Consider the following 72089-nt stretch of genomic DNA (forward strand, 5'->3'; position numbering starts at 1 on the left):
CTTTACAAATATCTATGTCTCCATTTTGAACATTTTCACGAATGTAGTTGAAGCGACGCTTGATGTGCCTGGTCTTCTTGTGAAACCTGGGCTCCTTGGCAAGGGCAATAGCTCCAGTGTTGTCACAGAAGAGAGTCATCGGCCCCGATGCATTGGGAATAACTCCTAGGTCAGCAATGAACTCCTTCATCCAGATTGCTTCATGTGCTGCCTCTGAGGCTGCCATGTACTCCGCTTCACATGTAGATCCCGCCACGACGCTTTGCTTGCAACTGCACCAGCTGACTGCCCCACCATTCAAAATATACACGTATCCAGTTTGTGACTTAGAGTCATCGAGATCTGTGTCGAAGCTAGCATCGACGTAACCCTTTACGACGAGCTCTTCGTCACCTCCATAAACAAGAAACATATCCTTAGTCCTTTTCAGGTACTTCAGGATGTTCTTGACCGCTGTCTAGTTTTCCATGCCGGGATTACTTTGGTACCTTCCTACCAAACTTACGGCAAGGTTTACATCAGGTCTGGTACACAGCATGGCATACATAATAGACCCTATGGCCGAGGCATAGGGGATGCCACTCATCTTTTCTCTATCTTCTGCCGTGGTCGGGCATTGAGTTGTGCTCAATCTCACACCTTGCAATATAGGCAAGAACCCCTTCTTGGACTGATCCATATTGAACTTCTTCAATATCTTGTCAAGGTATGTGCTTTGTGAAAGACCTATGAGGCGTCTCGATCTATCTCTATAGATCTTGATGCCTAATATGTAAGCAGCTTCTCCAAGGTCCTTCAATGAAAAACACTTATTCAAGTAGGCCTTTATGCTTTCCAAGAATTCTATATCATTTCCCATCAATAGTATGTCATCAACATATAATATGAGAAATGCTACGGAGCTCCCACTCACTTTCTTGTAAACACAGGCTTCTCCATAAGTCTGTGTAAACCCAAACGCTTTGATCATCTCATCAAAGCGAATGTTCCAACTCTGAGATGCCTGCACCATCCCATAGATTGAGCGCTGGAGCTTGCATACCTTGTCAGCATTCTTAGGATCGACAAAACCTTCCGGCTGCATCATATACAATTCTTCCTTAAGGAAGCCGTTAAGGAATGCCGTTTTGACGTCCATTTGCCATATTTCATAATCGTAGAATGCGGCAATTGCTAACATGATTCGGACGGACTTCAGCTTCGCTACGGGTGAGAAGGTCTCATCGTAGTCAACTCCTTGAACTTGTCGATAACCCTTAGCGACAAGTCGAGCTTTATAGATGGTAACATTTCCATCCGCGTCCGTCTTCTTCTTAAAGATCCATTTATTTTCTATCGCTCGCCGATCATCGGGCAAGTCTGTCAAAGTCCATACTTTGTTTTCATACATGGACCCTATCTCGGATTGCATGGCTTCAAGCCATTTGATGGAATCTGGGCCCGCCATTGCTTCTTCATAGTTGGAAGGTTCACCGTTGTCCAACAACATGATTTCCAGGACAGGGTTGCCGTACCACTCTGGTGCGGAATCTGTCCTTGTGGACCTACGAAGTTCAGTGGTAACTTGATCATGATCGTCATCATTAACTTCCTCTCTAGTCGGTGCAGGCACCACAGAAACATTTTCTTGTGCTGCGCTACTTTCTGGTTCGAGAGGGGTCATCTCATCAAGTTCCACTTTCCTCCCACTTATTTCTTTTGAGAGAAACTCTTTCTCCAGAAAGGACCCGTTCTTGGCAACGAAGATCTTGCCTTCGGATCTGAGGTAGAAGGTATACCCAATGGTTTCCTTACGGTATCCTATGAAGACGCATTTTTCCGACTTGGGTTCGAGCTTTTCAGGTTGATGTTTCTTGACATAAGCATCGCATCCCCAAACTTTAAGAAACGATAAATTAGGTTTCTTTCCAAACCATAATTCATACGGTGTCGTCTCAACGGATTTCGACGGAGCCTATTTAAAGTGAATGCGGCAGTCTCTAAAGCATAACCCCAAAATGATAGCGGTAGATCGGTAAGAGACATCATAGATCGCACCATATCCAATAGAGTGCGATTACGACGTTCGGACACACCATTACGCTGAGGTGTTCCAGGCGGCGTGAATGGTGAAACAATTCCACATTTCCTTAAGTGTGTGCCAAATTCGTGACTCAAATATTCCCCTCCACGATCTGATCGTAAGAACTTTATTTTAGTGTCACGTTGATTCTCAACCTCACTCTGAAATTCCTTGAACTTTTCAAAGGTCTCAGACTTGTGTTTCATTAAGTAGACATACCCATATCTACTTAAGTCATCAGTGAGGGTGAGAACATAACGATAGCCACCGCGAGCCTCAACGCTCATTGGACCGCACACATCAGTATGGATGATTTCCAATAAGTTGGTTGCTCGCTCCATTGTTCCGGAGAACGGAGTCTTGGTCATTTTTCCCATGAGGCATGGTTCGTACGTGTCAAATGATTCATAATCAAGAGACTCCAAAAGTCCATCTGCATGGAGTTTCTTCATGCGTTTGACACCAATGTGACCAAGGCGGCAGTGCCACAAGTATGTGGGACTATCATTATCAACCTTACATTTCTTGGCATTCACACTATGAATATGTGTAACATCACGTTCGAGATTCATTAAGAATAAACCATTGACCAGCGGGACATGACCATAAAACATATCTCTCATATAAATAGAACAACCATTATTCTCGGATTTAAATGAGTAGCCATCTCGCATCAAACGAGATCCAGATACAATTTTCATGCTCAAAGCTGGCACTAAATAACAATTATTGAGGTTTAAAAACTTATCCCGTAGGTAAATGTAGAGGTAGCGTGCCGACGGCGATCACATCGACCTTGGAACCATTCCCGACGCGCATCGTCACCTCGTCCTTCGCCAGTCTCCGCTTATTCCGCAGCTCCTGCTTTGAGTTACAAATATGAGCAACCACACCGGTATCAAATACCCAGGAGCTACTACGAGCGCTGGTTAGGTACACATCAATAACATGTATATCACATATACCTTTGGTACTGCCGGCCTTCTTATCCGCTAAGTACTTGGGGCAGTTCCGCTTCCAGTGACCGTTTCCCTTGCAATAAAAGCACTCAGTCTCAGGCTTGGGTCCATTTTTTGTCTTCTTCCCAGCAGCTTGCTTAGCGGGCGCGGCAACTCCCTTGCCGTCTTTCTTGAAGTTCTTCTTACCCTTGCCTTTCTTGAACTTAGTCGGTTTATTCACCATCAACACTTGATGTTCCTTTTTGATCTCCACCTCCGCTGATTTTAGCATCGAATATACCTCAGGAAGTTCATCACAAAGCTCTTGTAGCTAGGTGGGAGCGACTGAAGGATTCTGTCAACGACCACATCATCCGGGAGATTAACTCCCAGCTGAGATAAGCGGTTGTGCAACCCAGACATTTTGAGTATGTGTTCGCTGACGGAACTATTCTCCTCCATCTTACAACTGTAGAACTTGTCGGAGACTTCATATCTCTCAACCCGGGCATGAGCTTGGAAAACCATTTTCAGCTCCTGGAACATCTCATATGCTCCGTGCTGCTTGAAACGCTTTTGGAGCCCCGGTTCTAAGCTGTAAAGCATGCCGCACTGAACCAGGGAGTAATCATCAACACGTGTTTTCCAGGCGCTCATAACGTCTTGGTTTGCTGGGATGGGTGCTTCACCTAGCGGTGCTTCAAGGACATATGCTTTCTTGGCAGCTATGAGGATGATCCTCAAGTTCCGGACCCAGTCCGTATAGTTGCTACCATCGTCTTTCAGCTTGGTTTTCTCTAGGAACGCGTTGAAGTTGAGGTTGACATTAGCGTGGGCCATTTGATCTACAAGATATATTGTAAAGATTTTAGACTAAGTTCATGATAATTAAGTTCATCTAATCAAATTATTAATGAACTCCCACTCAGACAGACATCCCTCTAGTCATCTAAGTGATACATGATCCGAGTCAACTAGGCCGTGTCCGATCGTCACGTGAGACGGACTAGTCATCATCGGTGAACATCTTCATGTTGATCGTATCTTATATACGACTCATGTTCGACCTTTCGGTCTTCCGTGTTCCGAGGCCATGTCTGTACATGCTAGGCTCGTCAAGTCAACCTAAGTGTATTGCGTGTGTAAATCTGGCTTACACCCGTTGTATGCGAACGTTAGGACCTATCACACCCGATCATCACGTGGTGCTTCGGAACAACAGACTTTAGCAACGGTGCACAGTTAGGGGGAACACAATTCTTGAAATTTTAGTGAGAGATCATCTTATTTAGGCTACCGTCGTTCTAAGCAAATAAGATGTAAAACATGATAAACATCACATGCAATCAAATAGTGACATGATATGGCCAATATCATTTTTGCTCCTTTTGACCTCCATCTTCGGGGTGCCATGATCATCATCGTCACCGGCATGACACCATGATCTCCATCATCATGATCTCCATCATCGTGTCTTCATGAAGTTGTCTCGCCAACTATTACTTCTACTACTATGGCTAACGGTTAGCAATAAAGTAAAGTAATTACATGACGTTTCAGTTGACACGCAGGTCATAAATAAATTAAGACAACTCCTATGGCTCCTGCCGGTTGTCATACTCATCGACATGCAAGTCGTGATTCCTATTACAAGAACATGATCAATCTCATACATCACATATATCATTCATCACATTCTTCTGGCCATATCACATCACATGACACATGCTGCAAAAACAAGTTAGATGTCCTCTAATTGTTGTTGCAAATTTTTTACGTGGCTGTTATAGGTTTCTAGCAAGAACGTTTCTTACCTACGCCAAAACCACAACGTGATATGCCAATTTAAATTAACCCTTCATAAGGACCCTTTTCATCGAATCCGATCCGACTAAAGTGGGAGAGACAGACACCCGCTAGCCACCTTATGCAACTAGTGCATGTCAGTCGGTGGAACCTGTCTCACGTAAGCGTACGTGTAAGGTCGGTCCGGGCCGTTTCATCCCATGATGCCGCCAAATCAAGATAAGACTAGTAACGGCAAGTAAATTGACAAAATCGACGCCCACAACAACTTGTGTTCTACTCGTGCATAGAAACTACGCATATACCTAGCTCTGATACCACTGTTGGGGATCGTTGCAGAAATTAAAAAATTTCTACGCATTACCAAGATCAATCTATGGAGTTTACTAGCAACGAGAGGGGAGTGCATCTTCATACCTTTGAAGATCGCGAGTCGTAAGCGTTGCAAGAACGCGGATGAGGGAGTCATACTCGTAGCGATTCAGATCGCGGTAGATTTTGATCCTAGCACCGAACAACGGCACCTCCGCGTTCAACACACGTGCAGCCCGGTGATGTCTCCCACACCTTGATCCAGCAAGGAGGAGGGAGAGGTTGAGGAAGAGGGATCCAACAGCAGCACGACGGCGTGGTGGTGATGGAGTGGCAGTTCTCCGGCAGGGCTTCGCCAAGCTCACGCGGAGGAGGAGAGGTGTTGGGGAGGGGAGGGGCTTCGCCTTGGATGTGGTGCTGCAGCCCTCCCTCTACCCCTCTATTTATAGGGAGAAGGGAGAAGGGGGCCGGCCCATCTAGATGAGATCTAGGGGGGGGGGGCGGCGGCCAAGGGGGAGGGGGCTTGCCCCCCAAGCAAGGGGGGCGCCCCCTTTAGGGTTCCCCCCAACCCTAGGCGCATGGGCCCTAAGGGGGGGATGGTGCCCAGCCCACTTAGGGGCTGGTTCCCTTCCACCTACAGCCCATACGGCCCTCCGGGGCAGGTGGACCCTCCCGGTGGACCCCCGGAACCCCTCCGGTGGTCCCGGTACAATACCGGCATACCCCCGAATATTTCCGGTGACCGTATGATGACTTCCCATATATAAATCTTCACCTCCGGACCATTTCGGAACTCCTCGTGACGTCCGGGATCTCATCCGGGACTCCGAACAACATTCGGTAATCACATACAAATCTTCCTTATAACCCTAGCGTCATCGAACCTTAAGTGTGTAGACCCTACGGGTTCGGGAATCATGCAGACATGATCGAGACAGCTCTCTAGCCAATAACCAACAGCGGGATCTGGATACCCATGTTGGCTCCCACATGTTCCACGATGATCTCATCGGATGAACCACGATGTCGAGGATTCAAGCAATCCCGTATACAATTCCCTTTGTCAATCGGTACGTTACTTGCCCGAGATTCGATCGTCGGTATCCCAATACCTCGTTCAATCTCGTTACCGGCAAGTCACTTTACTCGTTCCGTAATGCATGATCCCCTGACTAACTACTTAGTCACATTGAGCTCATTATGATGATGCATTACCAAGTGGGCCCAGAGATACCTCTCCGTCATACGGAGTAACAAATCCCAGTCTCGATCCGTGCCAACCCAACAGACACTTTCGGAGATACCTGTAGTGCACCTTTATAGCCACCCAGTTACGTTGTGACGTTTGGTACACCCAAAGCATTCCTACGGTATTCGGGAGTTGCACGATCTCATGGTCTAAGGAAATGATACTTGACATTAGAAAAGCTTTAGCAAACGAACTACACGATCTAGTGCTATGCTTAGGATTGGGTCTTGTCGATCACATCATTCTCCTAATGATGTGATCCCGTTATCAATGACATCTAATGTCTATGGTCAGGAAAACGTAACCATCTATTGATCAACGAGCTAGTCAACTAGAGGCTCACTAGGGACATGTTATGGTCTATGTGTTCACACATGTATTACGATTTCCGGATAACACAATTATAGTATGAACAATAGACAATTATCATGAACAAGGAAATATAATAATAACCATTTTATTATTGCCTCTAGGGCATATTTCCAACATCACCTACTCTCTTCAAGGATGCCCATAAGTTTTTCTCATCTTGTGATGAATGTAAAATAATAGGTAATATCGGTAAGCGTCAAGAAATGCCTATGAATTATTCACTTGCTGTTGAACCATTTGATGTTTGGCGATTTGATTACATGGGACCTTTTCCTTCCTATAATGGGTATACACATATTTTGGTTGTTGATTATGTTACTAAATGGGTCGAAGCTATTCCAACTAGTAGTGCTGATCCCAACACCTCCATTAAAATGCTTAAGGAAGTTAATTTCCCAAGGTTTGGGGTCCCTAGATATTTAATGAGTAATGGTGGTTCACACTTTATTCATGGTGCTTTCCATAAAATGCTTGCTAAGTATGATGTTAACCATAGAATTGCATCACCCTATCATCCTCAGTCTAGTGGTCAAGTTGAACTTAGCAATAGAGAAATAAAATTAATTTTGCAAAAGACTGTCAATAGGTCCAGGAAGAATTGGTCTAAGAAATTAGATGATGCACTTTGGGCTTATAGAACAACATATAAAAATCATATGGGCATGTCTCCTTATAAAATGGTTTATGAACAATCTTATCATTTGCCTCTTGAGTTAGGACATAAAGCATTTTGGGCAATCAATGAACTCAATTATGATTTCAAACTTGCTGGTGAAAAGAGATTATTTAATATTAGCTCTCTAGATGAATGGAGAACCCAGGCTTATGAAAATGTAAAATTATTCAAAGAAAAAGTAAAAAGATGGCAAGGCAAAAGAGTTCAAAATCGTGAGTTTAAAGTTGGAAAATATGTTTTTTGTACAACTCTCATTTCAGATTCTTTGCAGGAAAACTCCTCTCGAAATGGGAAGGCCCATATGTCATCGAGGAGGTTTACCAGTCTGGAGCCATCAAAGTAAATAATCCTGAAGGTACTAACCCGAAGGTTGTCAATGGGCAATGAATAAAACATTATATCTCAGGTACGCCCTAATGTTGAAAGTAATATCATCCAAACTTTGACGCCGGAAGAACACATAAAAGAGTCCTTCCGGAACACTCTAGAATCATGAAAATAAGGAGGTACGTGATACGGTAAGTAAAAAGACTCCGAAAAATCCGTAAAAATATTTTTTATTAGTTTTGGAATATTTAAGAATTTTGAAAATAAAGAAACTTCCAGGAAGCGTCCCCTGGTGGGCACAAGACACCAGGGCGCGCCAGGCAAGGCGCGCCCAGGTGGGTTGTGCCCACCTGGGACACCTTCGGTACTCTGTTTTTCTTCTGTATGCTTGTCCTTCAAGATAAAAAAAAATCTATATATACTTCCTGAACCTGTTGATCACCGTATCACGGAGAAATCCTCTATTATCTTTTCTTGTTGTTTTCTGCACAATTTTGAAAATATGTCGTCCCAAGACTCTGAGGGTGAGAGCTATGTTGCTGATTTCATCGCAAAACCCAGGTCCTATGGGGATGAGGGGCACTATAGCTGGACCTTCGAAGAATAAGAAGATGAATCGGTTCCTCCCCAGTTCAAAAATGAGAGCATGGAGGCATTATGCAAGAAGATAATAAAACTCGAGATGGATAACGACGAGTTGAGGATAGATAATTTTATTCTCCATCAGAAACTAGAGGAAGTGAAGGGGAGACCCTCCACTTTCTCAGCACCACCATTGCCATGGAAATGCAAGATCTCTCCTTCATCGCCACCATCATCTTCTGCACTACCAAAGGAGAACTGAGTATCGGGTATGGGCACTCCCCTTGGCTTCCGCCAAGCTTGGGGGATGTGCCCCGGTATCGTGTCATCCCACTCTCTTTTTAGTTTCACTTATTTTAGTTTGATCTTTTGCATTAGATTAATAAAAGTTAGTTCAATCCTTTCTTCCTTGAGAGTTTGCTTAGTGATCTATCCTTGTAATCGTGTGCAAGTTATATAATAAAGTTTAGTTTGACTTTTTGCTTTCTTTACTTTCATGTTGCAAATAAAGAAGGAAAAAGAGAAAGGAAATAAATAAAAAGAAAGGAAATAAATCAATAAGATCATATACTAATCCTATGGTAGGTGATGGAACCACATAAGGAAAAGTATAAGTAGAAAATTTTATTAGAGATTGACAAACATAGCATTAGTCAATGATGCAACTCATGAAATAATTAATAAGGGAAGAGAAGATTCACATATAAATATACTATCCTAGAAATCTTTTGTGATTGTGAGCCCTCATCAAAATATTATATGCCAAAATTGTTGACGTTGGACAAGGAAGACAACTTAATGATTTATGTTCGTTTATATTCACATAGAAGTCATTGTCATAGATCCTTCAACATGTGGTGCTTTCCCCCTATCTTTGCTAGCCAAAAATTCCGCACTAAGTAGAGATACTACTTGTGCATCCAAAAACCCTTAATCCCGAATCTTATTTTCAAGAGTCCACCATACCTACCTAGGGATTGAGCAAGATCCCTCAAGTAAGTTGTGATCGGTGCAAAAAGGCAATAAAAATTGCTTCTAAAAGTGCGAGCTCATTTAGCGTAAGAGAAAATTGAGTGTTGTAAGAACATGGATGACAAGGAATAAAAGCGACAGACTGCATAATAAAGGTTGTCATCTTAAGGGGCAATACAACATGAGGTTCTTTTGCACTATGGATTGAGCATACAAACAAAATAAACGCATGGCAACCTCTGCTTCCCTCTACGAAGGGCCTATCTTTTCCTTTTATGTATTTACCTTTATGGAAAGAGTCAATGTTTTCCTTCTATTCCATTTTAGTTTTCTCCTTTGGCAAGCATCATGTGATGAGGAAATATATAGGCACATATGTCGAGTTGGATATAGATAGCATGAGTTATTATTGTTGACATCACCCTTGAGGTGAATATGTTGGGAGGCGAAACTTTAAGCCCCTATCTTTCTATGTGTCTGGTTGAAATGTTTTGCTCATGGGTACGAGGTAAGTGTTAGCAATCATAGAAGACTGTATGATGGTTGAGTATGTGGACTTTCCTAATGGCTCCGACATGTGACCCTTCCTGAAAAGATGATGAATTGTAGTTGCAAAGTTGACTGAGAACATAGTTTGTTGGTTTCTAATAGAGTTTTTGCTTTAAACTTCGATTGTGTGATGAGCTATTACTTATTAATGAGAAGTATATGATAAAAGTCCTATGTTAAATTTTGTTGTTGTTATAATAATCAACATGATGCTTCTATGTCCATATTTTGTTTTTATCGACACCTCTCTCTCAAAGCATGTGGACATGTTTTTCGATTTCGGTTTTCGCTTGAGGATAAGGGAGGGCTAAGCTTGGGGGAGTTGATACGTCCATTTCTCATCATGTTTTCTTACTGTTATTTATGATGTTTTTATCCATAATAATGCTTTTTGGAGTAATTTAATGCCTTTTCTCTCATAATTTGCAAGGTACACACCAAGAGGAAGAATTTCGGCAGCTGGAAATCTGGACCTGGAAAAGCTACGTCAGGCTACCTATTCTTCACAACTCCAAACAAGCTGAAACTTCACGGAGATTTTTTATGGAATACTTAAGAATTATTGGAGAAAATAACTACCAGAGGGGGCCCACCAGGTGGGCACAAACCCGCCTGGGAGCGCTAGGGAGCCCAGGCACACCCTGGTGGGTTATGCTCACCCAGGCCCACTTCCGGTGCCCATCTTCTGGTATATAAGTCATTTTAATCTAGAAAAAATTAGGAGAGGAATTTCGGGACGGAGCGTCGCTGTCTTGAGGCGGAACATGGGCAGAAGCACTTTTACCCTCCGGCGGAGCGATCCCGCCGGGGGAACTTCTCTCCCGGATGGGGAAATCATCGTCCTCATCATCACCAACAACTCTCCCATCTTGGGAGGGCAATCTCCATCAACATCTTCAACAACACCATCTCATCTCAAACCGTAGGCTAAACTAAACCGATAATTCGAGGAGACTTGCAAAGATATCAAATCATGCATATAAGAATTCAGAGAAGAATCAAATATTGTTCATAGATAATCTTGATCATAAACCCACAATTCATCGGATCTCGGCAAACACACCGCAAAAAGTATTATATTGAATAGATCTCCAAGAATATTGGGGAGAACTTTGTATTGAGATCCAAAGAGAGAGAAGAAGCCATCTAGCTAATAACTATGGACCCGAAGGTCTGTGGTAAACTACTCACACATCATCGGAGAGGCTATGGTGTTGATGTAGAAGCCTTCTGTGATTGAATCCCCCTCCGGCAGATCGCCGGAAAAGGCCCCAAGATTGCGTTTGTTCCAAGAAAGATCCTCGCGAAAGTTTCGTTCCGTTTGGATTCGCTTTGATATTCCTTTTCCACGAAACACTAAAATAGGCAAAAAAACAGCAATTTGCACTGGGCCTTCGGTTAATAGGTTTGTCCCAAAAATAATATAAAAGAGCATATTAAAGCCCATTAAACATCCAAGATAGATAATATAATAGCATGGAACAATAAAAAATTATAGATATGTTGGAGACGTATCAAGCATCCCCAAGCTTAATTCGTGCTCGTCCTCGAGTAGGTAAATGATAAAAACAGAATTTTTGATGTGGAATGCTACCTAACAAAATTTTCAATGTAATTTTCTTTATTGTGGCCTGAATGTTCAGATCCGAAAGGTTCAAGACAAAAGTTTAATATTGACATAAAAATAATAATACTTCAAGCATACTAACTAAGCAATTATGTCTTCTCAAAATAACATGGCCAAAGAAAGCTCATCCCTACAAAATCATATAGTTTGGCTATGCTTCACTTTCGTCTCACAAAATGCTCTCATTGTGCACAACCCCAATGACATGCCAAGCAAATGTTTCATGCTTTAGTATTCTCAAACTTTTTCAACTTTCACGCAATACATGAGCGCGAGCCATGGACATAGCACTATGTGTCGGTGTCAAAACCGGCGGATCTCGGGTAGGGGGTCCCGAACTGTGCGTCTAAGGTCGATGGTAACAGAAGACAGGGGACACGATGTTTACCCAGGTTCGGGCCATCTCTATGGAGGTAATACCCTACTTCCTGCTTGATTGATCTTGATGAATATGAGTATTACAAGAGTTGATCTACCATGAGATCGTAATGGCTAAAACTCTAGAAGTCTAGCCTGTATGATTATGATTGTCCCTATGGACTAAACCCTCCGGTTTATGTAGACTCCGGAGGGGACTAGGGTTGTACAAAGTCAGTTACAGAGAAAGAAATCTTCATATCTAGACGCCAAGCTTGCCTTCCACGCCAAGGAGAGTCCCATCCGGACACGGGTGAGAGTCTTCGGTCTTCTATATTCACAGCCCATCAGTCCGGCCCATGTCAAACAGGTCGGACGTCCGAGGACCCCTTAATCCAGGTCTCCCTCAGTAGCCCCCGAACCAGGCTTTCAATGACGATGTGTCCGGCGCACAGATTGTCTTCGGCATTGCAAGGCGGGTTCCTCCTCCGATGACTTCAAAGAGCTATACTCGGTCTTCCATTTAATGTCGTACCCATCGGCTTCTGTGCATCCATGGCTTCAGCTTCCACGTGTCGAGCGAATACAAGAGGTCAGGATATTTTTGCACATAACACCCCGACCATGTAGGAAAAGCGTCTATTTAATGAGATTGGATCTCAGATCCATTCCACACCACACGGAAAATCCTCAGAACTTGCTAGGAGGAACCATTCCAACATGGCTAGCGCTCCTAGTTCTTCCTCCCGTCCCCACGGCTCCGAAAAAGGCGATTGGGAGAGATGTTCCATATCCCACGGTTAGCTAGTGAAGCTGCAACCACAGGGATTTATCCCCCCCCCCCCCCGCAGATCTAGTCCCCATTCGAGCAGGATTGACTTCCTTCAACGGCGGGGCTCAGGCGGAAAATTTCCCCAATCCATCCAGGGGGAACGAGTGTGCTTCGTTCCCTACTTGCTAAGAGGCATTGGATTTCCAATCCACCCGTTCCTCCGAGGACTTCTGGAGTATTATGGCCTCCAACTGCACAATTTCACTCCTGCCTCCATCCTGCACATTGCGGGTTACGTTGCTCTTTGTGAGCTATTCCTGGGCTGTGAGGCCCATTTTGAGTTATGGAGGAAACTATTCTGCCTCGTCCCTCGTAACCAAGAGGGATCAATATTCGAAGTGAGTGGAGCCGAGGTATGGCGCGTCGCCGGGATCGGATACCTATCCGGCACGCCGAAGAAGGCATCCGAAGAGTGGCCTTCCGAGTGGTTCTATATTGAGGATGTCGCCCTTCCCGGCCCAGTCCGAATGGGTCTTCCCGAATTTTGAAGCGCTCCGTTGAAGAAACGCCACAGCTCGCGCCCTCGGAGCCTCGAGGAGGAAGATAGTGCAAAAGTCCGTCAATTGATGGGCAAGATAAAGTCGCTCGCCCAGTTCGAACTATCAATAGTCGAGGTAATGGCGACTTCCATAGTGCGGGTAGTTTAGCCACTCCAATACAGAGGGCTTCCCATGTGGCACTATAATGGGGAAGATGACGCCTCCCACTGCGGTCGGAAGGGTCCGGACACCCCCGCCGCTTTGGCCAAAATATTGGCCGAACTGTACAAAGGGGAGAAAGAGGAGTTCACTCGTATTAAACATCAAGATGGATTCTCCATGTACAATCCTCCTAGCTGGGTGAGTTCTAATCCCACCACTTTACTCGATCCTCTCCCTGAGTCACTTTTAATGGACATTAACCCATCCATCTGTAACAGGAATGGTGGAAGGTTACCAAGGGGATCCATAGCCCCGCCCCATAGCCAGAGGATCAAAACGGGGACCTTGACCCTGGATTCGAAGAGGATCCGGACATATTCGTGGAGCTCGAGGATGGGGTGTTCTACCAGGCGAGCTATGACGGCACAGAAGTGGCCACCACCGCCGACTATCCCGGTCTCCTCCCTGCCTCGCATGTGATCAAGAGACACCTTCTTTAGGAGAGCTTCCTTATACGCCTCACTCACCGCACTATTTTGTGCTCCAAAGGGGAGGCGCCCGATGCCTCAACGTGCGCCAGAGGCATCTCCTAAGAGAGCAGTGCCCGCACCAAGAAAATCTTCAAAGAGGAAAGCGAATGACAACACGGCAGAGCCTTCAACAAAGTTGTATGGTTTTTGATCATGCCCCTGGCAGTCACATCAAACTGTGACATTATCCATTGTATCTTTATCAGGAAAAGCGTTCGTCGGACTATGTCTGGGGATCTTGCCAGCCGCGCCTCCACAAGTTAGGTTCCCGACCCTGCTTTAAAGGCGAGGGCTGATACGGGAGAAACGCCGGATTGTCCTTCGGCAGAGGAGTCAGATGATGTATCCGTCACAAACTCTGAAGTGGAAAGCGCCATGAATCATCGGCGCCGGCGGGCCTCTCTTCACGACCCTGGCTTTAAAAAGGAGGCATTCAACGCCTTCAGCTCGGCTGATGCATTCATCCTAGCTGCTCGAGATGGGCTTACTAGAGCCACATACCAGTATTTGAAAGATATGCGGGTAAGTACACATTTGTACAAATCTGATAATTATATACCAGTAGCCCCCGAGACTTGAAGCAGTTGATACAACTGTTTTAAGGATCATTGTATACCCAGGTGCTCATAGAGAAGAACAACATGTTGTCTCAAGAGATGGAAAAATGCCGGACCCAGCTAGCTGCTGCTACCGCCGAACTGGAGAAATCCAAGGAGGCATCGCCTGGTAATGTTCCCCTCCATTGAGAAAATATAATCATGTACCAGCAATATTAATACTTTTTGTATCTCCCATGGCAGGATCATCAGATCAACTGAAGGAGGCCCTGCAGGTCGCACAAGAAGCCAAATGGCAACTGGTCGCGGGCAATCGTGTGCTGACACAGGTCGGGGATGAGAAGAATAAGCTGCAGGATTCCAACACTCTACTGGGCGAAGAACTAAAAGATGTGCGAGCTGAGCTAGCTGACTCCGTGAAGGAGAATAAAAAGCTACGAGGCGGCATATTCAGTATGCTTTTTGAACTTGTCTCCCTGTAATTCGGCGAGGGCAGGAACTGACAGATTTTTGTCTGCAGGTATGCTGACTGGCCGTCCCGAAGAGGAAATGTCCGGATCTCAAGGCAACCTGCTACAAGAGCTTTCCCAAAGGCACAAGCAAGTTCGGGAAGCAATGCAGAGTGTTGCCAAGGCTTTATGGTCATCCGCCTCCCCTCCAGGAAGTATGGCGGAGCTCGTGGAGCTATTCAAAGGAGCCCGGCGGCGTATTCGGTTATGGAAGATATCAGCCTGCTGAGAAGGTGCGCGAGAGGCCTGGGCCATGGTGAAGACACGGTACACCAAGCTTGATCCAAATCATATGGCCCGGGTTGGACCTCTAGGGTCTGACAGAAAAGAAATTCCCGTTAGTTTGGTATATAACCAGGTAAAAGTAGCCACAAAATATTCCCAACAGGATTGCAAGTTAGACAGCCTGTTAGATGGCATAGAGGAGGAAATTTTTGAGTCCAAGTGACTATGTACTTTCCTTGACAGATTTGTCCCTAGACGGACTGTAAAACGATCGTCATGGCAGACCTTTTCACTTCGACCTCTGTACCCGAAGGCACGGAGTGTTTCCGAATACCTGAGCAGCAAGATAGACCGGGGTATGCGTGGAAACCAGGCGTAGTGGTCATAGTTGCTTAAACAAACAAGTTGTATCTGGCTAGCTATGTTATTTTACATTGTAATTGTAAGAAACATCTTCCGGAGAGAATAGTTCCGTTAAGGGTTCCTTTCCCTGGGTGAACATGCGTTGATATGCGTGTCCGAACTGTGATGGAAAAATCGCAGTATACGTAACATCCGGGGTTCATAGTGTAATGAGTGTGAAAACATCTTTAGTCCGCCGACCGAATATTCCCTTAAGAACGCTAGCTTTCGGCTTCACCCAGTCTGAGGTACACATCCGGATGACCCGACAGTAACAATCGCAGAGGTGCTCCCTTTATGCCCTAGCCGAACAAATGGGAATGTAGGGCATAAGCACAGGAGCCAGGCAACCCAGCTTGGCCAAAACTTAAGTCATAACGATGCATATAATGGCGAAGAAAAAGTACATATGAGAAAAAACACATATGTGGTGAGCTTGATGCCCGGAAAATAATAATAATAAGCTTCTGTACAAGAAGCCCCCATGTATTATGGGCGTACATATTTGAGGAATATGTACGCCGTAGGTGCGCGGTTTAGCCGCACGAAAGCTTTAAAGCTAAAGAAAAGGTCAAAAGAGAGGAAAAAGTAATGGAAACAAAAGGGAGAAGAAGACAAACAAAGAGTTCGGCGCTAGGCGTAGAATCTTCGGAGTCTGGCCGCATTCCATGGGTTCGGCTCTAGGCGATTGTCTGATGCATCACGCAGGCGGTACGCTCCTCCGGTGAGAACTTCGTCAATGATGAAGGGACCCTCCCACTTGGGCTTGAGTTTGTCCTTTTTCTTCTCTGGCAAGCGTAGAATGAGTTTGCCAACATTATAAGTCTTGGCCCGCACTTCTCTGCTTTGATATCTACGAGCCTGCTGTTGATAAAATGCGAAACAGGCTTTTGCAACGTCGCGCTCCTCCTCCAGGGCATCTAAGCTGTCCTGCCGATCATGCTCGGCCTCTCTCTCTCTCTTCATACATGCGCACTCGAGGTGAGTCATGAATAATGTCTCAAGGCAACACAACCTCTGCACCGTACACCATGAAGAAGGGTGTATATCCGATAGTGCGATTGGGCGTGGTCCACAGCCCCCAGAGTACGGAGTCGAGCTCCTCAACCCAATGCTTGTCTGTCTTTAAAAGACCGCACTATTCTAGGCTTGATGCCGCTCATAATAAGACCATTGGCACGTTCGACTTGACCGTTTGTTTGCGGGTGGTAGACGGAGGTGTAATCGAGCTTAATGCCCACATTAGCACACCAGGTTTTCACTTCATCGGCTATGAAATTGGAGTCGTTGTCGATGATGATGCTGTGTGGGACACCATAACGGTGCACGACACCGGATATGAAGTCTATCACTGGTCCGGCTTCGGCCGTTTTAATTGGTTTGGCCTCTATCCACTTAGTGAATTTGTCCACCATGACTAGCTGATATTTTTTCTTGTGGGTTCCTCCTTTAAGGGGTCCGACCATATCAAACCCCCAGACCGCAAAAGGCCAAGTGATGGGGATTGTTTGTAAAGCGATGGGTGGCATATGGCTTTGGTTGGCGAAAAGCTGGCATCCGACGCACCGTTGGACAAGGTCCTGTGCATCTACTTGGGTCGTCGGCCAATAGAAACCTGTACGGAAGGCCTTACTTACAAGGGCCCGAGCCGAGGCGTGGTGACCACCGAGACCGGCATGAATTTCAGCCAAGAGCCGTCGTCCCTCTTCTTCAGAGATACATCTTTGAAGTACTCCGGTAGCGCTTTTCTTATAGAGCTCTCCGTCATGGACCTTGTAGGCTTTCGAGTGCCGGACAATGCAGCGAGCCTCGTTCTGGTCCTCAGGGAGCTCTCGCCTATTAAGGTAGGCCAAGAAGGGTTCGGTCCATGGGGCAATGACTGCCATGATTAGATGGGACGATGGTGTTATTTCGGTGGCTAAGCCCCCAATGATATCGGTATTGTGTTCGGAATCTGGGGGTATAATCGGGTCTGGAGTGGTGTTGCCGCTCTCCCCTTGCCACACCACGGATGGCTTGAAGAGCCTTTCCAGGAATATGTTAGGTGGGACGGGGTCACGCTTTGCGCCAATGCGAGCAAGGACATCCGCCGCTTGATTACTTTCTCGAGCCATATGATGAAACTCGAGCCCCTCGAACCGAGCTGACATTTTGAGAACGGCGTTACGGTAGGCCGCCATCTTTGGATCTTTGGTGTCGAAGTCTCCATTTATTTGGGATATTGCGAGGTTTGAATCCCCATGCACCTCTAGGCGTTGTATGCCCATGGAGACGGCCATCCAAAGACCATGCAGTAAGGCCGCGTATTCGGCTGCGTTGTTGGAGTCTGTGTATAAAATTTGGAGTACATACTGAACCGTGTCTCTAGTTGGGGATGTTAAGACAACGCCCGCTCCGCGGGGTCTGTTGTCCCATCATATGATTCGGTGTTCACGGGTTTAAACCCTTCTGGGAATTCATGCTCCATTACCTCGTCAGTGAAGCAAAGGGGGTGTCTGGCGCCTCTATATCGGGCCACGTCGCGACGTAGCTCGGATGGAGTCTGTGTGGGTTTCTCGGCCCGGGCGTGATTATGATTGTTGCGTCCGGCTAGGTAGCCGTTGTTGCGTGTCGGGGCACACCCCCGCGATCCATAGATCGATCTGTTCTGGCCTGCTCTACTGTCCAAGTCCTACCGCAGGTCATATGTATGTCCCCGAGCTGTTTTATGTCCGCCTTTACAGTGAGGTAGTACGGGCTGGTGTTCGGCTTGAGTTGACGCTTTGTCCCGGCCATGTGGTGGTCGGTCAGCAGCTTTGCGCGATGATGGTACGGGCTCCACCGCCTCGTCATCGAACTGAGGTAGAAATTTGCGCTTTGGATAACTTTTGGCTGGGCGCTCGAGGCCGTATTCCTCGGCTGCCAGGACATTAGTCCACCTATCATTGAGCAGGTCTTGATCAGCTTGAAGCTGCTGCTACTTCTTTTTCAGGCTTCTTGCAGTGGCTATTAGCTGGCGCTTGAAGCGCTCCTGCTCGAGAGGTTCCTCAGGCACGATAAAATCCTCATTGCCGAGGCTCACCTCATCCTCGGAGAGCGGAAGATAATTACTGTCCTCCGAGTCTTCGTTTATGGCCTGTTCATCAGGGCGAACTTGCCCGTCTTCCCATTCGTCCTGCTTGGAGGTTGGCCTAATGGGGTCTTCATTGTCTTCGGCATCGTCCGGAGTATTGTTTTCTCCTGTGCCGGTATTGCTTTCTTTTCCATGGCGTGACTTGGAGTGGCGCCGCTGACGTCAGCGCTTTGGCTGTATCTCAGGAGGTTTATCCTCGACTGGGTCTTCCTTGTCGCCATTGCTATTCTCTTTGGGTGTATCCACCATGTACACATCATACGAGGAAGTGGCCATCCAGCGTCCGATAAATGGAGGGTTTTGGGCCTCCTCTTCTCCAGCATCGTCATCCATACCGTCGATGTCTTCGGAGCCGTAATCGAGCATCTCGGTTAAGTCCTCGACAGTGGCTATGAAGTGGGAGGTGGGTGGGAAGCGAAATTCCCCGTCATCAACCTCTAGTTCGGACCGGATATAGTTCAGATGTGAGTCCCCTACTAGGGAGAGGTTTTTAATGAGTTCAGCACATCGCCTAAAGGTGAGTGCCCAAAGATGTCTGCGGCACTGAATTTGAGGACCGACGCTTGATCGGGCTCGACGGACGCGGGCGCGCATGGTTCGGAACCTCTGGCCGGAGACGAATTCGAGGTTCCAGTGATGTAGGTCACGCTCGAGGTTCGGTCTGTGTGCGGCTCCAGCGCCGCTGAGTCTGTGGCTCCCGTGGCGGGGTTGAGCTTCTCGTCCTCGGATGGCGCAATCTTCTCCGGATCTAGGGCCGGAGCACTTACAGGTGCTATCTCCTGGGTATGGTCTGATGACAGATTTAGTTCATGTTCATCGCGGTGGTAGGGAGCGGCTTCCGTGGGCTCGAATCCGTCAAAGATCAAGTCTCCGCGGGTATCAACAACATAGTTCAAGCTTCCAAACCTGACTTGATGGCCAGGGGCGTAGCTGTCGATCTGCTCTAGATGGCCAAGCGAGTTGGCCCGCAGTGCGAAGCCGCCGAATACGAAGATATATCTGGGGACAAAACTTCCCAGCATTGTTGTAGATGATTGAATGGTCCATCGAACCTCTTGAAGACGATGCAACAGAACTCTCAATGAAAGCACCAATGTTAGCGTCAAAACCGGCGGATCTCGGGTAGGGGGTCCTGAACTGTGCGTCTAAGGTCGATGGTAACAGGAGACAGGGGATACGATGTTTACCCAGGTTCGGGCCCTCTCTATGGAGGTAATACCCTACTTCCTGCTTGATTGATCTAGATGAATATGAGTATTACAAGAGTTGATCTACCACGAGATCATAATGCCTAAAACCCTAGAAGTCTAGCATGTATGATTATGATTGTCCCTATGGACTAAACCCTCCGGTTTATATAGACACCAGAGGGGACTAGGGTTGTACAAAGTCGGTTACAGAGAAAGGAATCTTCATATCCGGGCGCCAAGCTGGCCTTCCACGCAAAGGAGAGTCCCATCCGGACACGGGTGAGAGTCTTCAGTCTTCTATCTTGACAGCCCATCAGTCCGACCCATGTCAAACAGGCCGGACGTCCGAGGACCCCTTAATCCAGGACTCCCTCACTATGGGTGGAATAGAATATGATGATGGAGGTTGTGTGGAGAAGACAAAAAAAATTCTCACATCGACGCGGCTAATCAACGGGCTATGGTGATGCCCATCAATTGATGTCAATGCGAGGAGTAGGGATTGCCATGCAACGGATGCACTAGAGCTATAAATGTATGAAAGCTCAACAAAAGAAACTAAGTGGGTGTGCATCCAACTTGCTTGCTCACGAAGACCTAGGGCATTTGAGGAAGCCCATTGTTGGAATATACAAGCCAAGTTCTATAATGAAAAATTCCCACTAGTATATGAAAGTGACAATATAAGAAACTCTCTATCATGAAGATCATGGTGCTACTTTGAAGCACAAGTGTGGAAAAAAAGGATAGTAGCATTGTCCCTTCTCTCTTTCTCTCTCATTTTTTTCGGCCTTCTCGTTTTTTTATTTGGCCTTTCTCTCCTCTTTTTTTGGCCTTTCTCTTTTTTTATTTGGCCTTTCTCTTTTTTTCCTCACACGGGACAATGCTCTAATAATGATGATCATCACACTTCTATTTATTTACAACTCAAGGATTACAACTCAATACTAGAACAAAATATGACTCTATATGAGTGCCTCCGGCGGTGTACCGGGATAGGCAATGAATCAAGAGTGACATGTATGAAAAATTATGCATGGTGGCCTTGCCACAAATACGATGTCAACTACATGATCATGCAACGCAATATGACAATGATGAAGCGTGTCATAATAAACAGAACGGTGGAAAGTTGCATGGCAATATATCTCGGAATGGCTATGGAAATGCCATAATAGGTAGGTATGGTGGCTGTTTTGAGGAAGATATAAGGAGGTTTATGTGTGATAGAGCGTATCATATCACGGGGTTTGGATGCACCGGCGAAGTTTGCACCAACTCTCAAGGTGAGAAAGGGCAATGCACGGTACCGAAGAGGCTAGCAATGATGGAAGGGTAAGAGTGCGTATAATCCATGGACTGAACATTAGTCATAAAGAACTCATATACTTATTGCAAAAATCTACAAGTCATCAAAACCAAGCACTACACGCATGCTCCTAGGGGGATAGATTGGTAGGAAAAGACCATCGCTCGTCCCCGACCGCCACTCATAAGGAGGACAATCAAAGAACGCCTCATGCTTCAAATTTTTCACACAACGTTTACCATACGTGCATGCTACGGGACATGCAAACTGCAACACAAGTATTTCTCAAATTCACAATTACTCAACTAGCATGACTCTAATATTACCATCTTCATATCTCAAAACAATCATCAAGTATCAAACTTCTCATAGTATTCAATGCACTCTATATGAAAGTTTTTATTATACCCATCTTGGATGCCTATCATATTAGGACTAATTTTATAGCCAAAGAAAATTTCCATGCTGTTCTAAAAGACTCTCAAAATATTATAAGTGAAGCATGAGATATCAATAATTTCTATAAAATAAAACCACCGCCGTGCTCTAAAAAGGTATAAGTGAAGCACTAGAGCAAAATTATCTAGCTCAAAACATGTAAGTGAAGCACATAGAGTATACTAATAAATTCTGATTCATGTGTGTCTCTCCAAAAGGTGTGTACAGCAAGGATGATTGTGGTAAACTAAAAGGCAAAGACTCAAATCATACAAGATGCTCCAAGCAAAACACATATCATGTGGTGAATAAAAATATAGCCTCAAGTAAAGTTACCGATAGACGAAGACGAAAGAGGGGATGCCTTACGGGGCATCCCCAAGCTTAGGATTTTGGTTGTCCTTGAATTTTACCTTGGGGTGCCTTGGGCATCCCCAAGCTTAGGCTCTTTCCACTCCTTACTCCGAAATCCATCAAATCTTTACCCAAAAACTTGAAAACTTCACAACACAAAACTTAAACAGAAAATCTCATGAGCTCCGTTAGTGTAAGAAAACAAACCACCACTTTAACGTACTGTAATGAACCCATTCTTTATTTATATTGGTGTTAAACCTACTGTATTCCAACTTCTCTATGGTTCGTACCCCCCGATACTAGCCATAGATTCATCAAAATAAGCAAACAACACACGAAAAACAGAATCTGTCAAAAACAGAACAGTCTGTAGTAATCTGTATCAAACGTATACTTATGGAACTCCAAAAATTCTGAAATAAATTGGTGGACGTGAGGAATTTATCTATTGATCATCTGCAAAAATAATCAACCTAAAATCGCTCTCCAGTAAAAAATGGCAGCTAATCTCGTGAGCGGTAAAGTTTCTGTTTTTTACAGCAATATCACAAAGACTTGACCCAAGTCTTCCCAAAGGTTGTATTGGCACAAACACTAATTAAAACATAAAACCACATCTAAACAGAGGCTAGATGAATTATTTATTACAGGAACAAAAAAACAAGGAACAAAAATAAAATTGGGTTGCCTCCCAACAAGCGCTATCGTTTAACGCCCCTAGCTAGGCATAAAAACAAGAATAGATCTAGGTATTGTCATCTTTGGTAGGCAATTCTTCAATTGAACACTTATAACCCTTAGGGGTTTCCGTCTTTTTATTAATGATCAAACTCCTAGGCAAGAATGTCGGTGTCAAAACCGGCGGATCTCGGGTAGGGGGTCCCGAACTGTGCGTCTAGGATCGATGGTAACAGGAGACAGGGGACACGATGTTTACCCAGGTTCGGGCCCTCTCTATGGAGGTAATACCCTACTTCCTGCTTGATCTTGATGAATATGAGTGTTACAAGAGTTGATCTACCACGAGATCGTAATGGCTAAACCCTAGAAGTCTAGCCTATGGGTATATGGTAATGAATATATGTTATCCGGACTATGCTCTCCGGTTTATATAGACACCGGAGAGATCTAGGGTTACATGGGGTCGGTTACATAAGAAGGAATCTTCACAGCTGGTCGCCTAGCTTGCCTTCCACACCAAGGAAAGTCCAATCCGGACACGGGTATAGTCTTCGGCCTTCGTATCTTCACCGCCCATCAGTCCGGCCCAATGAATAACAGGCCGGACGCCCGAGGACCCCTTAGTCCAGGACTCCCTCAGTAGGCCCTGAACCTGGCTTCAATGACGAGGAGTCCGGCGCACAGATTGTGTTCGGCATTGCAAGGCGGGTTCCCCTTTCTCCGAACTCCAAGATAGTCTTCGAATGTGATGATTGTATCCGGACCTGTTACCCACACCATACACAACCGCAGAGAGAATATAATATTTGCACGAATCTAATCTGTTGACAGCTTCTTTACAACACGACATTGCATCTGCCCGGTCATAATTCGAACCGTTTTTATCTGCCACCCCACGTTTCGAGACGCGGTTGCTATTGGCACGTCTTGTCGTAGCACAGATCGTGTCCCCTTATTGCGGGATTCTCATCAATGCGGGCATGGGTAACTCAACCGTGCCGTTTACACAGCCCTTGGGAATAGGCGAGTTTTTAGGACGAGTGGGGAGGCGCTTTATATTAGCGGCCTTTATAAGGGGGTAAGGACACTCTGCCTTTACCCACACCCTTCTTCATCCTTAGTCCTTCCTTCCTCGAGCTCTAGCGCCCAAGCTTTAGCTTTTCCTCGTTCGAGAAGGCACTCCAATCATATCCGGATCCGGAGCTGGAGGCAAGTGGATGGCCTCCTCCGTTAAGAAGAAGGACATCGCGGGGCTCCGGGAGGCCGGCTATTTAGCCAAGGAGATTGCTCACCGACTCCTGGCAAAAGGGAAGATCATCCCTACCCCCGTGCCCCATGAGAGGGTTGTGTTTCTCACACACTTCGTCCGCGGGATGGGATTCCCCCTTCATCCATTTGTCCGTGGATTGATGTTCTACTATGGGTTGGACTTCCACGATCTGGCCCCCAACTTTATACTCAACATCTCAGCATTTATCATTGTGTGCGAAGAATTTCTCCGCATCCCGCCTCACTTTGGCCTATGGCTGAAGACCTTCAACGTGAAACCGAAGGTGGTGAGCGGTCAACAAGTAGAGTGCGGAGGCGCCATGGTGGGAAAAATGCCCAATGTCACCTGGCCCGAAGGCTCCTTCGCGGAGACGGTGAAGGGATGGCAGTCGGGGTGGTTTTACATCACCGAGCCGCGTGACGCCGATTGGGCAGCAGCCCCTGAATTCCGATCCAGAGTTCCGATGCGGCTCATTTCCTGGCAAAGGGCCTGACCTGGGGGTCTTTGGACGAGATAACTGGGCTCCAGACATGCGTCCAGAATATGATAACCAAAAATATCAAGCTTGTGAATGTGATCCAGGTTATGCTCATCCGCCGGATCCTTCCGTGCCAACGCCGGACTTGCTATTTGTGGGAGTACGACCCTGCCGAGCACCAGACGCTGCGAAGGCTCTTCGGCACAGCACACGAAGGCATCTGGAAAGCGCTCTTCAAGGCCGGCAAGACGCCCCCACCCACGACTGAAAATTGTGGGCTTAGCTCAAAGCGCCAGGCCAATTCGGTAAGTATTTAGTGCTTTCGAGGTACACCCGTCACCGGCATATTTTGAGGATGGATACTGAGCTCCTCCACCTACTTTACCAGGCTTGGATCGAGGTGGCGGAGCAGATTAACTGTCCGGCTCCGCTTCCTGAGGAGGAAGAATTCCCACTTCTGACGAAGATGTTGTTTCCGGCGCCGTATGACGTGCCAGAGAAGACGGCCAAGAAAGCGGCCAAAGGGGCCAAGAAATGCCCTTGCCAAAAAGGCACTCCGGACATGTCGTCCGAGGACGAAACTTCCTCTTCGTGCGATGACGATGATGAAGAGGAAGAAGAAGAAAACGATTCCCCACCTGAGGTGGGGAGGAAGAGGAAGGAGGCCCCCCAGATCCGGAGGCGAAAGCGCCTAAGAGGGTTAAAGGCTCCCAAGCGGATAACTCCGTGTGGGACGTTGATAGCAGTCCGGAGCGACCTCGTTGGACCAAGCCTTGGGCTGCTTCGTAAGTACCAGAACTGTCGTGGTTTTGTCACGGCAGATGTCCGAGAGAAAGGACTTAGTCGTGGAGCCATCACTACGGGTTAGCTTAAAGGGGTTAAAGCGGACAAGGGACGCAAGAGAGTTTTATACTAGTTCGGCCCCTTACGATGAAGGTAAAATCCTACGTCTAGTTGTGATGGAATTGATGGGGTTTCGATGACCAGGGAGCGAATACGCTTTGCCCGAGTCTCGAGTTGTTGTCTGTTGTCTCTGATACCAACTTGTAACGCCCACGATGCGGCTATATCTCCCACGTGTCGAGGCACGACTTAGAGGCATAACCGCATAGTGGTTTTGTCGCAAGAAGGGTCATCTTCACATAATCCCATGTAATGAACAAGAATGGGATAAAGAGTTGGCTTACAATCGCCACTTCACACAATACATAAATATCATTCATACATCATCCAAAATACAATCATATAGACCGACTACGGTCAAAATCCAGATGAAAATAAGACAACCCCAAATGCTAGATCCCCGATCGTCCCAACTGGGCTCCACTACTGATCATCAGGAAAAGACACACAGTAACTCCCCCGTTGACTTTCTCGCTCCGTTTCTTTCCCAAGTCTGAGAATTCTATCCGCAAGTGCTCCTGTTCCCGATGCGATAACTTTGTCCATATAGCTCCGATTTGCGTGTATAATATGTCAAATTGTTTGTCTCGTGATGCTCTTCATTTTGTTAAATTGAACCATGTTCATTAGAGGTCATCTTGATGCCCAAATCTTCGTTGGAAGACGGCTAGTTGCTGTTATTCTCTGGTTCTTAGCAGAACTTGGAGATTTGTCATTTTTGTATCATTTATTCTGTGCATCTTTTGAGCATGAGCTCTACATGTGTTTTGAAGCATGCCATGCCATCTTTCCAGCGGTGTAGTCCATGTATTTTTGTGATATTTGTGGTGACTAGCACAAGAATGCAAAGTAGGCCCCGTAATATTTCTGATTTCAGGGACTTAGTGATTTCTCTAAGTCCTTGTCTGCTGTAATTTTGTTGCCATGTAAGCTTGATGCTACAGAGAGATCCATGCATATTTTGGAGATGTTCAGTAAGGATGTTTTGTAGCTATAGTTGTAATTGATCCATTACTGCAATTGTTTGCAATTTTAGAGTAACACAGCATGACTCAATCTTGCTCTACTTTTGCTATAAAATATTTCTGGCAGATTCTTAACATGATATGCATTTTTGCCAAGCTTATTGTGGTTGATCCATACATGATATGCAATTGTTCTTGCCATGGTTAGCTTCATAAACAAGCCATCTTGCCGTAGGTATGCTTGGTTTGTCATGCATTGCTCTGTAGTGAGTGAATCAGGCTCACAAAGAGACCTACATATTAATAATTCTGCCATGCTCTGTTTTCTGCAAAGTCTGAAACCTGATAACGAAACTTGCTATGTTTACATGCTTGCCATCATATCTTCTGGTCCTTTTTGGCTTATGGTCAATAAGGGACTTTTGTCATGTGCATTTAGTAGAACACTACCATGCCTTGTTTTGCTATGTTAAGTTCCTGTAGCATGTTGATTTCATGCTCTGAACATTGCTACCTGATGATGATTTCTGCCATGTCCAGTTTTTCACCAAGTCTGTGAACCTGTAATCTTTTGCACTTTTGCCATGCTTGTTTGAGCTTGATATGTTGTGAACTAGCCATAGCTCACTGTTCATCTTTTGTCAAGCATTTCCTGTAGATTACTGTCATATGCTTTGTGGCTATGTTGGGCTGCTGTAGCATTGTTACTTGTTGTATTTTAAGTGCTATCTTGCTGTTTATCGCAGATTAGTGTCATTCTTGTTTTGCTTGCCATTTGCAAACCGTGCATCCGATTCCGGTGATCTTTATATCGATTTCGACCGAAATCATCTCATATTTCCAGTGGCATGCTTGGTTTGCCAAGTTACTGCCATGTTCATCATTTTCCTTCCGGAGCACGCATATGCATCGCATATCATATCTTGCATATCATACATGTTTTGCATCATGTTGCTTGCGCATTTCTCGTTGTTGATTGTGGTTTCCGTTTATTTGTGTTCTTGTCTTGGGTAGAGCCGGGAGACGAGTTCGTGAACGAGGAACCTGTCGAGTACGCTTACGAGGATCAAGCCTTCGACAACTCTGAGAATCTTGCAGGCAAGATGACCACCCCTCGAAATCACTTCTATCTTTGCTATCGAACACGTATGCGAATGCAATGCACATGATGACATGATATGAAAATGCAAGACATGACAAAATACAAAACGAAAGACAAAACCCGACAACGGAGGGAAAAACATATCACATAGCCGGAAATGGCAAGAGTCGGAGTTACAAATATGGCAAGTTACATGCGGGGTGTTACAACACTCCACTACGAGAGGATCTCGTCCCGAGATCTAGGACTGAAAGAACTCCGGATATTCGGAACGGAGATGGTCCTCGCATTCCCAGGTGGCTTCCCGGTCGGAATGGTGCGACCACTTCACTTTCAGGAATTTGATAGACTTGTTGCGAGTCTTGCGCTCAGTTTCTTCAAGAATAGCGACTGGGTGCTCATGATAAGACAAATCTTCTTGGAGGTCAATCTCTTCGAAGTCGATAGTGCGCTCAGGCGTCTTGAAGCACTTGCGGAGCTGTGACACGTGGAACACATCGTGCACGTTCGCGAAGTTGGAAGGAAGCTCAAGTTGATAGGCGAGGTCGCCTCTTTTGCCAATGATCTTGAAAGGACCCACGTATCTAGGGGCAAGCTTCCCTTTGATACCGAAGCGACGAGTGCCTTTCATTGGAGAGACGCGGAGGTAAACATGGTCTCCGATCTCGAAAGCCAAATCACGGTGCTTACTATCATAGTAGCTCTTCTGGCGCGATTGCGCGGCTTTGAGATTATCACGGATGACTTTACACATTTCTTCAGCTTCAGTGATTAAATCATTGCCAAGAAGTTGGCGTTCACCAGCCTCTGACCAATTGAGAGGAGTACGGCACTTTCTGCCATAGAGAATCTCGAATGGGGCTTTGCCCGAACTCGCTTGGAAGCTGTTGTTGTAGGAGAATTCAGCATAAGGAAGACAATCTTCCCATTTCATACCAAAGGAAATGACACAATCCCTGAGCATATCTTCAAGAATTTGATTGACTCGCTCGACTTGGCCACTAGTTTGAGGATGGAAAGCTGTGCTGAAGCGAATGTTAGTGCCCATGGCCTTCTGGAAGGAGTCCCAGAACTTAGAGGTGAAGATGCTTCCACGATCAGAAGAAATCAATTGTGGAATGCCGTGCAAAGAGACAATTCTGGAGGTGTAGAGCTCTGCCAGCTGAGCTGCTGTGATGGATTCTTTGATAGGAAGGAAATGAGCCACTTTAGAGAGCTTGTCGATGACAACAAAGATAGCATCATTTCCACGCTTGGACTTGGGAAATCCAGTCACGAAGTCCATTTCGATATGATCAAACTTCCATTCTGGGATAGCAAGAGGTTGGAGGAGACCAGCTGGTCGTTGGTGTTCTGCTTTCACTCTTCGGCAGACATCACATTCATTTACGAATTGAGCAATTTCTCGCTTCATTCGAGTCCACCAATACGACTGCTTGAGGTCATGATACATGTTCGTACTTCCAGGATGAATGGAAAGGAGAGAATTGTGCGCTTTGTTCATTATGACTTTCCTTAGATCACCTTTGGGAACCACAATCCGGTCCTCGAAGAACAAAGTGTCTCTGTCATCAATGCGATAGCACTTGTATTTGGAAAGACCCTTGTTGATACCACGTTCACCTTCTTCACCATGGCGTCAAGGAGTTGTGCCTCACGAATTTGATCTTCCAAAGTAGGAGATACTATGAGGTTGGCAAGAACGCCTTGAGGAACAACTTGGAGGTTCAGCTTGCGGAAAGCTTCACAAAGATCCGGTTGGAAAGGCTTGAGAATTAAGCTGTTGCAATAAGCTTTCCTGCTTAAAGCATCTGCAATGACATTGGCCTTGCCTGGAGTATATTCGATACTCGGATTGTACTCTTGAATCATTTCGACCCATCGAGTCTGCCTGAGGTTGAGGTTGGGCTGAGTGAAGATATACTTGAGACTCTTGTGATCAGTGAAAATGTCCACTTGTCTTCCCAACAAGAGATGTCTCCACGTAACCAATGCATGGACAACTGCCGCCAACTCAAGATCGTGAGTGGGGTAGTTCTTCTCGTTGGGCTTCAACTGTCGAGAGGTATAGGCCACAACTTTCTTCTCTTGCATTAACACAACACCGAGACCTTGGAGAGAAGCATCACAGAAAACTTCATACGGCTTGGATTCATCAGGAGGAGTCAAGACAGGAGCTATGACTAGTTTCTGTTTGAGAGTGTTGAAAGCAACGTCACACTCAGGAGACCAGACATACTTCACATGCTTCTGTAGGAGGTTGGAAAGAGGCTTTGCAATCTTGGAAAAATTCTCAATGAATCTTCGGCAATAGCTTGCAAGACCCAGAAAACTGCGGAGCTGCTTGACATTTTGAGGAGGTTCCCAATCCAGAACTGCGGACACCTTCTCGGGTTAACAGCGATGCCTTTGGCAGAGATAATGTGACCAAGGAAAAGAACTTCATCGAGCCAAAACTCACATTTGGAGAACTTCGCATAGAATTGATACTCTCTGAGCTTGTCGAGCACCAATCGCAAATGTTTGGCATGATCCTGCTTATTCTTGGAGAAGACCAAGATATCATCGAGATACACCAGAACGAATTCATTGGTATAGGGGTTGAAGATGAAATTCATCATCCGAGAGAACACCGGAGGAGCATTGACAAGGCCAAAAGACACGACAGTATATTCATAAGAGCCAAAGCTTGTTCTGAATGCTGTCTTGGGAATATCTTCTTCATGAATGCGAATCTGATGATAACCCATACGAAGGTCAAGCTTCGAGAATACTTTAGCCCCTTTGAGTTGCTCAAATAGCTCATTGATGTTGGGAAGTGGATACTTGTTCTTGATTGTCTTCTTGTTCAGTGGACGGTAGTCGACACAAAGTCGGTCCATGCCATCCTTCTTCTTGACAAAAAGAACACCACAACCCCATGGAGAAGAACTCGGTCTGATCAAACCCAGACGTTCTTGTTCATCGAGCTGCTGCTTCAATTCCTTCAGCTCGTTAGGTCCAAGCTTGTATGGACGCTTGCAAACGGGTACAGTACCAGGCTCTAGTTCGATAACGAACTCAACTGGCCGGTGTGGAGGCATACCCGGAAGCTCTTCTGGAAAAACATCTTGATACTCGCAAACGACTGGAATTTGAGAGATGGCATCCAATTCGCCCTTCTCATTGAGAGAGAAAAACCGAATGGTTTCATCACGAGCTGCAAAAACAATCACATCCTCAGACGAGTGTGTCAATTGAATTTCTCTGGCAGCACAATCAAGTTGAGCCTTGTGCTTAGAAAGCCAGTCCATCCCGAGAATAAGATCAATATCCGAGTCACCAAGAACAATTGGAGAAGACTGAAATTTATAGTCGCCCATCTTGATGGAGACATCCGGAACCATCATACTAGAACTCAAACGTTTACCTGGAAAAACGACATCCATGGGTTTACTCAGATGAGAACAAGTGAATTCATGCTTGGCAAAAAACGGTCTTGACATGAAACAAAGCGATGCACCAGTATCAAAAAGAACTTTTGCAGGAATATCGTTAACTGAGAGATTACCCATTATCACATCAGTAGATTCCTCCGCTTGAGCTGCATTCATCATGTTCACCTTTGCAGACTTTGGATTATGCTTGACCACTGCATTGCTGGAAGATCTGACAGGAGGAGGAGGAAGACGCCTCTGGTTGAAGCACTTGTTAGCATAGTGACCTTTCTGCTGACATTTGTTGCAAGTCACCTCTGAGAGTGGACGGTGATAAGGAGCATTGGACTTTGGAGCTTGATTCTGAGACTTGTTCTGATAGCCAGAGTTGGAAGAGTTTGAAGAACCATGGCCACCTTTGTTCTTCTGCTGGTAAGGCTGACGAAACGGAGGAGGAGGAGGCAACCAGAACTTCTGTTGCTTAGCTGACACAAGTGAGGAAGAAGAAGACTGGACTACGTCTCTGACTCTTTTCTTAGAAGCCTCACACTTGAGCTGAGCAGCCTCTTGCTTCAGTGCCATATTGTAGAATTGATCAAACTGAGTAGGCTCAACAAGAACGAGAGCTAACTGCATATCCTCTTTAAGGCCACCTCTGAAGTGATAGATCATACTCTTCTCATCAGGAACGTCTTGTTTAGCGAAGCGAGCAAGTTTCTGAAACTGAATGTTGTATTGATACACAGACATGTTTCCTTGCTTGAGATTGCGGAACTCCTCACGCTTGCTCTCAACAACACTTTGTGGAATGTGGTGCGCTTTGAAGTCCCGACAGAAGTCAGTCCAAGTAATCACACGACCTCCTCTGGAATCTTTGTATTGCTGAAACCAATCAGCAGGTTGGTCCTTGAGCTGGAAAGAAGCGAACTTGACAAAGTCCTCAGGCCTGACATTGCTACATTCAAAATGCTTGTTGGTGTCCACAAGCCAATCATTGGCATCCGTGGCCTCGGCACAGTAGATGAAAGACTTGGGCTGATTTGCGAGAAACTGGTTGAGAGTGGCAAAGTGAAACTGATTGTTGCCTTGACCTTGATTGCCTTGATTGCCTTGCCCTTGAGTACGTTCTTGCAAGAGTTGCAAAATCATCTGAGCATTGGCGTTGGTGGCTGCCATGATTGCTTGCCATGCCTCCGGAGGTGGAGGTGGTGGCGGAGGGTTCGCTTGACTCCCTTCATTGCGATCCGGATTCTGACGCGTTGGCGGAGCCATCCTGAAGAGGGTGACATCCGTTAGCATCTTGATAGATAAAAGATAAGTAGAGTCAACGGATAGAAATTGCAACATATAGTCTTCACAATAAACATTCGAACGAAGATGAACGAATGAATTCCGTAGTAAACCATCACACTTCCATAAGTTGAGAAGCCAGTTGAAAAGATATGGAATGAACATATGAATTCGAAGTAACTCGAATACGACAATACAAAATAAAACAAAGTATTGGCTTGCAGAATAAACCGGAACAAACATATGATAGATATTTCGTCCGAAGTTTTCGTGGTGGGGCCCACACGGGCTCAATCGTACAGCACCATCATGTACAAGGCTGTGCACATGACATACGAAGCGTCCCCGAGTCGGCAAAGCCATGGACTCTTTAAGACACAACGAGACCACTGTAAAAATCAACCGTATACAGGCGGACCACTAGACGTCGAACCCCAATCTCATATCATGCATCTGTTAGAAAGACATCCTAAGGCTACTTGAATTCCCACTTATAAACTCCCGAAACTTTCTGGTTATGCAATCTGGTGTAGGGGATACAGGGGACAGAAATATATATCACCCAAACTAGCAATCCCTAGATCCAGCTGTATCCATCCGTCAACACATAACCAAGAAACCTTCGGAAATCGTTTACCTCAACCTTCGAAAAACATCCGTTATACAAGTTATGGCAATACTCCCGAACTCCCGCCCCAGTACTGGGTGGCGTCGAGGTGATCTCACCAACAACTGCATAAAAGAGATTTCGATGTCGGCGAAACTCAGGTATTCCAGAACTGCAACGATAAAATTGTGACGACAACACCTCGGAGCTCAACTCCCCGGGACACTGCCACAACCCCTAAATGACAGGAGGCACCAAGAACAATGTTCTCGTCACAAATCGATCGGAACGATTCCAAGATACCCGCGTGATCCTAAATTTTTTTTAGTGAAATTTGAGGAGAGAGTAGTCAAAACTTCTACGTCAGGAGACCTCACCAGAGCGACGAAGGGACTGAGGAGTAAAAAGAATCCTACTCTCCGATATATATAATCCTAAGACTCAAAACATTTTTATTCTAGACTCAACAACGCCAGCGATTCGATCAAGCAGGGGGCTCCTAAGTCGGGGAAGGCTCTGATTACCAACTTGTAACGCCCACGATGCGGCTATATCTCCCACGTGTCGAGGCACGACTTAGAGGCATAACCACATAGTGGTTTTTTCGCAAGAAGGGTCATCTTCACACAATCCCATGTAATGAACAAGAATGGGATAAAGAGTTGGCTTACAATCGCCACTTCACACAATACATAAATATCATCCATACATCATCCAAAATACAATCATATAGACCGACTACGGTCAAAATCCAGATGAAAATAAGACAACCCCAAATGCTAGATCCCCGATCGTCCCAACTGGGCTCCACTACTGATCATCAGGAAAAGACACATAGTAACGACCACGTTCCTCGTCGAACTCCCACTTGAGATCGACGCCATCATCTGCACTGGCATCGTCGGCACCTGCAACTGGTGTTGGAAGTATCTGTGAGTCACGGGGACTCAGCAATCTCACACCCGCGAGATCAAGACTATTTAAGCTTATAGGACAAAGAGGTGCAAGAGGTGGAGCTGCAGCGGCAAAAGCATATATGGTGGCTAACTTGCGCAAATGAGAGCGAGAAGAGAAGCAGAGGAACGGACGTCATCTAGTAATGACCAAGAAGAGGTCCTGAACACCTACTTACGTCATACATAACACAGACCGTGTTCACTTCCCGGACTCCGCCGAGAAGAGACCATCACGGCTACACACGCACTTGGTGTATTTTAATTGGGTCAAGTGACAAGTTATCTACAACCGGACATTAACAAATTCCCATCTGCCTCATAACCGCGGGCACGGCTTTCGAAAGATAATACCCTGCAGGGGTGTCCCAACTTAGCCCATCATAAGCTCTCACGGTCAACGAAGGATAAACCTTCTCTCGGAAAGGCCCGATCAGTCTCGGAATCCCGGTTTACAAGACATCTCGACAATGGTAAAACAAGACCAGCAAAGCCGCCCGGATGTGCCGACAAATCCCGATAGGAGCTGCACATATCTCGTTCTCAGGGCACACCGGATGAACACTACGTACAGCTAAAACCAATCCTCGAGTTTCCCCAAGGTGGCGCTGCAAGTGGCTCTAGTTTGGACCAGCACTCAGAGGAACACTGGCCCGGGGGTTTAAAATAAAGATGACCCTCGGGCTCTAGAAAACCCGGGGGAAAAAGGTATAGGTCGCAAATGGTAAAACCAAGGTTGGGCCTTGCTGGAGGAGTTTTATTCAAGGCAAACTGACAAGGGGGTCCCATAAATCACCCGACCGCGTAAGGAACGCAAACTCAAGGAACATAATCCCGGTATAACAGTAACTAGGGCGGCAAGAGTAGAACAAAACACCAGGCATAAGGCCGAGCCTTCCACCCTTTACCAAAATATATAGATGCATTAATTAAATAAGAGATATTGTGATATCCCAACATATCCATGTTCCGACATGGAACAAACTTCAACTTCACCTGCAACTAGCAACGCTATAAGAGGGGCTGAGCAAAAGCGGTAACATAGCCAAACAACGGTTTGCTAGGAGAGGATGGTTAGGGGCTGACATGGCTAAAATAGGAGACATAATATAGCAAGTGATAGGTATCGGAGCATGGCAATAGAGCGAACAACTAGTGCTAGGAGAGGATGGTGTGCCCTGAGAACGAGATATGTGCAGCTCCTATCGGGATGTGTCGGCACATTCGGGCGGCTTTGCTGGTCTTGTTTTACCATTGTCGAGATGTCTTGTAAACCGGGATTCCGAGACTGATCGGGTCTTTCCGGGAGAAGGTTTATCCTTCGTTGACCGTGAGAGCTTATGATGGGCTAAGTTGGGACACCCCTGCAGGGTATTTTCTTTCGAAAGCCGTGCCCGCGGTTATGAGGCAGATGGGAATTTGTTAATGTCCGGTTGTAGATAACTTGTCACTTGACCCATTTAAAATACACCAAGTGCGTGTGTAACCATGATGGTCTCTTCTCGGCGGAGTCCGGGAAGTGAACACGGTCTGTGTTATATTTGACGTAAGTAGGTGTTCAGGACCTCTTCTTGGTCATTGCTAGATGACGTCCGTTCCTTTGCTTCTCTTCTCGCTCTCATTTGCGCAAGTTAGCCACCACATATGCTTTTGCCGCTGCAGCTCCACCTCTCTGTACCTCTTTGTCCTATAAGCTTAAATAGTCTTGATCTCGCGGGTGTGAGATTGCTGAGTCCCCGTGACTCACAGATACTTCCAACACCAGCTGCAGGTGCCGACGATGCCAATGCAGATGATGGCGTCGATCTCAAGTGGGAGTTCGACGAGGAACGTGGTCGTTACTATGTGTCTTTTCCTGATGATCAGTAGTGGAGCCCAGTTGGGACGATCGGGGATCTAGCATTTGGGGTTGTCTTATTTTCATCTGGATTTTGACCGTAGTCGGTCTATATGATTGTATTTTGGATGATGTATGGATGATATTTATGTATTGTGTGAAGTGGCGATTGTAAGCCAACTCTTTATCCCATTCTTGCTCATTACATGGGATTGTGTGAAGATGACCCTTCTTGCGACAAAACCACTATGCGGTTATGCCTCTAAGTCGTGCCTCGACACGTGGGAGATATAGCCGCATCGTGGGCGTTACAACAGACTCCGAGGCCGGCTCATAATCGTGTCCGGCTCGGTCTCTGCTACTTCTATCTTACAACACAAGTTTACATCTCAATGCCGGTTTGTGTCTACAGGCCTTAAACCGGCTTTGAGCCCTGGGCCTTCATGAAGCGTCACCGTCTGTCTTCATGGGCTTCAGATACAGATGCACTACTTATGAAGTTAACCCGGCCTCTCTTGGCCGGTTTACGCCCAGTGGTAATATCCCCAACATTAGGCCCCAGATTGATTTGAACTGGTTCATGTCAATCCTTAATACTTAAGAAAATTTCTTCTTCAATATCTTCAGACAATCTTGTAAACCGCCATGACATCATTTTCTAGGATCATGGTAAACCGCCGTGATGTCACCTGTCATTAACGAGCCTCCGACAATCGAGGCGACAGCATCACCTCATATCCAAAAATCCGGCTCCTCGATTTTCGCATCTGTCATTTATCTCCCTTATAAATGGGGCCAGGGGGTCTTTCCATTTTCCCCCTCGTGCCTCTTTGCTTCATCTTCATCCTCGCGACGCCCGACCCTTCGACCTCGGCCGCCGCCGTCAACCTTCGACTGCTGCACCAACCTTGGCCGCTGCATCGACCTGAACGTACCAGAGCTCCTCCGCGCGCCGCCGCTGTTCAACAGCATTCATAAGTCTCCCCTTTCTCTTACCATAGATCTGCACTTTAGGGTTTCTGTCGTTCATCAGTGTTCATCGCCGCCCTTCTTTTTCCTTATTTATATCCATGGATTAGATCCAAAAACCACGTAGATCTCGCACGGTAGTAGTTTAAGCCACATAGATCTCGCGTGGTAGTAGTTTCAGCACCTTTTTGATATCCAACTCATCTGAACTTGGTGAACTTTTAGTACGCTGGAATTTAGGTCAGAATATATTTTGTTTTCCTACGCGCGGTAGATCTGAAATTACCATAGCAAGATGTGAAACTTGTTTCTTCCTTCACTTACACACTTTGAATACCAGATTGGTCATCTGTCCCACAGCATAACCCTTGAGTCCTTCGAAGCTGCCCTCCAAGAACTTGAAACCATCGTGTGATAGCCCCACGGTGGCGCCAACTTTCATGGTTTTGTCACGACAGATGTCCTAGAGAAAGGACTTAGTCGTGGAGCCATCGCTACGGGTTAGCTTAAAGGGGTTAAAGCGGACAAGGGACGCAAGAGAGTTTTATACTAGTTCGGCCCCTTACGATGAAGGTAAAAGCCTACGTCTAGTTGTGATGGAATTGATGGGGTATCGATGACCAGGGAGCGAATACGCTTTTCCCGAGTCTCGATTTGTTGTCCGTTGTCCCTGAACCGCCGCCGGGTCGTCCCCTTATATACATGGGTTGATGCCCGTCGGTTTACAGACTCCGAGGCCGGTTCATAATCGTGTCCGGCTCGGTCTCTTCTACTTCTATCTTACAACACAAGTTTACATCTCAATGCCGGTTTGTGTCTACAGGCCTTAAACCGGCTTTGAGCCCTGGGCCTTCATGAAGCGTAACCGTCTGTCTTCATGGGCTTCAGATACAGATGAACTACTTATGAAGTTAACCCGGCCTCTCCTGGCCGGTTTACGCCAAGTGGTAATATCCCCAACAAGAACCCACAACCGTATGGCCTTCCTGGTTTCTAGTATTGACATATTGTAAGCCTTGTTACTGCAGTCCGGCACGCGATGGCTCCCCGCAATCCTCAACTGAGGATTCGCCAGACTCGAAAGAGACGGCTAGCATATATCCGCCACCTGCTCATTCCATCTCACCCAAGGGTGATGACGAGGTGGTGTCCAAAAAGGCTTTCCCAGGCCGGGGGGAGATTCCGGAGATCATCGGGGTGACGTCCCAAGATGACTTTTCGGCCACCGGACATGCCGGGAAAAAAGTCCCCATGGGTACTTGCGACGGGGCCCGAGTTCCCTTTGGACCTCAGCCGGATACCGTTCCGGAGATCTACACAGCTCCAGGGTCCAGCGAGCGGCATTCGCTGCAAGGAGGGAATATGCCTGTTCCACCGGTGACCTCTGTCCAACGAGAGGCACCGGATAATCTGCTGGAGGCGCTACGAGGCGCCTCTATTGTGGATGAACACCGTGTCCTTATGGACACGGTGATAGAGAAGGTTCAGTTCGTCAAAGCCGGACTGACAGAAGCCTGCACTAGCCTTCTAACAGGCTTCGAGGTAAGCAATGTGATTGTAGAAAAAATATCACAGTATAGACAGTAGCTCCTGATGCTCCGTTTGGTGTTCGAGAACAAAATCCGAACAGAGGATCGAGAATAAATATCGCAGGAGCATAACATGAGTTGTCTATGTGAATAAGCAGGTATCGCTTAAGGCTGCCACTGCTCATGCTGCGGAGGTCTCCGGACTGAAGCAGAAACTGGAGCGGGCCGAGGAGGAGCTCGGCCTCGTGAAGAAGCAGTTGGAGGATAACCAAGGTTTGCAGTAACCTGTAGGTATATTTCAAAAAATGAATAGTCTGACTGGACTAAAGTGTCATAAACTTTATTAGGGGCCACGACTGAGGTGGCAACTCTTAAGAAGGCGCTAGCTGAGGCCGAGGACAAAGCGGCCAAGGAACGCGCCTCGCGCGAGAATCACGAGGCCCGGGTCGGCGTGGCGCAGCAACAGCTCTAGGGCGCGATAGAGATTTGAGTCCCTGGAGCGCGATTGTAAGGCGCAAGAGTCTGAATTGGCGAAGGTCCACCAGAGCGCACAGGATGCACGAGCCGAAGCCCAGAGCGCCCTCCAGGAAATTCAAGCGGCCAAGATGATTACAGTGGGTAAGTCCTTCACCATGCATAGCAAGTATATAGAAGAAACGTTCCTTGTACTTATCCTGAATTTGGATTTTCCAGGGGCGTTTGCGGATCTGCCGCACATTGTATCAGATGCTGCCGAGTATTACAGAGCCGAGGAAGGGATGTCTACGGAGAAGCTGTTCTGGTCCCAACATCTAGGATCCGAACATCCGGTACCTTTCAGCGACCATCTAAAGCAGTTGGTCGAGCTGCACAGGTTGGCAGAGCTAGGCATGAAGGACCTGATAGTCCAGCTGTGGCCTGCCGATCCTATACCTAGCAACTATTTCGGACTTGTGCAGCGGCTTGTGAGTGCCTGTCCGCGGCCCGAAGCCGTGAAGCGGTCGGTCTGCATTGAAGGTGCGCGCATGGCCTTTGCCCGCGTCAAGACGCATTGGGCGAAGCTGGATGCGAAGAAGCTTATGACCGAGGGACCGCCGGAGGGCAAGGAGCATCGTCGACCCGAGAACTATTTTGACAGTGTTCTGGAAGGGTCACGCCTTGTGGCGGAACAATGTTCGAAGGATGTAATATTCCCATGAGAACATGTGTATTACCTTGTTCTGTAATATGGAACAATGATGTTATGTAGTATAATGTTTATGATTTAAATTTTACCTCCTGTGCGGCCGTTTATTAAATCTGAGGGTTGACCAGTCGTCGGCTTCTGCCCCCACGTAGATAGTACGGGGGTGTTCGGGATAAATCTAAACACTCTTTACTCCACATTCTGGTCCTTAAAGGAGGTGTTTAGCACAACGAACAAGGCAATCAGACTATGCGGCCTTTACCGCCCTCACTTAGCCATAGGAGTTTGACAATTAATAAAGTTGGCGAAACCCCTAGTGTTCGGAAGGCCGAATTAGGGGCATTATACACGCCTAATCGGAAGAACCGATCCTTCGCAAGAAGCGAAAAAAACCTCCAACGATTTGGAACCTCTCGAACAGCTGACCAGCTCTCGCCGCATCATAACAGTCAGTTTTCGGCTTTCTCTACTAAGGTGCTCGTCCGAAAGGACCGGGACACAATCGCATTAGTTCTCCCTTTACTACCCTAGTCGATGTAGCGAAACGTAAGGTAATAAGCACATGAGGCGGGCAACCCAACTATTGACCAAAGACATGATTCGGAGCCGATGCATATAATGCTATAAGTTCGCGGTGCTGAACTATACTGTAAAAGTGTTAGGACTTTTATTGCCGTGATGCAGGGTGTAATGAAGCCCTTGGCGTAGTAATACGTACCATGGTGTACGTGTGCAATGAGTAATTAATACCGAGGTGAGGAAACGGGAAAATGAAGTAATAAGCTGACGCTACCGTGTATTCACCATTGTGGTGTAACTAGTACGTCGAGGCGTACTTTGTACAAGCAATGCGATAAGCAAGTAAGTCTATTTAACACGCCGTTGCCAAGGGCGAGCTACATGCGAGTATGAAAAGCAATTATGGCCATAGTTTAGTAGAGACCACCTGGGGATTCCCTTGTAAGCCAGAGCTCCCTGCCTCCTTGGTGTGTTCTGCTGGCGGGTTGTCCGTGTAGTCCTCGAAAAGAGAAGAAAACCCGTAAAAAGATTAAAAGTAAAAGCATGCGAATCCCAGGGCCGGTCAAGCCGTACTGTGGATTGCGAACGGGGTATGCCTCCGTCAATACCCATGGGGTTTCGAGTGCGTAATTTTATACGCGTGGTACGAATGCCACTACCTCATTGAGACTGGGACGGAGGCCGAATTGCTAGTCGAGCTCTTGAGGAGCCGCGTCGTCCTGTTGCAGCGTAGTCCGGAACCTCTTAATGATGTCCGAGGGCTCGACAGCCGTACTATGGTGCTGCTTGAGAAGGCCGCTCTATGCTTCTGCTGCTAGGGCGGCGGTGTGCTCCTCTGTTCGGAGGGAGCGTTCTGTATTGCCATTGACTATTATGACGCCGCGTGGACCGGGCTTCTTGAGCTTGAGATAAGCATAGTGTGGCACTGCGTTGAATCTAACAAACGCGGTTCGTCCAAGCAGCGCATGATAGCCGTTACAGAAGGGGACGATATCAAAGATTAACTCTTCGCTTCGGAAGTTGTTCGGAGAAACGAAGACCACCTCCAGCGTGATTGAGCCCGTACAGCGGGCCTCTACGCCTGGTATGACACCTTTAAAGGTAGTCTTTGTTGGTTTGATTCGTGAGGGGTCAATGCCCATCTTCCGCATTGTGTCTTGGTAGAGCAGGTTGAGGCTGCTACCACCGTCCATCAGAACTCGTGTTAGGTGAAACCCGTCAATAATTGGGTCGAGGACTAGTGCGGCTGAACTGCCATGGCGGATACTGGTTGGGTGATCTCGACGACCAAAGGTGATCGGGAATGATGACCATGGATTGAATTTTGGGGCGACTGGCTCTACCGCATAGACGTCCCTAAGTGCTCGCTTATGCTCCCTTTTTGGGGATGTGCGTAGCGTATATCATGTTCACCGTTTTCACTTGAGGGGGAAATTTCTTCTGCCCTCCGGTGTTCGGCTGCCGGGGCTCTTCGTCATCGTCCTTGCTCTGTGATTCCCCTTCCTTGTTTCTGCTGTTTATCTTGCTAGCTTGTTTGAATACCCGGCAATCTCTGTTAGTATGGTTGGCCGGTTTGTCTGGGGTGTCGTGTATCTGGCAAGGACGATCGAGTATGCGGTCCAAGCTGGATGGTCCTCCGCTGCTCCTTTTATAGGGCTTCTTTCACTGGCCGGACTTGGAGCCACTGAATCCGGCGTGAACTATAGTGTCATCGGTGTTATCGCCATTGCTTCGGCATTTGTGTCTGTTGCGCCGGAGCTTCCCGGTGCGGCTTTTGGCCTCGGAGGGGCCTATTTCGTTGGCTGTGTTTGTACTGCGAGCCAGCCAACTATCCTCTCCCGTGCAGAAGCGGGTCATAAGTGCCGTGAGGGCTGCCATGGACCTCGGCTTTTCTTGGCCGAGGTGGCGGGCGAGCCATTCGTCCCGGATGCCATGCTTAAAGGCCGCTAGGGCTTTGGCATCCGGACAGTCAATGATCTGGTTCTTTTTAGTTAGGAACCTAGTCCAGAATTTTCTGGCTAATTCTCCGGGTTGTTGAAGTATATGGCTTAAGTCATCGGCGTCTGGTGGCCGCACATAAGTTTATTGGAAGTTATCAAGGAAAGCCTCTTCCAAGTCCTCCCAGCTGTGATGGAATTCTCAGGCAGGCTATTTAACCAGTGTCGAGCTGGTCGTTTGAGTTTTAATGGGAGGTATTTGATGGCGTGGAGGTCATCTCCTCGAGCCATGTGGATATGGAGAATAAAATCCTCGATCCATACTGCAGCATCGGTTGTGCCGTCATATGATTCAATGTTGACAGGCTTGAACCCCTCGGGGAATTCGTGATCCAGTACTTCATCTGTGAAGCAGAGATGGTGTGCGGCGCCTCTATATCGGGCCGCGTCGTGGCCTAGCTCTGAGGGAGTTTGTCAGGTGGTAGGTGCGACATATGCCAACGGGTGGCTTATCATTGTGGGAGCCAATAAAACATCGCCGGTGCCTGGAATGGGATGAGGCGAAGACATGCATGCCGGCGGATCTTACCCAGGTTCGGGGCTCTCCGTGGAGATAACACCACTAGTCCTGCTCTACGGGGTCTCCGCATGATCACTAGATCAATACAAGTAGATACAAGTGCTCCTTGAGCTGTTTGGCTAGAGGAAGAAGAAGGGCAAGGCTAGCTCTCCTTTTCTCTCTATGTGGTGTGTGGAATTCTATGAGACCAACCCTTTGCATGGGTGCCCCGGGGGGTTTATATAGGCCTACCCCCCAGGGGTACAATGGTAATCCGGCTGGGCGTGAGTCCCAGCCGTCAGTGTCTATGCTCGCCGGCTTCTCCGCTGGTCATTGGGGCCCGCCGATTGGTGGGTCCCGCCGGCTGCCGGCCTCTTGGCCGGCAGGCCGGCCCCACTGCTTGGGGGCTTTGTCGGCGGCTGGTTACTGTTGCCTCGCCTCTGATGACGAGGGCTTTGTCGAGGTAAGCGTGGCTATAGTGTCACCGCCTTGCGAGCTCTTACTGTAGCCTTACCTCGTCTTGTCTCCTTAATGGGACGCATGCTTCGAGGGAGGGAGGTAGCCGGCTATTGGGAGCCGGCCACATCCCCGGCCGACTAGAGGAGGCCAGGCCGTTTTCAGATGTCTCTCTGGCAAAGGGGCCCGCCGCCCACGGGCCGTACTGGCACCTATCGTGGGTGACATCGAGGCCAACATGGCTACAGTGCCGCGCCGGACGGGGGATGGCTGGCCCGTACGGTGCCCTGTGGCCATGCCTGTTCCGGGATTCGGGGGTAGTGGGGTGTACTGCGGCCACGCCCCATCCTATCGCCATTACGTGGGTACAGTCTTAGTAGGTGCAGTCTTGGCCGGCTTTCTTCATGGCCGGCTTCTGGGAGTCGGTCCTCTTGGGGCCGGCTCCCTGGAGTCGGCTATCTCGTATCTTTCTTGGGGGAGGTTTTCGAGGCTGGGTCGCCTTCTGGGAGTCGGCCCTGGGGATAGCCGGCCGGGGGAAGGCGGCCCTATGCTTTGTATGCTTGAAGGCCTGAACGGCCTGATAATTTTTCGAAGAGCCAGGGGGAGTCGGTTAGGCTACCCGTGGCCATTTACTCCGACAGTAGTCCCCGAAGCTGGTTGGGCTTCGAGGCTGAGAGGAGGTCGAGAAGCTCGGTCAGCTTCTTATCTTGACGAGCCAGCAGCTGGGAGCCGGCTTCAGTTGGGCGCGCCGTCTCGGCGAAATTTATAAAGTCGGAAGGCGGGAGTCTGTTGGCGCGTGCGCCGAGCTGCGGACCAGCCGCTCGCTGCCTGCGAACCACGTTGCGTCCCTTGGCTGAAAAGGAGTCTGTTGGCGCGTCCGCAGGCCGAGGGCCCACCACTCCTACGCCTAGGCCCAGGCGCGGATTCTTTGCGGCCCAAAGCCCTCCGCACGTCTTCCGGTGGCGGTTTCCGCACGCCGTTAGGGCCAATCTTCCGGCTTCACAGAGCCGTTGTACTTGGGCGTGTCTCTGGGGAGCGAGAACCCTTTGGGGAAGGGTTCGTCGCGGATGCGGGGGCCAAAGCATGGGGGGCCGACTTCATCTTCTTCTTCTAGCGCCAGGGATCGAGCTAGGCGGTCGATCCGGTGGCGGGCGTCGTTCTCGCTGACTCCCTCGCGGCGGCCTAGTCGGCCACCGAGAGTCGGATGGGTGACAGGCGGCGGGGTGAGACATCTCTCCCCACGAGGCGGGGGAGGAGGCAGATCGCCTTGGTGCTTCACTGCTCGAGGGCGGCCTTCTGCGTCGCGCTCGATGGTGATTCGAGTCCGGCTGCGGCTAGCAGCCGGTTCCATGTCCTTCCTTGCGCGGGCGCCGCTCGTAGTCGGCGATCGGGATGTCGCGGCGTGCTCTCGGCACGGGGGAGGCCTCTCAGCGCGGGCGCCGGCTTCGTGCCGTTCTGCGGCCGCATCGATCAGCTGCTGGATACGCCTTGTCATGTAGGGGAGCTCATCAGCCCCCAGCCCATTCAGCTCTTCTACTGCCGCCTGAGCAGCTCGCAGATTTTCGAGCGGTGTGGCGTAAACGGGGCGGTCCGCCCCCAGCACGCTGGCGATGGCCGCGCCGCGCTTCTTGACGAGGCTGACTCGGCTCGGCCCGCCGTGAGGCGGCGTACCAAAAGCGGCGCGGTCGACATCCGCTGGTGGGCCTCGGTGAGGCGTCTCATGGAGGCTATCTTCTGGCCCTCCGCGATGAGAGCGAGGCGGCGTGCCTCCAGGGTCTCGGCGTCGGCATCCGCCGGGATGGGGACGGACAAGTCATGAATCGCCGCTTGTAGGGCGTCGTGGGCGTTCTCGCCCGAGTCGGCGACGTGGCTGATGACCAGCACCTCAGTGACAGCGCTGCTGCCGCTGTCAGCTCGAGGGAGAGGGTCATCGAAGACTACCACGTCGGAGGGGTTGGGGTCGAACAATGCCGTGTCGGAGTCGACAAGCATCGGGTCGGTGGAGCCGACCGACTCCAAGTCTACAGCAAGCTCACTGGAGACGTGAAGCTGGTCGAGGAGGCTGACGAGGCGGCTCTCGGGGTAGTCTGTGCCTGCGCTGGACGCGGGCTCGTCGGAGATGCGAGTCTCGCCAAGAAGATCGGCGAGGCAGCTTGCCGCGTAGGCGTCGTCGACGCCTTGCAGCGCGTCGGGGCAAGCGCCGTCGGGCGTAGCAGGCTGGCTGCGCTCGCGGGGGAGAAAAAGGGTTCCCGTCCAGAACAGGTCTCCGGACGACGGTGCACCCGGCCCCACGGTGGGCGCCAAATGTCGGGTGGTAGGTGCGACATATGCAAACGGGTGGCTTATCATTGTGGGAGCTAGTAAAACATCGCCGGTGCCTGGAAACGGGATGAGGCAAAGACATGCACGCCGGCGGATCTTAACCAGGTTCGGGGCTCTCCGTGGAGATAAGTCTTGCTCTGCGGGGTCTCCGCATGATCACTAGATCAATACAAGTAGCTACAAGTGCTCCTTGAGCTGTTTGGCTAGAGGAAGAAGAAGGGCAAGGCTAGCTCTCCTTTTCTCTCTATGTGGTGTGTGGAATTTTATGAGACCAACCCTTTGCATGGGTGCCCCGGGGGGTTTATATAGGCCTACCCCCCAGCGGTACAATGGTAATCCGGCTGGGCGCGCGTCCCAGCCATCAGTGTCTATGCTCGCCGGCTTCTCCGCCGGTCATTGGGGCCTGCCGACTGGTGGGTCCCGCCGGCTGCCGGCCTCTTGGCCGGCAGGCCGGCCCCACTGCTTGGGGGCTTTGTCAGCGGCTGGTTACTGTTGCCTTGCCTCTGATGACGAGGGCTTTGTCGAGGTAAGCGTGGCTACAGTGTCACCGCCTTGCGAGCTCTCACTGTAGCCTTACCTCGTCTTGTCTCCTTAATGGGGCGCATGCTTCGAGGGAGGGAGGTAGCCGGCTATTGGGAGCCGGCCACATCCCTGGCCGACTAGAGGAGGCCAGGCCGTCTTCAGATGTCTCTCTGGCAAAGGGGCCCGCCGCCCACGGGCCGTACTGGCACCTGTCGTGGGTGACATCGAGGCCAACATGGCTACAGTGCCGCGCCGGACGGGGGATGGCTGGCCCGTACGGTGCCCTGTGGCCATGCATGTTCCAGGATTCGGGGGTAGTGGGCTATACTGCGGCCACGCCCCATCCTATCGCCGTTACGTGGGTACAGTCTTAGTAGGTGCAGTCTTGGCCGGCTTTCTTCATGGCCGGCTTCTGGGAGTCGGCTTTCTTCATGGCCGGCTTCTGGGAGTCGGTCCTCTTGGGGCCGGCTCCCTGGAGTCGGCTATCTCGTATCTTTCTTGGGGGAGGTTTCTGAGGCTGTGTCGCCTTCTGGGAGTCGGCCCTGGGGATAGCCGGCGGGGGAAGGCGGCCCTATGCTTTGTATGCTTGAAGGCCTGAACGGCCTGATAATTTTTCGAAGAGCCAGGGGGAGTCGGTTAGGCTACCCGTGGCCATTTACTCCGACAGAGTTCGTCTGCGGTATTCGGCCCGGGCGTGGTTAGGTTTATCACGTCCGAATAGGTAGCCGTCGTCGTGCTTCGAGCCACGCCCTCGTGATCCGTAGATCGATCTTGTGTGTCCTGCTCTATCGTCCAGGATCTGACGGAGGTCGTACGTGTGACCCCGAACTCTTCTGTCTCTATTTTTACGAGGCGGTGGGGCAGGCTGCTGTTCGGCCTGAGTTGCCGCTTTATCCCGGCCGCGGGGTGGCCGGTCGGCCACCCTGTCTCGACCACGTGGTGGTCGTTCTGCATTACGCGAGGGAGATGTGTGCTCTGGTGCTTCCTCATCGAATTGAGGTAGCAGTCTGCGTTTCGGGTAGCTCTTGGCTGGGCGCCTGAGGCCATATTCTTCGGCTGTCAGGACATCAGTCCATCTGTCGACGAGCAGAACTTGTTCAGCTTGAAGCTGCTGCTGTTTCTTTTTCAGGCTCCTTGCAGTGGCTATGAGCTGAAGCTTAAAGCGCTCCTGCTCCAGAGGATCCTCAGGCACGATGAAGTCTTCATTGCCGAGGCTTGTCTCCTCCTCGGAGGGTGGACGGTAACTATCGTCCTCTGAGTCATCTTCTATGGCCTGTTCATCAGGGTTGTCTTGCCTGTTGTCATGTTCCTCCTGTTCGGATGTAGCTCCGACAGGGTCTTCATTGTTTTCGGCGTCGCCTGGAGTACTATTCTCTCCGGTGCCAGTGTTGCCGTCTCTTCAGCGACGAGGCTTAGAGCGGCGTTTGGGGCGCCGGCGCTTGGACTGCGTCTCGAAGGTTTTATTCGCATCTGGCTCTTCTTTGTCGTCGCCAGATCCTTTGGGTCTATCAACCATGTACACGTCGTACGAAGAGGTGGCCGTCCAACGTCCAGTAAATGGCGGGTCTTGGCCTTGATCCTTTTTGGCATCGTCTTCCATATCATCGATGTCTTTGAAGCCATAGTCCAGCACGTCAGTTAAGTCATCGACGGTGGCTATGAAGTGGGTGGTGGGTGGGAAACAAAATTCTTCGTCATCCGCCTCTAGCTCGAACCGAACATAGTTCGGCTGTGAGTCTTCCTCCAAAGACAAGTTCTTTAACGAGTTTAGCACGTCACCCGAAGGCGAGTGCTGGAAAACGCCAGCGGCACTGAACTCGAAGATCGATAACCGATCTAGCCCGGTGTCCGCGGGCGTACACAGTCCAGAACTTATAGCCGGAGACAAGTCCGAAGTTCGGTTAAAGCGAATATTGCAGGGCGTTGAGTCCGTGTGCGGCTCCAACGCCGCGGACTCTGTGGCCTCGGATGGCACGATCTGCTTTGGCTCTAAGGCCGTCGCAGCAGCAGGAACCATCTCCTGGGTGTGATCTGATGACAGATTTAAGTCACGTTCATCGGGGGGAGGGGGAGCGATCGCCGCGGGCTCAAATCCCTTGAAGATCTAGTCTCCATGGATATCCGCGATGTAGTTCAAGCTTCCGAATCTGACCTGACGGCCAGGGGCGTAGCCGTCGATCTGCTCCAGATGGCCAAGCGAGTTGGCCCGCAGTACAAAGCCGCCGAATACGGAGGTCTGTCCGGGGAGGAAGGTTTCTCCCTGGACAACGTCATTACTGACGATCGGAGCAGCCATCGAGCCCTTTGCTGACGGCACAGTGGAACTCTCAATGAAAGCACCAATGTCGGTGTCAAAACCGGCGGATCTCGGGTAGGGGGTCCCGAACTGTGCGTCTAGGATCGATGGTAACAGGAGACGGGGGACACGATGTTTACCCAGGTTCGGGCCCTCTCTATGGAGGTTATACCCTACTTCCTGCTTGATTGATCTTGATGAATATGAGTGTTACAAGAGTTGATCTACCACGAGATCGTAATGGCCAAACCCTAGAAGTCTAGCCTATGTGTATATGGTAATGAATATATGCTATCCGGACTATGCTCTCCAGTTTATATAGACATCGGAGAGATCTAGGGTTACATGGGGTCGGTTACATAGAAGGAACCTTCAAAGCTGGTCGCCTAGCTTGCCTTCCATGCCAAGGAAAGTCCAATCCAGGCATGGGTATAGTCTTCGGCCTTCGTATCTTCACAGCCCATCAGTCCGGCCCAATGAATAACAGGCCAGACGCCCGAGGACCCCTTAGTCCAGGACTCCCTCAAAGAAACCAAGAAATTCATTTGTAGCAAAAGGTTCCTTAATGATAGCGAAAAAGTTGGGGTGAACACTTATTGATTTGAGATCCGCATTTTCCTTACTAGAAGATTCACCCTTATTTTTCGGAACATACATAAACTTGGCAACTTTGGTAGTAGGAGGGTTTGAAGTGTTTCTCACAGCAGAAAAGGCAGACCCTAAGTTGGTAATAATATCCTCAAGTTTATCAATTCTAGTGGAATCTTGATCCATCTTTTCATTAACTATGGGTTCTTTTTCTCGAAAAAAATTTAGAGTAACTCCTACCTTAGATCCATATTGGGTAATTTGGTTGTGCATCTTTTTATCCAAATTCTCGATCAACTCTATAGTGGCAACTTTATTTTTGATAATGTCAAGCCTTTGCATCACATGTTCCAAAGTTAAAATAGTTCCATTAACCAAAAGAGGTGGTGGGCCAAACAAATCTATCATAGCATTATAAGAATCAAAAGTATGGCTACCCAAGAAATTCCCTCCCGTAATGGTGTCAAGAATATATCTGTTCCAAGGAGTGATGCCTACATAAAAATTGCGAAGAAGAACGGAAGTAGATTGCTTCCTAGTGGATCTATTCTGAGCATTGCAAATTTTATACCAAGCATCTTTTAGATTTTCTCCCTCCCTTTGTTTAAAATTAAGAACTTCATGATCGGGAGTACTAACAATTATAGAACGATTGGCCATGACGGCAAAACAAACAATCTAACACACGGACACACAGGAAGCAAGCGGAAAGAAGCGGACGGAAAAAAGGCGAATAAAACGGCAAAGGTGAAGTGGGGGAGAGGAAAACAAGAGGCAAATGGAAAATAATGCAATGCGAGGGATAAGAGTTTGTGATGGGCACTTGGTATGTCTTGACTTGAGCGTAGATCTCCCCGGCAACGGTGCTAGAAATCCTTCTTGCTACCTCTTGAGCATGCATTGATTTTGCCTTGAAGAGGAAAGGGTGATGCAGCAAAGTAGCGTAAGTATTTCCCTCAGTTTTTGAGAACCAAGGTATCAATCCATTAGGAGACTACACGCAAATCACCTAGTACCTGCACAAACAATTAAGAACCTTGCAACCAACGCGATAAAGGGGTTGTCAATCCCTTCACGGCCACTTGCAAAAGTGAGATCTGATAAAGATAATAAGATAAATATTTGTGGTATTTTTGTTGGATAGATTGAAAAGTAAAGATTGCAAAATAAACGGCGACAGAAATAGCTAGTTGACAGGAAACTAATATGATGTAAAGTAGACCCGGGGGCCATAGATTTCACTAGTGGCTTCTCTCAAGATAGCATGTATTACGGTGGGTGAACAAATTACTGCCGAGCAATTGATAGAAAAGTGCATAGTTATGAGAATATCTAGGCATGATCATGAACATAGGCATCACGTTCGTGTCAAGTAGACCGAAACGATTCTGCATCTACTACTATTACTCCACACATCGACCGCTATCCAGCATGCATCTAGAGTATTAAGTTCATAAGAACAGAGTAACGCATTAGGCAAGATGACATGATGTAGAGGGATAAACTCATGCAATATGATATAAACCCCATCTTTTTGTCCTCGATGGCACCAATACAATACGTGCCTTGCTTCCCCTACTGTCACTGGGAAAGGACACCGCAAGATTCAACCCAAAGCTAAGCACTTCTCCCATTGCAAGAAAGATCATTCTAGTAGACCAAACCAAACCGATAATTTGAAGAGACTTGCAAAGATATCAAATCATGCATATAAGAATTCAGAGAAGAATCAAATATTGTTCATAGATATTCTTGATCATAAACCCACAATTCATCGGATCTCGGCAAACACACCACAAAAAGTATTACATCAAATAAATCTCCAAGAATGTCGAGGAGAACTTTGTATTGAGAACCAAAGAAAGAGAAGATGCCATCTAGCTAATAACTATGGACCCGAAGGTTTGTGGGAAACTACTCACACATCATCGGAGAGGCTATGGTGTTGATGTAGAAGCCCTCCATGATCGAATCCCCCTCCCGCAGATCGCCGGAAAAGGCCCCAAGATGGGATCTCACGGGTACAGAAGGTTGCGGCGGTGGAAAAGTGGTTTCGTGGCTCCTCTGGATGTTTTCAGGGTATAAGAGTATATATAGGCGAAAGAAGTAGGTCGGTGGAGCTACGAGGGGCCCATGAGGGTGGCGGCGCGCCTACCCCCCCCCCCCTGGGCGCACCCTCCTGCCTCGTGGCCGCCTCGTTGCTTCCTTGACTTCCACTCCAAGTCTCCTGGATTGCGTTTGTTCCAAGAAAGATCCTCGCGAAGGTTTCATTCCGTTTGATATTCCTTTTCTGTGGAACACTGAAATAGGAAAAAAAACAGCAATTTGCACCGGGCCTTCGGTTAATAGGTTAGTCCCAAAAATAATATAAAAGAGCATATTAAAGCCCATTAAACATCCAAAACAGATAATATAATAGCATGGAACAATAAAAAATTATAGATACGTTGGAGACGTATCACCTACTCTCTTCAAGGATGCCCATAAGTTTGTCTCATCTTGTGATGAATGTAAAAGAATAGGTAATATCGGTAAGCGTCAAGAAATGCCTATGAATTATTCACTTGCTGTTGAACCATTTGATGTTTGGGGATTTGATTACATGGGACCTTTTCCTTCCTCTAATGGGTATACACATATTTTGGTTGCTGTTGATTATGTTACTAAATGGGTAGAAGCTATTCCAACTAGTAGTGCTGATCCCAACACCTCTATTACAATGCTTAAGGAAGTTAATTTCCCAAGGTTTGGGGTCCTGTGACAGCCTGGATTGTGCCTTCTCTCTTTTTCCGGACTTGTCTTCTCTCTCTTTTCCGGACATGGTTTTTATCGTGGTTTTTGCCCTGGCTTGATTTGGATTTTGGAATCATTTCAAATGGACTTGTCACTTGGGCATATCCTTGACTTTCACCCAAGTGACCTATCTACTTTATTCCTCTGATAAATCCCCAAAATAATCAAATAAATCCCCAAATTAATCAAATGAATATTCATTTTTCTCTCTGAAATTCACTTCAGAAACTTGTGCTCCAAAGCAACCTCAATTTTTCTTGCCCAGAAAAATCTGAGATAATTCCTGAATATTCCTAGAACCTTGGCACACCTTCCCATGCAAAAATATTATACCACTTTTTGGAATATTTTTGCTGTAGAAAATCATTTCTATTCTGGCCCAAACTTCCAGTTTGTACAACAAGTACATTTTTCCATGAGCTTTTGCCCTTGATCTTTCTTGAGCTTAAACACCCTCCTAAGAAACCCTAAACCCCAGGAGATCAGCCCTAATGGCCTTCTAGAAGGTGGCCAAACTTGCCGACCAAGTTGCCGGTTAGACACTTGTCAGCTTAGTTGAGTCCAATCTGGTCGGCCTGGGTATGAACCATCACCACTCCTGGACTAAACACTGCACGGACGAACACGTAGACAAGGTTTGGCCGCTCCTGGGTGTTGTTTTGGCCATGCCAGCTTGGTGACCGCGCGAGGACACGGCGCCTGGCAGCGTCTCGACGCGCTCTGGCTGGCGTCTTCTCCTATGTTTCGCGCGTGCTCGTTCCAGTGCTCGCCGACGACTGCCGTGCCACGCCACAAGCCCCGACCCATCACCCTTGACCGTGCTACCTCTTGAGCACTGCGTTGGTTTTCCCTTAAAGACGAAAGGGTGATGTAGTAAAGCAGCGTAAGTATTTCCCTTAGTTTTTGAGAACCAAGGTATCAATCCAGTAGGAGGCCACCCACGAGTCCCTCGCACCTACACAAACAAATAAATCCTCGCAACCAACGCAATAAAGGGGTTGTCAATCCCTTCACGGTCACTTACGAGAGTGAGATCTGATAGATATGATAAGATAATATTTTTGGTATTTTTATGATAAAGATGCAAAGTAAAATAAAAGGCAATATAGATAGCTAAACGTTGGAAGATTAATATGATGGAAGATAGACCTGGGGGCCATAGGTTTCACTAGTGGCTTCTCTCGAGAGCACAAGTATTACGGTGGGTGAACAAATTACTGTTGAGCAATTGATTGAATTGAGCATAGTTATGAGAATATCTAGGTATGATCATGTATATAGGCATCACGTTCGCGACAAGTAGACCGACTCCTGCCTGCATCTACTACTATTACTCCACACATCGACCACTATCCAGCATGCATCTAGAGTATTAAGTTCATAAGAACAGAGTAACGCTTTAAGTAAGATGACATGATGTAGAGGGATAAACTCATGCAATATGATATAAACCCCATCTTGTTATCCTCGATGGCAACAATACAATACGTGCCTTGCTGCCCCTCCTGTCACTGGGAAAGGACACCCCAAGATTGAACCCAAAGTTAAGCACTTCTCCCATTGCAAGAAAGATCAATCTAGTAGGCTAAACCAAACTGATAATTCGAAGAGACTTGCAAAGATAGCCAATCATACATAAAAGAATTCAGAGAAGATTCAAATATTGTTCATAGATAAACTTGATCATAAACCCACAATTCATCGGTCTCAACAAACACACTGCAAAAGAAGATTACATCGAATAGATCTCCACGAGAATCGTGGAGAACTTTGTATTGAGATCGAAAGAGAGAGAAGAAGCCATCTTGTTGTGGAATTGTCACGGCAGATGTCCTTGAGTTAGGACTTAGTCGTGGAGCCATCGCAACTAGGAAGCTTGAAGGGGTTATGCGGGACAAGGAACACGAGGGTTTATACTGGTTCGGCCCCTTACGGTGAAGGTAAAAGCCTACGTCCAGTTTGAGGTGATATTGATTAGGGTTACGATCGCCAGGGAGCTAAACAACTATGCCCGGCTCTCGATGAGATTGTTGTTGCCCTTGAACCGCTGCCGGGTCGTCCCTTTATATAGGGAGGCTGACGCCCAGCAGCCCTCAGAGTCCCGGCCGGCTCATAAGAACGTCCGGCTCGGACTCTAAACTATACTTGCCTTACACTACAAGTCTACTATAATAATGATTGTAATTACAGGCCTTAAGCCATATCCGGGTCTCAGCCCATCTCTGGCCCATCGTCTTGAAACTTGGCTCCGGGCTTCTGGCAATGACCATCCAAAGAGTAACCCGGCCCCTCCTGGCGGGTGACTCTAAGGTCTATATCCTCAACATTAGGCCCCAGATTGACTTGAGCCGGCTCATGTCAATCTTCAACTCTGCCGAAAGAAAAAATCTCCGGCTTACCATTCATGTGAAAGCCATAACCCGGAGTGACGTCATCCTCTGGACTCCGGATAATCCGCCGTGACGTCATCCTCCATTAAGTCCGTTTTTTACTCCGCCAGATCCGCAACGGATCTTTGCTTTTACTGTCATTCCGAAAATCAAGGCGTCGTGAGGGGGAGATAACCACGCCGTGGTCTCCTTGAATCTCGCGCCCACTTATGACTCTGCCTTATAAATAGGCCAGCCCAACGCTCTCTTCTCACGCTCTCTTTCTTCCTCCTCGCGCCGTCGCTCCTCTGCCCGAGCTCCGCCACTGCCGCCGCCGTCGCGCCCCTGGTCTTCATCAACCCGGCCGCTGCATCACCCTGATTCGGACCAGATTCACGGCAGCGACTCCCGCACCTCTTCAGCTCCGGTAAGTTCTCACCTCCCCGTAGAGTAGATCTGCAGTAGGGTTCCTCCAGTTCTTCATAGTTCATTGCGGCCTGCGGTAGTTTTGTTTTTTACCACCCTTCTCTTGATCTTAACTCTGCGTAGAGCCACTGCGGTAGATGTTTGATATCCATTTCACCTGCAAGAAACCCTCTCTTTACTGCATAAGAACCGTGTTCAACCTCAAGAACTTCTCCTGCCTCTGTTTTTTAGGTCTAGAAAATTTTCATTTCACCCAACCATTTTGATCCAAAAAAGTTACTGCAATATGTGAAACCTGTTTTACCATACTTAGTGAAAACTGCAGTCCTTGAATCTTGGCGGCTTATATTTCCGACTTAAAGAAAACACGCGCCGTAGAACTTTCCGGTTTAAAGAGAACCATGCTCTGTAGAATCCTCCGGCTTAACTGTGGTAAGCCGTAGATGACCAACTTATTCTGAATGCCCCTACGGCTTAAATAACCCACCGTATCTGAATATATATCATTAGTCCCCTTCATAAGCCGCCACCTTAGTTTGAACGATAGATCTCCGGCTTATAATTAACCCAGATACTTTTCTCTTTATCATAGACCACCAACCTTCACCATGCCTCCTAAAGCTCCCATCACTTGCAACTGGATGAGGTCCAATGTCACCGACGAGACCCTAGCCAACTTTGTTAAGTCCGGATATCTGCCCAAGAAGGAAGTGATGTCCTACCATGCCCCTGACCCGTCGGAAGAGAGACCACAACCAAGGGACGGGGAGGTAGTGATCTTTGCAGACCATATGAGCCGGGGCTTTGCACCGCCCGGCTCAAAGTTTTTCAGGGACGTGCTCAACTTCTTTGACCTATGGCCTCAGGATATAGGACCCAACTCCGTATCCAACATCTACAACTTCCAAGTCTTTTGTGAAGTGTACCTTGGAGAGGAGCCCAGTTTGCTGCTTTTCAGAGAACTGTTCTACTTAAACCGCCAAAACGAGTGTGCCAACGGGCCAAGTCTGGAATTAGGCGGCATCTCCATCCAACGGTGTAGGGACTGTCTGTTCCCTTACGCAGAGCCGCCAAGCCACCCCAAGGACTGGAATATGACTTGGTTCTACTGCCAAGATACGTCCCCGGCTGACGAGAACCCGCTGCCCGGCTTTCGCCCAACACGGAACGCCAGCCTCTGCTTCCAACGATCAATAAGATCAAGGCCCTGCTAGGCAAAGGTCTGAACGGAATTGACCTGGTCCGGGTCTGGATCTCATGGCGGGTGATCCCATTGAGCCGCCGCCCCGGCTTAATGTGTGAGTACACCGGGCGAAAGGATGACCCGCAGAGGCACAGTCGCAATGATCTTCCAGAAGACGTTGCTGAAGAAGAGACCAAGGCTCTGTTAAACGAGAGCCTGGCAGACTGTGGAAGGACCGGGCTAGCCCCGTTCTGCAAGACCAATCCAGCCCCAGCGGTAAGCCGCTGACTTTAACCTTTCAACTTCTTTTGCATGTCACCTTGCTCCGAACCATTTTAAGAATTCATTACTGTATTTCTCAGGCTGATGATAAATTCTGGCGGGTCAAGTATGACCATGAGGCGGCCAAGAAGGCCAGGAAGGCGAAGAAAGCCGCCAAGAAAGCCGCCCCTCGCAAAAAGGGAAGCAAACCCACTGCTTCGGAGCTACTGCAATTAAGCGATAGCTCCGAGTCAGAGGTAACCCTTAAACCTTTAAACTCTTGCCATATTTGTTGTTTGTTGTTGTCCGCCTTACCAACATTTGCTCATTGACAGGATGACACCGGCGCCAGTAACCCGGTGGTTGAAGAGGTAACGTCACTTTCCTCCGACTCGGAGCCTTTGCCACAGCTGAAAGTCCGAAGAGTAACCCGGAAAGTAAGCTTTTCACATCCATTAGCTCATCAAGACCCTCGATTTCTTTTGAAGCAGCAGGTTCACGAAAGCCGGCGTCACACCCGGGCCCGCAAAGACACCGACCTCTCCGCCGGGTTACCCGACGCAACAAGGAAGCGTCGTACTGAGGTTTTTTCTCACTTATACCCCTTTCATCCGTTGGCGGGTGTTATCCGTCAGCCACTCAACTCTTCTGACTCCAATTACCAGGAGACCTCCCCCTCTTCGTGTGACTCCATGCAGTCAAATTTACCGGCTTTCAAGACCGCGCCCGAGTAACAACAATCATCTCATGTCATTCTCATCTTTACTCATATGCTTTGTACTAACCTGTGTTGTTCTTTCAGTGCTCAAGCAAAGCTCACCAAGAGGGTGAAGAAAACCAAGTCGGCCGGAGTGCCGGACTTGCCTGAGACGGCGGTGTCAGTCCAAGAACCGCCAGCTGCCTCCACTCCTGAAGCTGCCACTCCAATGGACATGGCACCTGAAGCCACCGCCCCAACTACCAAGGCCACGACCGAAGCTTCGGTTAACCCAGAGGCCTCCGGCTCAGCTCCACCATCTGACGACCCGGACGTGGTAATTACCCGGACGGAGTATGTTGAGCCAGGGAGACCAACCGTGTTGGCCAAATGCTCCGCGAAGGGGGAGTTGCTGCAGCCCCACCGGGTAAATCTGGACCTCTCCAGCTACACTGACTTGAGCATTGGAGAGCTCGTCGCTGGCTACATCAGCCAAGTTCACAAGAGCCGGGACGCCGAGGTTGCCATGGTCAACCAGATCCAACAAAAATCGGAGGTATCCTTCTGCTGTCTTCTTACTTACTGCATAATGACCCTTATCATGCTAGCCCCCAAGTCGACGACTTATACTTGAATATGTTGTAGACTTAGGTTCTGGCTTACTCAACTGAGCCGGCAGTATGTAGATAGATACATTCAATATGCATTAGCCCCCAAGTGCCAAGTGTCTTTGCTTGGAAAGCGCTTGGGACTTATATAATGACTGTTAATAACCCGGAAATATATGCAGGCTGTTGGCAAGAAATTAGAGTCGGACCTTGCGGATCTCAAGAGCCGGCTGAAGACACAGGAGATGGAGACCCGGAAGGCAAACGCCAAGTTTGTCTCCAGCATCGCCGCTCAAGAGAAGCTGAAGACCGAATTTGATGCTGAGTGGAAGGCCTGGACTGAGGAGAAGGCCGCCCTGGTGACCCGGGCGGAAAAGGCGGAGAAGGCGCTCTCTGAGAAAACCGCCGAGCTCTCCGGCCTAAAGCGCCAGGTTTCCCAAATGGTAACCGCCATCTTCGGTAAGTCGCCTCACCGTCTTTCATCAAATCTGTATATGCCATGCTTCATCCTTGTCACTGGCTTATCTGATCTTGTTAAACAGGTCCCAGGAGTGGCAACCTCAACCAAAGCGTGGTCACCAAGTTAAAGGCCGTGTACACCCTGGTGGAACAGCTCTACGCCGGGTCACAGCGTGCCTTAGCTGTGGTGGCCCTATCCAACGAGGTGCCAACTCATCTGGCCGAAGTCCTGCGCCGGCTCGCTGTTCTGCCGCAACGGATCCAGGAGCTACGACGGGCCTCCGCGAGAGCCGGAGCGATCGCCGCGCTGAGCCGGGCCAAAGCATTCCTGCCGGAGCTAGACCCGGCAGACATCGCCCTGGGCTACCCAAGCCTGAAGGAAGACGGCTCAGCCTTCGACCAGAAGGACTTCGCGGCATGTGTGAAGGCTGTACGCCCGATGGCCACCCTTATCGGGAACGACACCGACTTAACCAAGTACCAGCCGGGTTATGATGCGGAGAATCAGAGGATTCCAACCCCTCGCTACGAAGCCCTCAATCTGATCCCTCCGGCTCGTCAGCACACCGACTTAATTGACGAAGAAGCCCAGTTCGAAGCTCTCAGCAGCATCGACTGGAAATCATCAACCTTCGCGGTTTTGGGATCAACCGGAGGAGAAGACAGGAATGAGCCGGGGACTTCAACGCAGCAGGCATCATAAGTTAGCTGGCGGCTCATCAAACATTGTTCCATCTTCTAGACTTGAAAAATTATTGTAATAGAGTAAGTGCAACAATTTATCTCTGCCGTGCCATCGTGCACGTAATGAATGCTAAAATCCCTTGAAGTTATCCTTTTGGTATTCCTCCGGGTCATAATTATCCCTTTGTCCTTCTCAACCTTAAAAGGTGCCTTTAAGTATCTGCATAGAAAGGCAAATCACAAGTCTCAAGGCGGCTTACCACCCTGAGAATCAGGTGTTTGAGATGGATAACCCGGAATATGAATCAAAAAAGAATGGTCCTTAGTTATACTCTGAACAGAGCCGTGATAACACACTTAACGGCCTGTAAGCATACTTCCGGATTAAATAACCCGGGTAGCACAGTTGGTATCTTAACTCTAATTTACTTGCCTTGATGACATCCATGATGTTCAACTAACAAGATAAACCAAAATTAAGCCGGCAAGTGAGACCCGGCCATGCACACTTTGTCATAATCAGAGTAAACTTGTGATAAATCAGAACTTAGGGGCTTCCAGTTCGAATACGACCAGAGACCCGGCCCAAAAGGGGTTAAGCAAGATTCGGATACGATCATATAGCCCCCAGTGGGTGTGGCGATGCCAATCAAGAGGGTACCGACAGCTATGTTCTCTTTGGTTCGAATACGACCCATGTTTGAACAGGAAGCCCCCAAATGATTCTTAAAATTGTTGAACGACGCTGATTCAAATACGATCCACGTCGGTTCTCAGAGGGTTTAAACTGTGATTCAAATATGACCAAAGTTAACTTCCCAATGAGCTCGGCACCTTGCCAATCAAGTGGGTATCGACAGCTATGTTCTCTTTGGTTCGAATACGACCCATGTTTGAACAGGAAGCCCCCAAGTGACCTTACTGCTTACGGCTAGACTCGAAGACGATCATAAGCAGGATCCTCCTTTAAACCAGCATGTAAAAAATAACACACGCATAATTGGAGGAGAAAAAAGGACAGAGGTCCTGCTTTATTGCTTATCATAATATATACATGTCTGAGATAAATATGTACACCACGAGAGCCGGTAGCTCAAGTGTAGTAAGGCCGAAGCTGAGCTATATTCCACGGCCGACGGGTCTCCTCCTCAGATTTACGCGAATCTTTATGTTCCCGAATATCAATGAGGTAATATGACCCGTTGTGCAAGTTCTTACTGACCACAAAGGGCCCTTCCCAAGGTGGGGATAACTTGTGTGCATCTGTTTGATCCTGGATGAGCCGGAGCACAAGGTCGCCTTCCTTGAAGACCCCGGATTTGACCCGGCGGCTACACATCACGCTGGTCTTGTTGGTAAATCGCTGAACGGGCTGCTGCCACATCACGCTGTTCGTCCAACAAGTCCAGAGCATCTTGGCGCGCCTGTTCATTATCCGTCTCAACATAAGCCGCCACACGAGGTGAATCGTGACGGATGTCGCTGGGGAGGACTGCTTCTGCTCCATAAACCATGAAGAAAGGCGTGAAGCCTGTAGACCTGTTAGGAGTAGTGTTGATGCTCCATAAGACGGAGGGCAACTCCTCCACCCAACAACCCGGCGTCCGTTGCAAAGGGACCAAAAGTCGGGGCTTGATGCCCTTTAGAATCTCCTGGTTAGCCCTCTCAGCTTGACAATTGGATTGGGGATGAGCCACTGAGGAAACATCAAGTCGGATATGCTCTCGTTGACAAAACTCTTCCATAGCGCCCTTGGATAGATTGGTGCCATTGTCAGTTATGATGCCGTGCGGAAAGCCGAAGCGGAAAATCACCTTTTTCATAAATTGAACCGCCGTGGCTGCATCGCACTTGCTAACTGGCTCAGCCTCCACCCACTTCGTGAATTTTTCAACTGCCACCAAGAGGTGGGTCTTCTTATCTTTGGACCGTTTAAAAGGCCCAACCATATCAAGCCCCCAGACCGCAAAGGGCCAAGTGATTGGGATCATCCTCAACTCCTGAGCCGGCACATGAGCCCGTCGTGAGAACCTTCGGCAACCATCACATTTACTGACCAAGTCCTCTGCATCAGCGTGAGCCGTCAGCCAATAAAAACCATGACGGAAAGCCTTGGCCACAAGAGATTTTGAACCGGCATGATGGCCACAATCCCCTTCATGGATCTCGCGCAAGATCTCTTGACCTTCCTCAGGGGAGATACAACGCTGAAATGCCCCTGAAACACTGTGATGATGCAACTCGCCATCGATAACAATCATTGACTTAGCCCGCCGGGTTATTTGCCTGGCCAGAGTTTCATCCTCAGGCAACTCTCCCCGGGTTATATAAGCCAGATATGGCATTGTCCAGTCTGGTATGACATGAAGAGCCGCCACCAGTCGTGCCTCCGGGTCAGGGATAGCCAAGTCCTCCTCTGTAGGCAACCGAACCGAAGGGTTATACAGGACATCCAAGAAAGTGTTAGGCGGCACCGGTTTTCGCTGGGAGCCTAGCCGGCTTAAAGCATCAGCCGCCTCGTTCTTCCTGCGATCAATGTGCTCCACTTGGTATCCCTGAAAGTGCCCAGCAATGGCATCAACCTCGCGGCGATAAGCCGCCATGAGAGGATCCTTAGAATCCCAGGTGCCTGATACTTGTTGAGCCACCAAGTCTGAGTCACCAAAGCACCTTACCCGGCTTAAGCTCATCTCCTTAGCCACCCGAAGACCGTGGAGCAAAGCCTCGTATTCAGCCGCATTGTTAGTGCAAGGAAACATCAACCGTAGCACATAATGGAATTTGTCACCTTTAGGGGAAGCCAATACAACACCAGCCCCCGAGCCCTCCAGCTGTCTAGACCCATCAAAGTGAATAGTCCAATAATTGTTATCTGGCTTTTGCTCAGGCACTTGTGACTCTGTCCAATCGTTGATGAAATCCACCAAAGCCTGAGATTTAACAGCAGTGCGTGGCACGTATTTGAGGCCATGAGGTCCAAGTTCTATAGCCCATTTAGCAATTCTCCCTGTGGCCTCTCTGTTTTGAATAATATCGCCAAGAGGGGCAGAACTGACCACAGTGATGGGATGACCCTGAAAATAATGCTTAAGCTTCCGGCTCGCCATGAACACACCATATACGAGCTTCTGCCAATGCGGGTACCGCTGCTTGGACTCAATGAGCACCTCGCTGACATAATAAACCGGCCGCTGAACCGGATGCTCCTTACCCGCCTCCTTGCGCTCCACCACAATAGCCACACTGACGGCTCGTGCGTTTGCCGCCACATACAGTAGTAAGGGCTCCTTATCAACCGGAGCAGCAAGGACTGGGGGCTCTGCCAGCTGCTTTTTCAAATCCTCAAAAGCGGTATTAGCTGCCTCATTCCAGACAAAGTCATCAGTTTTCTTCATCAATTGATATAAGGGCATAGCCTTCTCACCCAAACGGCTTATAAACCGGCTTAAAGCAGCGATACGACCCGCCAAACGCTGAACGTCATTTATACACGCCGGCTTAGCTAGGGAGGTGATGGCCTTGATCTTCTCTGGGTTAGCCTCAATGCCTCTGTCAGAAACCAAGAAGCCCAATAGTTTGCCTGCAGGAATGCCAAAAACACACTTGGCCGGGTTAAGCATCATCTTATAGACCCGGAGATTATCGAAGGTTTCCCTTAAGTCATCTATCAGGGTTTCCTCCTTGAAGGATTTAACCACAATATCGTCCACGTAAGCGGGAACATTGCGCCCGATCTGTTTATGAAGACAGTTCTGTACACAACGTTGATAAGTCGCCTGTGCACACTTGAGCCCAAACGGCATAGACACATAGCAGAAGGCTCCAAAGGGAGTGATGAACACCGTCTTCTCCTGGTCCTTAACTGCCATTTTAATCTGATGATACCCGGAATAAGCATCCAAGAAACTTAAGCGTGCACAACCTGCCGTAGCATCAATGATTTGATCAATACGGGGGAGAGCAAAAGAATCAGCCGGACACGCCTTGTTCAAGTCCGTGTAGTCCACACACATCCGCCAGGTGCCGTTCTTCTTGAGTACGAGCACCGGGTTAGCCAACCACTCCGGGTGAAAAACTTCAACAATGAACCCAGCCGCCAAGAGCCGGGCCACTTCTTCACCAATAGCTTTCCGCCTCTCTTCGTTAAACCGTCGAAGGAACTGTCTGACCGGCTTAAATTTTGGATCAACATTGAGAGTGTGCTCAGCGAGTTCTCTAGGTACACCTGGCATGTCAGAAGGTTTCCACGCGAAGATGTCCCTATTCTCACGGATGAACTCGATGAGCGCGCTTTCCTATTTCGGGTCCAGATTTGCACTGATGCTAAACTGCTGAGATGAGTCACCTGGAACAAAATTAACAAGTTTAGTCTCATCAGCTGATTTAAATTTCATTGCTGGTTCATTCTCCGTGGTTGGCTTTTTCAGAGAGGTCATATCTGTTGGGTCAACATGGTCTTTGTAAAACTTCAACTCCTCTGTAGCACAAACAGACTCTGCATAAGCCGCGTCACCTTCCTCGCACTCTAGAGCCACCTTTCGGCTGTCGTGGACCGTAATAGTCCCGTTGTGACCCGGCATTTTGAGCTGTAAGTACACATAGCACGGCCGTGCCATGAACTTGGCATAAGCCGGCCGTCCAAATATAGCATGGTATGGACTTCTTATCTTGACCACCTCAAAGGTCAATTTCTCCACCCTGTAGTTGTTCTCATCACCAAAAGCCACTTCCAATTCGATCTTGCCGACTGGATAAGCCGACTTACCGGGTACCACACCATGGAAAATAGTGTTTGACTGGCTGAGGTTCTTATCGACTAGCCCCATACGACGGAAAGTCTCATAATAGAGGATATTGATGCTGCTGCCTCCATCCATGAGTACCTTTGTGAACTTATAGCCTCCCACCTGAGGAGCCACTACTAAGGCCAAGTGGCCCGGGTTATCCACCCAGGGAGGGTGATCCTCCCTACTCCACACTATAGGCTGCTCAGACCATCGTAAGTAGCGTGGAACCGCCGGCTCAACAGCATGAACAGCTCTCTTGTGAAGCTTCTGATCCCGTTTGCACAAACTGGTGGTGAACACATGATACTGTCCACCGCTAAGCTGCTTTGGGTTGGTCTGATAACCCCCTGCTGCTGTTGGTGACCCTGACCAGACTGTTGATTAAAGCCCCCTTAACCGTTCTGAGGACCAGAGTTTGAGCCGCCGCCCGGGCCATGAAAGCCGCCGGCGCCTGAACCGCCGCCCGGGCCATTGTAGCTCTTAAAGGCTTTCATGATCGCGCAATCCTTCCACAAATGAGTCGCGGGCTTCTCTCTAGAGCCATGCCTTGGGCAAGGTTCATTCAACAGCTGCTCCAGCGCTGGACCGGGGAGGGGGCCTCCCCTTGCGTCGCTGATTATTACCTTGAGAGTTGGCGTTGGCTACAAACTCTAGGCTGCCATCGGCCTTACGCTTGCCTCCTCCTTGGTTCCCCGGGTTAAACTGAGGACCCTTGCCATTGCCGTTCTTCTTTCCCTTCCCTGTCCTTTCATCATCTGAAGGGGGATCCTTGGTACCATCGGAATCGGCGTACTTAACAAGAGCCGCCATTAGCGTACCCATATCGGTGCAGTCGCGTTTAAGCCGTCCGAGTTTCATCTTAAGGGGCACAAAGCGACAATTCTGTTCCAACATTAAGACTGCAGAGCCGGCATCCATCTTATCTGATGAATGTATGATCTCCTTGACCCAGCGAACCCAATGGGTCGTGGATTCACCCTCCTGCTGCTTACAGTTAGTCAAGTCCACATTGACATAGACTGCCTATAGGTATCTTTGAAATTTTGGATGAACCGGGCTTTCAGCTCCGCCCAAGACCCGATGGAATTTGGTGGTAGCCCTTTTAACCACGTGCGGGCAGTTCCATCTAACATCATGGTGAAATATTTGGCCATGGCCGCCTCACTGACCTCTAGCAATTCCATAGCCATCTCATAACTCTCAATCCAGGCCGCAGGCTGTAAGTCAGCTGTATAGTTAGGCACTTTCCTAGGGCCCTTGAAGTCCTTAGGTAGACGTTCATTACGGATAGCTGGCACCAAACAAGGGACACCCCCAGTCCTGGTAGGGATACCCACATCAACGGAAGTCGTCGGATAAGCCAGGGGGGTCTGGTAAGCCGTCAATTGAGGCACCTGCTCCGCCTCTTGCCGTGCTTGGTCTGCTGCGTAAAAGGCTCCATTATGAACCGGGCTATGGCCAGGGGGCGGGTCATGGCGTCGGACATTACTTGAGCCGGTTGCTGAGACCATGTGCCGGCTGTTACTCGGGCTCTGGCCTGGACGAGGGGTCGAGTGGATCCTGTCCCGGCTGTAGGAGTACGCCTCTTGCTGTGCCAGTGCTGTTTGAAGGAGTTCCCTGACCCGGCGGGTCTCGATAGCCGTCGGAGAGTCACCGTCAACTGGTAGGGCCGCCAGCCGTGCTGCCGCAGTGACCATGTTCTCCAGCGGGTTGTTATAGTGACCCGGGGGTATTGGCACGTACTGGGGCGGGGCAGGGGGCACCTGGGGAGGCCCCATCACTTGCGGCTGAATAAGGGGTCCGGACCCGGGTGCCATGACCCCTGGCGGGTTACTAAACCCTGCACCTGGCGTGTTGAAGAGGTTGCGTGGATCGTAAACCGGCGGGAGTCGGGACTGGGCCTTTTGATGCCTCCTTCTCATGACCTCATTGGCCGCGTTCTGGTCCATCATGAGTTGGAAGGACTGCGCCTGAATCAGCTGTGTCCGGGCATCGAGAGCCGCCCGTTCCGCAGCCAGCCTGATTCCTTCTGCTGCAAGATCCTCTTTAGCTTTTATCAGATCCAATTTCAACTGTGCCACCTCCGCATCATGCTGGGCTTGATCTGCCGGGTCAACCGTGGCGGTTAACAGGGCCGTCATCTTGTCCGTGAGATCCATCAGCACCTGAGCCGGGGAAGGGACCGGGTTTCCCGCTCCAGCAGCGGGGTTCTGAACAGGCTGCGCACCAGCCATAAAAACTCCAACCTGACTTCGTGGCTCAAAAAGGTCCGGAATACTGTCGCCATCGGAACAACCCATGAGCCTACCATCTTGAAGTTGGTACAACGAGTTTGACTCATCGGTGGCCGACTCGCCGTCAGAGCCGGCGGCCGCCTCATCACCGGACCCAGATGGATCAGAGGGCCCTCCATGGATGCATCCCACAAAAGCGCGCCTTAAGGCGGGCCGGGCCTGGGCGGGTCGTGCGCGCTGAGCCGTTTCGATGAGATCGGCGCGGAGATCCGGCTCGGGGCCCGGCTCACCAATCTTGCCAATGAAGACATGGACTCCGCCAAAGGGGACCCGGTACCCGTACTCAATTGAGCCGGCGTCGGGGCCCCAGTCCGCATCGTCGATGTAGAGCTTGCCGCGACGACTCTTGGTCATCCGGCCCACAGCGTATCCCTTGAGCCTTTCGAAGCTGCCCTTCAAGAACTCAAATCCACCGTGCGCTAGCCCCACGGTGGGCGCCAACTGTCGTGGAATTGTCACGACAGATGTCCTTGAGTTAGGACTTAGTCGTGGAGCCATCGCAACTAGGAAGCTTGAAGGGGTTATGCGGGACAAGGAACACGAGGGTTTATACTGGTTCGGCCCCTTACGGTGAAGGTAAAAGCCTACATCCAGTTTGAGGTGATATTGATTAGGGTTACGATCGCCAGGGAGCTAAACAGCTATGCCCGGCTCTCGATGAGATTGTTGTCGCCCTTGAACCGCTGCCGGGTCGTCCCTTTATATAGGGAGGCTGACGCCAAGCAGCCCTCAGAGTCCCGGCCGGCTCATAAGAACGTCCGGCTCGGACTCTAAACTATACTTGCCTTACACTACAAGTCTACTATAATAATGATTGTAATTACAGGCCTTAAGCCATATCCGGGTCTCAGCCCATCTCTGGCCCATCGTCTTGAAACTTGGCTCCGGGCTTCTGGCAATGACCATCCGAAGAGTAACCCGGCCCCTCCTGGCGGGTGACTCTAAGGTCTATATCCTCAACACATCTAGCTAATAACTATGGACACGAAGGTCTGAGGTAAACTACTCACACATCATCGGAGAGGCTATGGTGTTGATGTAGAAGCCCTCCGTGATCGATGCCCCGTCCGGCGGAGCTCCGGAAAAGGCCCCAAGATGGGATCTCATGGGTACAGAAGGTTGCGGCGGTGGAATTAGGTTTTTGGCTCCGTATCTGGTAGTTTGGGGGTGCGTAGGTATATATAGGAGGAAGAAGTACGTCGGTGGAGCAACATGGGGCCCACGAGGGTGGAGGGCGCGCCCCCCTATCTCGTGCCTTCCTGGTTGATGTCTTGACGTAGGGTCCAAGTCCTTTGGATCACGTTTGTTCCGAAAATCACGTTCCCGAAGGTTTCATTCTGTTTGGACTTCATTTGATATTCTTTTTCTGCGAAACTCTGAAATAGGCAAAAGTCAGCAATTCTGGGCTGGGCCTCCGATTAATAGGTTAGTCCCAAAAGTAATATAATAGTGTATAATAAAGCCCATTAATGTCCAAAACAGAATATAATATAGCATGGAACAATCAAAAATTATAGATACGTTGGAGACGTATCAAGCATCCCCAAGCTTAATTCCTGCTCGTCCTCGAGTAGGTATATGATAAAACAGAATTTTTGATGTGGAATGCTACTTGGCATAATTTCAATGTAATTCTCTTAATTGTGGTATGAATATTTAGATCCGAAAGATTCAAGATAAAAGTTTAATATTGACATAAAAGTAATATACTTCAAGCATACTAACTAAGCAATTATGTCTTCTCAAAATATCATGGCAAAAGAAAGTTCATCCCTACAAAATCATATAGTTTAGTCATGCTCCATTTTCGTCACACAAGAATGCTCTCATCATGCACAACCCCGATGACAAGCCAAGCAATTGTTTCATACTTTAGTAATCTAACTTTTTCAACTTTCACGCAATACATGAGCGTGAGCCATGGATATAGCACTATGGGTGGAATAGAATATAATGATGGGGGTTATGTGGAGAAGACAAAAAAGGAGAAAGTCTCACATCAACGCGGCTAATCAATGAGCTATGGAGATGCCCATCGATTGATGTTAATGCAAGGAGTAGGGATTGCCATGCAACGGATGCACTAGAGCTATAAATGCATGAAAGCTCAACAAAGGAAACTAAGTGGGTGTGCATCCAACTTGCTTGCTCACGAAGACCTAGGGCATTTGAGGAAGCCCATTGTTGGAATATACAAGCCAAGTTCTATAATGAAAAATTTCCACTAGTATATGAAAGTGACAAAACAAGAGACTCTCTATCATGAAGATCATGGTGCTACTTTGAAGCACAAGTGGGGAAAAAGGATAGTAGCATTGTCCCCCTTTTTTTGGCCTTCTCTTGTTTTTGGCCTTCCTCTCCTTTTTTTATTGGGACAATGCTATATGAATGATGATCATCACACTTCTATTTATTTACAACTCAATGATTACAACTCGATACTAGAACAAAGTATGACTCTATATGAATGCCTCCGGCGGTATACCGGGATAGCAATGAATCAAGAGTGACATGTATGAGAAATTTATGAACGGTGGCTTTGCCACAAATACGATGTCAACTACATGATCATGCAAAGCAATATGACAATGATGAACGTGTAATGATAAACGGAACGGTGGAAAGTTGCATGGCAATATATCTCGGAATGGCTATGGAAATGCCATAATAGGTAGGTATGGTGGCTGTTTTGAGGAGGATATAAGGAGGTTTATATGTGAAAGAGCGTATCATATCACGGGATTTGGATGCGCCGGCGAAGTTTGCACCAACTCTCAATGTGAGAAAGGGCAATGCACGGTACCGAAGAGGCTAGCAATGATGGAAGGGTAAGAGTGCGTATAATCCATGGACTCAACATTAGTCATAAAGAACTCACATACTTATTGCAAAAATCTACAAGTCATCAAAACCAAGCACTACGCGCATGCTCCTAGGGGGATAGATTGGTAGGAAAAGACCATCGCTCGTCCCCGATCGCCACTCATAAGGAGGACAATCAAAGAACACCTCATGTTTCAAATTTGTTAGATAACGTTTACCATACGTGCATGCTACGGGACTTGCAAACTTCAACACAACTATTTCTCAAATTCACAACTACTCAACTAGCACAACTTTAATATCACTACCTCCATATCTCAAAACAATCATCAAGTATCAAACTTCTCTTAGCATTCAGCACACTCATAAGAAAGTTTTTTACTAGTCTTGAATACCTAACATATAGGATTAATTTCCCAATTTAAGAAAATTACCATGCTGTTTAAGACTCTCAAAATAATATAAGTGAAGCATGAGAGAATAATAGTTTCTATAAAACAAAACCACCGCCGTGCTCTAAAAGATATAAGTGAAGTAGTAGAGCAAAAACTATATAGCTCAAAACATATAAGTGAAGCGCATAGAGTATTCTAATAAATTCCAAATCATGTGTGTCTCTCTCAAAAGGTTTGTACAGCAAAGATGATTGTGGTAAACTAAAAATCAAAGACTCAAATTATACAAGATGCTCCAAGCAAAACACATATCATGTGGTGAATAAAAATATAGCTCCAAGTAAAGTTACCGATGGAAGTAGACGAAAGAGGGGATGCCTTCCGGGGCATCCCCAAGCTTTGGCTTTTTGGTGTCCTTAGATTATCTTGGGGTTCCATGGGCATCCCCAAGCTTAGGCTCTTGCCACTCCTTGTTCCTTAATCCATCAAATCTTTTACCCAAAACTTGAAAACTTCACAACACAAAACTTAACAGAAAATCTCGTGAGCTCCGTTAGCGAAAGAAAACAAAACACCACTTCAAGGTAATGTAATGAACTCATTCTTTATTTATATTGGTGTTAAAAATACTTTATTCCAACTTCTCTATGGTTTATAAACTATTTTATTAGCCATAGATTCATCAAAATAAGCAAACAACACACGAAAAATAGAATCTGTCAAAAACAGAACAGTCTGTAGAAATCTGTAACTAACGCAAACTTATGGAGCTCCAAAACTTCAGCCAAAATAGGACGACCTAGACAATTTGTTTATTGATCAGCAGCAATTGGAATCAATATTTTATCATGTTCTGGTGATTTTTAACAATTATTTTGGTGAACAGAAAGTTTCTGGAATTTTCAGCAAGATCAAATAACTATCATCCAAGAAGATCCTATAGGTTAAACTTGGCACAAACACTAATTAAAACATAAAAACAAATCTAATCAGAGGCTAGATCAAATATTTATTCCTAAACAGAAGCAAAAAGCAAAAAACTAAAAATAAAATTGGGTTTCCTCCCAACAAGCGCTATCGTTTAACGCCCCTAGCTAGGCATAAGATTTCAACGATGCTCACATGAAAGACAAGAATTGAAGCAGAAAGAGAGCATCATAAAACACGTGACAAACACATCTAAGTGTAACATAATTCCTATGCATAGGCATCTTATAAGCAAACAAATTATCAAGGCAAGCAAAAACTAGCATATGCAAGGAAGCGGAAAGAAACAATAGCAATCTCAACATAACGAGAGGTATTTTAGTAACATGAAAATTTCTACAACCATATTTTCCTCTCTCATAATAATTACATGTAGGATCATAAGCAAATTCAACAATATAGCTATCACAAAACATGTTCTTAACACGATCTGCATGTATGCAAAGTTAACGCTCTTCCAAAATAGTGGGATTAATATTAACTAAAGTAATGACCTCTCCAAACCCACTTTGTTCAAAAATACCATAAGATTGAAAATTCTCCAAATATGTGGGATCTAAAGTTGACACTCTTCCAAACCCACTTTCAATATTATTGCAAAAATTATTATCAATCTCATATTCATCATGGGGTTAAATAAATTTTCAAGATCATAAGAAGAATCACCCCAGTCATGATCATTGCAACAAGTAGTACACATAGAAAAACTAGCATCCCCAAGCTTAGGGTTTTGCATATTATTAGCACGATTGACATCAAGAGAATTTATAGTAAAATCATTGCGATCATGCTTTTCATCGAAGGAACTATCAAGTATGGGTGCAATAGCAACAATCTCATGTTTAACATAAGGAACTATAGCAAATTCATCTTCATAAATATTGGCATCATGGCCACAAGAATAGCAAGCATCATGTTCATCAAAGTATATTTCAATCAAATCATCGGAATCATAATTATCTATAGATTCATGCATATCATTATTTTCTTCTTTCATAGACTCCTGCGAAATATTAGCTTCTTCTTGGACAGCGGAGGAGTCCTCAATATATGGTTTAACATAGGCATTGGAAGCATAATTATCATAACAATATTTAAGTATGGCAAAATTTTCAGATTTGTAAAGAGTAGCACCATACGTTTCAATCAAAGAAGCAATTTCATAAGCACCCTTAAAAGCAACAAATTCTTCAATTTGTTGAACATCAAAGTAATTATAAACACCCCTAACATATGAAGATACAATTCCATTGTCACTAAACTCACATTGGTAGGGAAGGTGTTTCCTAATGTTTTCAGAGCAACAAGTAAAATCATAAATTTCACAAAGATTCCAAGCATAACACATCAATTTGTTTATTTGATTCCATAAGAGTCTCCCCTTTTCAGACAAACGGTGACGCACAAAATGAGCATGCTCATCTAAAGATTTCCCATCAACTAGGCTAGTTGGGGTTTCAGCACGAGCGCATAGGGATCAAAGATGATCCAAGTAGAACACTTTAAGTGGATCCATATCAATAAATTCTTAGCAAGCAAAGATGCAAGCAAATAGAAGGCACATGGTAACACGAGCAAACAGAAGGACGAACGGAAGAGGGGCAAATAAAACGGCAAAGGTGAAGTGGGGGAGAGGAAAACGAGAGGCAAATGGCAAATAATGTAATGCGGGAGATAAGGGTTTGTGATGGGTACTTGGTATGTTGACTTTTGCGTAGACTCCCCGGCAACGGCGCTAGAAATCCTTCTTGCTACCTCTTGAGCACTGCGTTGGTTTTCCCTTGAAGAGGAAAGGGTGATGCAGTAAAGTAGCGTAAGTATTTCCCTCAGTTTTTGAGAACCAAGGTATCAATCCAGTAGGAGGCCACGCACGAGTCCCTCGCAGCTACACAAACAAATAAATCCTCGCAACCAACGCAATAAAGGGGTTGTCAATCCCTTCACGGTCACTTACGAGAGTGAGATCTGATAGATATGATAAGATAATATTTTTGGTATTTTTATGATAAAGATGCAAAGTAAAATAAAAGACAATATAAATAGCTAAGTGTTGGAAGATTAATATGACGGAAGATAGACCCGGGGCCATAGGTTTCACTAGTGGCTTCTCTCGAGAGCATAAGTATTACGGTGGGTGGACAAATTACTGTTGAGCAATTGACAGAATTGAGCATAGTTATGAAAATATCTAGGTATGATCATGTATATAGGCATCACGTCCGCGACAAGTAGACCGACACCTACCTGCATCTACTACTATTAATCCACACATCGACCGTTATCCAGCATGCATCTAGAGTATTAAGTTCATAATAACAGAGTAACGCTTTAAGTAAGATGACATGATGTAGAGGGATAAACTCATGCAATATGATATAAACCCCATCTTGTTATCCTCGATGGCAACAATACAATACGTGCCTTGCTTCCCCTACTATCACTGGGAAAGGACACCGCAAGATTCAACCCAAAGCTAAGCACTTCTCCCATTGCAAGAAAGATCAATCTACTAGGCCAAACCAAACTGATAATTCGAAGAGACTTGCAAAGATAACCAATCATACATAAAAGAATTCAGAGAAGATTCAAATATTGTTCATAGATAAACTTGATCATAAACCCACAATTCATCGGTCTCAACAAACACACCGCAAAAGAAGATTACATCGAATAGATCTCCACGAGAATCATGGAGAACTTTGTATTGAGATCCAAAGAGAGAGAAGAAGCCATCTAGCTAATAACTATGGACCCGAAGGTCTGAGGTAAACTACTCACACATCATCGGAGAGGCTATGGTGTTGATGTAGAAGCCCTCCGTGATAGATGCCCCCTCCGGCGGAGCTCCGAAAAAGGCCCCAAGATGGGATCTCACGGGTACAGAAGGTTGCGGCGGTGGAATTAGGTTTTTGGCTCCGTATCTGGTAGTTTGGGGGTACGTAGGTATATATAGGAGGAAGAAGTACGTTGGTAGAGCAACGTGGGGCCCACGAGTGTGGAGGGCGCGCCCAGGGGGGTAGTCGCGCCC

The sequence above is a fragment of the Triticum aestivum genome, chromosome 1D (genome assembly GCF_018294505.1).
Source record: "Triticum aestivum cultivar Chinese Spring chromosome 1D, IWGSC CS RefSeq v2.1, whole genome shotgun sequence".
NCBI classification, from domain to species: Eukaryota; Viridiplantae; Streptophyta; class Magnoliopsida; order Poales; family Poaceae; genus Triticum; species Triticum aestivum.